Genomic DNA, 72,089 nt, shown 5'->3' with positions numbered 1-72,089 from the left:
ATAGGAAGCCATCTGCCTGGGTCCCATCCAGTGTGAACCTGATCCCTAAGCAGACCTTGGGCACTGGTACCACATCCAATCTCATAATACCTAAGGAAGCCCGTCATCTAGGTACTCTAATACACCCAGGATCACAGGATCACAGGAACACAGGTGTGCTAGCATGCCCAGCATCACAAATGAAGCTAAACTTCCAGGTAATCAGACATACCCAGGAGCACTGGAGCTCTGACACACTCAAGAACATCAGAAGCTTGGTCACCCTGAGACTCCAGTATCTCAAAGACAGCTTGATTACCAGGAGCTCTGATTTACTCAGAATCCCAGGATTCCAGAATCCCAGGATAACAGATACAAGTGGACTCTGAAGAGTTCTGACACAATCGGGATCTCAAAGAGAAACACCAGTCAGAGACAGCTAGGGCAGGTAGCATTAGAGAAAATTAGGTGGAGAGAAGCAAGCACCAGGTCATAAGTAACAGAAACCAAGGCTACATGGCATCAACAGAACACAGTTCTCCCAGTACAGCTAGTCCTAGCTATCCCGTCACATCTAAAAAACATTATTTGGACTTAAAATCAATTCTCATAATGATAACAGAGGACTTGAGAGAAGATATGAATAACTCCTTTAAAGAAATACAGGGGACCACTATCAAACTAACAGAGAAAGTATACAAAACCATCCAGGATCTAAAAATAGAAATAGAAACAATAAAAAAAACTCAAAGGGAAACATCCCTAGACATAGAAAACCAAAAGAAGAGATCAGGAGTCACATACACAAGCATCACCAACAGAATACAGGAGAAAGGAGAGAGAATCTCAGGGGCAGAAGATACCATAGAAAACATTGCTACAACAATCAAAAAACATGCACAATGCAAAAAACTTCTAAGCCAAAATATCCAGGAAGTCAAGGACAAAATGAGAAAACTAAACCTAGGAAAAATAGGTATAGAAGAAAGCAAAGATTCCCAACTCAAAGGGCCAGTAAATATCTTCAGTAAAATTATGGAAGAAAATTCCTTCACCTAAAGAAAGAGATAAATATGAAAATACAAGAAGCCTACAGAAGTCCAAATACACTGGACCAGAAAAGATATTTCTCCTGTCACAAAATATTCAAAACCCTGAATACACAAAACAAAGAAAGAATATTAAAAACAGCAGAAGAAAAAGGTCAAGTAACATATAAAGACAGAGCTATCAGAATTACACAAGATTTTTCAATAGTGACCAAGACAGCTAGAAGATCCTGTACAGAAGTCATTCATACCATAAGAGAACACAAATGCTAGCCCAGGCTACTATACCCAGCAAAACTTTCAATTACCATAGATGGAGAAACCAAGATATTCCATGAAAAACAAAACAAAAAATCCTCAAATTTACACAAAATCTTCCTACAAATCCAGCCCTAAAAAGGATAAAGATAAAAATTTCCAACAAAAGGAAAGAAACTACTCCATATAAAAAAAGCAAAAAATTAATAATCTTCTTGAACAAACCCAGAAAAGATATCCACACAAACATAATTCCACCTCTAGCAACAAAAATATCAAGAAACAACAGTATTATTTCTTAGTTTCCCTTAACACCACTGGATTAAATTTGCCAATAAAATGACATAGACTAACAGACTAGACATATAAACAGGACCCAGCATTTTGCTGCATACAGGAAACATACCTCAGTAACAAAGATAGGCACTATCTCAGAGTAAGAAGGTAGAAAACAATATTCCAAGCAAATGATCCCAAGAAGCAAGCTGGAATAGCCATTATAATATTGACTAAAATTGTTATCAAAAGTTATCAAAAAAGATAAGGCAGGGCACTTCATACTCATTAATAGAAAAACCTATAAAGATGAAATCTCATTTCTGAACATCTATGCTCCAAATTCAAGGGCACCCACATTCATAAATACAACTTTGCTAAAGCTAAAAACAAACATTGTACCACACAGAAGAATAATGAAGATTTCAACACCACACACTCTTCAGTTGACAGATCATAGAAACAGAAACTGATCAAAGATAGAGTGAAACTAAGAGAAGTTATAAACCAATTGGATTTAACACACATCTACAAAACATTTCATTATAAAACAAAAGAATATACCTTCTTCTCAGCACCTCTTGGTACCTTCTCCAAAACTGACCATATAATCTGTCAGAAAACTGGACTCAACGGATACAGGAAGATTAAAATAATCCCATTCATCCAATTAGATCATCTAGGACTAAGACTGGTCAAAATGTCACTATTTGCAGATGTTCTGATAGTGTACTGATGTGATCCCAAAAATTCCACCAGAGAAATACTATAGCTGATAAACAACTTCAGCAAAGTAGCTGGATATAAAATTAACTCAAACAAGTCAGTAACCTTCCTGTACTCAAAATAAATAGGTTGAGAAAAAATTAGGGAAACAACACTCTTCACAATTGTCACAAGCAACATAAAATATCTTGGTGTCACTTTAACCAAAAAGGAAAAGATACGTTTAATAAAAACATCAAGTCTCTGAAAAAAGAAATTGAAGAAGATCTCGGAAGATAGAAAGACCTCTCATACTCATTGATTGGAAGGAACAACATAGTAAAAATATTCATCTTGCCAAAAGCAATCTACAGATTCAATGTAATTCCCATCAAAATGCTAAGCTGATTCTTTTTTTTTTTTATTAGATACTCTGTATTTACATTTGGGATGTTATCCCTTTACCCTGCCCCACTCCTGCTCCCATCCCTCTTCCACCTCCATTTGCCTTCACAAAGGTGCACTCCCTCCTGATGACCCTCCCCACTACATTGCCTTGGCATTCTCCCACAATGAGAAATGTGCCCTCTCTGAAACAAAAGCATCTTCTCAAATTGATGCCAGACACTGTATCTTCAGCTACATATGCAACTGGATCCATAGGTATCTCATTGTGTGCACAAAGGTTGGTATTTTACTCCATGGGAGTTTTGGAGGTTTTCATTGGTTGATAATGTCATCTTCCCATGAGGTTGCAACCTCTTTCAACTCCTTAGGTCCTTTCTTTAGCAACTTCATTGGTATCTCTGAGTTCAGGCCAATGGTTAGCTGCAAGCATGCTCAGATGTATCTATAGTCCCCGAGGAGGCATCTTTGTCTGGTCCCTGCCAGTAAGTATTTTTGGGATCAGCTATAGTGCTTGGATTTGGTAATTGCATATATGGTAGATCCCCAGGTGAGGTGGCTTCTCAGTGATCATTTTTTCAATCTCTGTTCCTCTATTAGACCTTGAATTTCCTCCCATGAGAGTTTTGTTCTTTTTTCTAAGAAGGACTGAGGCATCTCCATTTTGGCCATCCTTCTTTTTGAGCTTCATGATTTCTGTGAATTGTTTCTTGGGTATTGAGTATTCAGAACTTTCTGGGGTTAGTATCAGCTTATCAGTGAATGCATATCATGTGTGTTATTTTGTGACTGGATTAGGTCACTCAGGATAATTGTCTCTAGTTTCAGTCATTTGCCTACCAATTTTATGAAGTCATTGTTTCTAATAGCTGAGTAGTACTCCTTTGTGGAAATGTACCACAATTTCTGTATCCATTACTCTGTTGAGAGACATCTGGATTTTTTTGAGCTTGTGGCTATTATAAATAAGGCTGCTATAAACATGGTGGAGCATTTGTTATTGTTATATGTTGGAGCATATTTGGGTATATACCTGATAGTGGAAAAGTTGTATTTTCAGGTAGTATTACTATGTCCAATTTTCTGAGGAACCGCCAGAATGATTTCCAGAGTGGTTGTACCAGCTTCCAACCCCACCAACAGTGGAGGAGTGTTCCTCTTTCTCCAAATCATAGTCAGCATCTTCTGCCATCTGAGTTTTGGATCTCAGCCATTTTGACTGGCATGAGATGGAATCTCAGGGATGTTTTGATTTGAATTTCTCTGATGACTAGCATTTATAGATGTTGAGCATTTCTTTAGGTGCTTCTCAGCCATTCTATATTGTTCAGCTGAGAATTCTTTGTTCAGCTCTGTATCCCATTTTTAATAGGATTATTTTATTCTCTATCGTCTAGCTTTCTGAAGTCTTTGTATATATTGGATACTAGCCCTCTATTAGATGTAGAATTGGTAAAGATTCTTTCCCAATCTGTTGGCTGTCATTTTGTCTTCTTAACAGTTTCCTTAACCTTATAGAAGTTTTGTAATTTCTTGAGATCCCATTTGTCAATTCTTGATCTTAGAGCATAATCCATTTGGTGCTCTGTTCAGAAATTTTTCTTCTGTGTCTATGTGTTCTAAAGTCTTCTGCACTTTCTCTTATAATAGTTTCAGTGTACTTGGTTTCAGAGGCTGATGAGGGATGTGGAGCAAAAGGAAAATTCCTCCATTGTTGGTGGGATTACATGCTGGCACAAACTCTCTGAAGATTAGTCTTGCAGTTTCTCAGAAAATTGGATACAGCACTACTTGAGGACCCATCTATAGCACTCCTGGTCATATACCTAAAAATGCTCCAACATATAACAGAGACACATGTTCCACTTGGTTTACAGCACCCTCTTTTTAATAGTCAGAAGCTGAAAATAACCCAGATGTCCTTCAACAGATGAATGGACACAGAAAAATCTGGTACATTTACACAATAGAGTGTTACTCAGCTTTTAAGATAATGACTTTATGAAATTCTTGGGCAAATAGATAGAACTAAAAAACTCCATCCTAAGTGAGATAAACCAATCACAAAGAACACACATGGCATGCACTCGCTGATAAGTGGATATTAGACCAAAAGCTCGATTTCCCAACACATAGTCCCCAACGCACATGAAGTTCTAGAATTTGGATGAAGAAAGAGGAGATGCTTCATCTTTTCTTAAAAAGGGGAAGAAAATATTCCCAGGAGGGAATACAGAGAACAAGATTTGAGCAATGACTGAAGGACAGGTGACCCTGAGGGGATCCATCCCATATAATACCTCCAAACCCAGACAATATTGTTGTTGCTGAGAAGTGCATGCTGACAGGTGCCTGACATAGCTGTCTCCTGAGAGGCTCTGCTAGAGCCTAGTAAACAGAATCAGATGTTTTATACCCACAATTGGACTAAGTATGTGGTCCCCAGTGAAGGAGTTAGAAGTAGGAATGAAAGAGCTTAAGGGGTTTGCAACCCCATAGGAAGAACAATAATATCAACCATCTGGATCCCCCAGAACTCCTAGAGACCCCACAAATCAAAAAACACATGGAGAGATCCATTGCTCCAGAAACATATGTAGCAGAGAATGACTTTATCAGGCATCAAGGAGAGGAGAGATCCTTGGCCCTGTGAAGGCTCAATACCCAAGTGAAGGAGGATGCCAGGGTGCATATATGGGAGGGAGTGGGTGTGTGTGTGTGAACACTCTCTTAGATGCAAGAGGATGGGGATAGGGTAGGATAGGGGGATTCCAGAGGAAAAAAAATGGGGAAAGTGGATAACATTTGAAATGTAAGTAAAGAAAACATCCAATAAAAAATAAATAAAAGCAGATAACTTATTTGAAAAAGAGAGGAACTCAACAGTAACACTAAAAAAACTCAACTAACCTGGCTCCTTGTTGCTGTCAGAGATTGAACCACCAACCAATGAGCATACACAGGCTGAAATACACTCCCCCGCAAACACACACACACTGCCTGGCACATATGTAGCAGACGTGCAGTTTGATCTTTATGTTGGTTGTGAACAATGGAGTGGGGAGGACAGGGGCACTAATCCCTGAAGTTTCTGTGGAATCTGCTCCCATAGCTCAGCTGTCTTGTCTGGCCTCAGTGGGAAAATTAGCACCTAATTCTGCAGAGACTTGATGTGCCAGAGTGGAGAGAGATACTCACAAGAGAGGGGAGGGGCCTCCACTTTTTCATATGAAAAGGGAAAGAGGATGTGTGGATTCGTGTGTGGTGTCAGTATTATGAGAAGTAAGGGCTTGGAATTCTCTGGCTCATATTTGTTTTTGTTTTTGAAGATCCCAGACTGGTAGAACTGTATTGTCAGCACAGAAGATGCCATAAATTCAGATCCACCCCAGACCGCATAGTCAGTACTATGAAATTTACGGTTTTAGAATCAATTTCTGTATCAAAAGGTTATTTTTAAATGGGTCATACATGGCAAAATCTTGCATGGGGGAGTAAAAGTTCTGTGAGTTTTGTAAAATCAGCCCATATTTGCCTCTTGCTGTTCCTAAAGTTTGGATGTACTGTCATACTGCCAAAGCAGATCCAATTCATAGCTCTTGACACTTCATATAGCATATGCAAACAGTAAGCAGATGCCATCCTGAGAGTACTCAACTGTTTTAACCTTGCTTTTTTACAAAATTGTATTTCTTAAAGAAAAAAGGACTGTATAATTTGAATGTGATTTGTGATCTGACTTTAATTCTGGAATCTATATATACAGCTGAATGTGGTAGCTGGCATCTGTAATCCCAATGCTTCTCAAACTGGAAGGTAGAGTCCAAGGATGCCAGAATCTATACAAGAAGCCATGCACAGACAAAACAGCTATTGAAATTGCATATTCTGCCTCAGATCCAAGGTGCAGGGAGAGAATGATGTTTGCAAAGGTTGATCCCTGACAACTTCTCAGGTTATGTCATGCGTATAATTGGACACACAAGTGTATACACTCTGAAATACTTAAAATAATTCACCATATTTTGTGAGTATTTCACTGCATAACTTTTAGCACTATTTTAATGAGCATATTCAAAACCATATGTATTATTCAATATAAATTAGGTATTAATTTAATTTTTAATGTTTAATTACTCTTTGTTAATTGAGAAGTAATAATAGTGATAATAAATTTGTTTGTTAGTGACATAGAGTGTGGGAGTGGAGAGATGGCTTCATGATACATACTACTCTAGAAAAGGACCTGAGTTTACCTCATAGGACCTATTTGGGGAACTACATTACTATAATTCTTACTGCATAGTGATTCCATTCTTCTAGTATTCTACACATACACACACACACACACACACACACACACACACACACACACATACACACACGTGTAATGAATATAAAACAAAATTTACACCAAGAAGACATGAAAGCAAGCTATGTTTCTCAAATATGCTTTCAAAATTGTTTTTTGTTAAATATTCTTATATATTGATTATAATATATATTTGTTGCCACAATGTTTATTTCTATCTTAGAAGTGCCTTTTATAATATTTTCCTCACTTTGAAGTAAATCATTACCATAAGCAAAGTCTTATGCAGCATTTAAAAATAATTTATATTTTAAATGCTAATTCTTAATTTGAAGTATAAATTAATTAGGAGAAATAGCTGAAATATTATTTCTGAGCTTATAATAGAGAATTAAGATTTTCTCTAATACTAAAAATTTGACGTTGTATTTTTCTGACAAATGAAATAATAAAATACAAACCACTCAATGTATATTTGTTACTTAATATTTTTCTAGTTTTTATGTTTGTTCATAAATTTTTTTGAACATTTATTTTTGATTAAATTTTTTATTCAGCTTTTTTTTTCCTGGAGAGAACAAAACGCTATGTTGGCATGTATAGTATTTGTCGCATTATATTATGAACAATTGTGCCAATAATATCCTTTCATTAGGTTTGTTTTTACATTTACACATCCATTTAATTCACCATAGTTTTCTTGGTACCTTACAGAATGAACAAAGAGATATACACCAAAGTTTAAAACATAACACCTTGGACTAAGACTGGAACAAAAAGGCGTGTCTTTATTTTAATATGTAAATGGTGATAGCTGTTTTTGTTGTTGAATACTCTTGGATGGGCAACATGAAAATAATTTTACATTTGATGCTAAGGTGGTAGAAGCTGATATTGCATAAGCATATTTAATAATTCAATATTATACATAACTGAGGTTTTAAAATTACAACAAAAGAAAAGTGTACATGATGTGCTATATCATTAACTACACTCTTCATGCTATCATCACAGTGAATATTTTCTATGTTGTTGAAAGTCAAGCAAAGCAAGATGGAAGTAATTTCTTTTTCTTATAATAGCACTCACTATTTAAATGCTGATTTGTTAGTAAAAGAGTAGAAAAGATGAAAATGTTGAAGAAAACACTTGCAGATGGGAATAGATAAACAAAAAGGGGCCCTTGAATGTAAGGTCTTCACATTTTTTGCTGCCTGGATTTTCTAATATTACTTTACAATGTGTGTTAACATCGTTTTGATAGAGAAGTATAAATTGTTGTGAGATATTGAGTCCCTGTGTTGGCCTCTTTGCATAAAACAATCATCCCCAGGCTGTGGCTAATCACACACTAGGTGTTTTAAAGCACAGGAATTCATTCACTAATAAGTATAGAACAAATATAAATCAGGTCAATGCTCACAGTTTTATCTTCAGGTAGTAGTGCAGTGCTCGGCTTTTTCTTTGTACATGCACACTTCTTGATTATTTTTTAACGTTGGGTTTGGCAGGTGAATAAGAGTTGCTTATGGATTTCACTCAGTCTTTTTTCCCCATTTTTTATAGATATTTTGTATTTACATTTGAGACATTATCCCCTTAAACCACCCCTCTCCTATCTATCCTCCCCTCACCCCCTCCACTTGTCTTCATGAAGGTACACTCCCTCCTAATTACCCTCTCTATCACATTGCCTTGGCATTCCCCTACATTGGGAAAATGTGCCTTCCCTGGATCAAAGACCTCTTCTCACATTGATGCCAGACACTGCTATCTTCAGCTACATATGCAACTGAAGCTATAGGTCTCTCAATGTGTTGTGTGGTTGCTGTTTTAGTCCATGGAAGATTTCCAGGGTTTGGTTGATAATGTTGCTCTTCCATGAGGTTGCAACCCCTTCCAGTTCCTTCAGTCCTTTCTTTAGCACCTTCATTGGAGTCCCTGTGTTCAGTTCAATGGTTAGCTGCCACATGCTCAGCTGTATCTGTATGACTCTAGCAGAGACTCTGAGGGAGCATCTCTATCTGGATCCTGCCAGTAAGTAGTTCTTGGTATCAGCAATAGTGCTTGGGTTTGGTGGCTGCATATGGGGTGGATCCCAAGATGAGGCTGCTTCTGAGTGATCTTTGCTTCAATCCCTGCTCCTCCATGTGACCTTACATTTTCTCCCATGAGTGTTTTGTTCTCCCTTCTAAGAAGGACCGAGGCATCCCTTTTTTTTTTTTTTTTTGAGCTTTATAAGACCTGCGAATTGTTTCTTGGGTATTCAGAGCTTTCTGGGACTAGTATCTGCTTATCAGTGAGGGTATACCATGTGTATTCTTTTGTGACTGGGTTACCTCACTCAGGATGATAGTATCTAGAGCCATACATTTGGAGTCATTGTTTCTGATAGCTGAGTAGTACTCCATTGTATAAATGTACCACACTTTCTGTATCCATTCGTCTGTTGAAGGACATCTAGGTTCTTTCCAGCTTCTAGTTATTATAAATAAGGCTGCTATAAACATGGTGGAACATGTGTCCTTGTTACATGTTGGAACATCTTTGGGGTATATCCCAGAAGTGAAATAGCTGGGTCTTCAGGTAGTACTATGTTTAATTTTCTGAGGAACCACCAAACAGCTTTCCAGAATAGTTGTACCAGTTTACAACCCCACCAACAGTGGAGAAGTGTTCCTCTATTTTCACATCCTTGCTAGCATCGTCTGTCATCTGCATATTTGATCTCAGATATTCTTATTGGTGTAAGGCGGAAACTCAGGATTGTTTTGATTTACATTTCCCTGATGACTAGAGATGTTTAATGACCTTAGTTAAGGTTGGTTAACAAAGGTAGGAGTTCAAGCTTGTCTACATGAATTTTGGATTTTGTTCTATAATAAGTGATACTGAAAATATTTCACAAATTGTAAGATCATAAAGCTCACTGCTCAATATAAGGAAAAAAGAATGACCATGAAAATATGAAGGCTTCAATCTTTACAAGTGACTTTTCTTTTTAATTGAATCTATTTACTGACCTTTTTGGCTTCATTAACCATAATCTAAATACATCTGACATCATTATGATTATACTCCATTAACTTCTCAGTAGAAATATTTATTCACCAAACTTGCAACTTGCAAATTAAATGCATAATATGTCTGAATGGTACAGTATTAACAATTAAGTTTCTCAGCTGGATGCTACTATAATCTGCAGGTAATGGCCTTAGTCATCAGAAAATATGCGTCTTGGAAAAAAATCAACTATGTCAAAGTGCTGTAAGTGAAATATATGTCACAAGGAAGCTTTAATTCTGTTCATTAGTTTAACATCTAACTTTCTAATTAAGATGTAATACTTTCTACTACTGATATAGTTTGTACTTATATTGTTTCTTCAAAAAAATCTTTGAAGTTCCCATTTCTTTGGATTTAAGATAAGTTCATCAAACATTTGTTTCTATTTAAATTTTTGGCAAATTGTGGTTTATTTGTGATGTTAAGAGCCATCTCATATTTAAGAACAGGAATAAAATTTATGTACAAATACTGAAATATTGTTATACTACTTTAAAACTTATCAAATTCTAGCTAAGTGCCCAACTTTTTTTATTATTTGTATAACATGCCTCAAAATCTTTCTTTGTAAACTTTTCTGACTCATGAGATTTAACAGCAGTATTGTGGTAGTTTGTATAGAATGGCCCCTATAGCATTATATATTTGGGTGCTTGGTTCCCAGCTTGTTGAACTTCTTGGTGAGGATTGTGAGGTCTGGATTGTTGGAGAAGTTGTTTCACTATGGGTGGGCTTTGAGGTTTAAAAAGTTCATGCGATTCCAAATTGGCCTCCTCTCTCTCTGCTTCATGTACACCATCAAGTTGTCTACTGATATCATGATGTGCTACTCCAACATCATGCCTTTCTTCCTGCTATCCTGATGATCATGGACTTACTCTCTCAAACTAAGCTCAGTAAACACAATATTCCATCAGTAGTCACTGCAATAGAAAAGTAACTAACATAAACATAAATTGCTGCTTCAGGTTTAATAAAAGACATCCCAGAATTTTATTTTGTAGCTTGTAAAATTTTATTTTAGAAAGCAAAGTCTTCATCATTGTAGAGATTTAAAGTCTAAATACTGCAAAGCAGACAGACATGGAGAAGGTAAAGCTGAGTATCATACTTCTAAGAGAGGACTTAGATCCTGAATCATCAACACAAGTCACTTACCATGAAACTTACAGGTTAGAGTTTAAGCCACCAAAGTGTAAATTACTGTTTTCCATTTGTTATCTACAGGTGTGAAGAAAAGCTTCCCTTCTCAAGCATATTATAAATTAATGTATGGATGGAGGACCTGTGCAGGGAATACTCTTTTTATGTAGTTATCAGATCTCACAAGTCTTTAGAGAACTTTATGATAATAGGAAGATATGATAGTATATTTAAGTGACACCAGAATTTCCACCAGAGATGTCCTACAGCTGATAAACAACTTCAGAAAAGTGGCTCTATATAAAATTAACACACACAAATCAGTAGCCTTTCTCTACTCAAAGGACAAACAGGCTGAGAAAGAAACTTGAGAATTGATACCCAATCCAATAGTCACAAAACAAACAAATAAATAAATAAAAACACCTTGGGGGGTACTAAACAAAGAATATTAAAGATCTGTATGACAAGAACTTCAAGTCTCTTAAGAATGAAATTAAAGAAGATATGAGAAATTAGAAAGAACTCCAGTGCTCATGGATTGAATTATCAACAAAATAATAATGACCATATGGCCAAAGCAATCAACAGATTCAGTGTAATTCCCATCAAAATTCCAACCCAATTCTTTCCAGAGTTAGAAAGAGCAATTTGCAAATTCATTTCGAATAACAAAAAACCTAGGAGAGCAAAAACCATTCTCAACAATAAAAAAACTTATGGGGGAAATCAACATCCTTGACCTTGAACTGTATTACAGGTCAATTGTGATAAAATGTGCTTCTCGGCCTCATGTTATTCCTCAGTTAATAATTCTTTGTTTAGCTCTGTACCCCCTTTTTTAATAGAATCATTCAATTCTCTAGAGCCTAATTTCCGGAGATCTTTGAACATACTGGATTTTATTTGCCTATCAGATGTCTGATTGGTAAACATCCTTTACCAATTTGTTGGCTGCTCTTTTGTCTTGACAGTGTTCTTAGCCTTACAGAAACTTTGCAATTACATGCTGTCCCACTGTATATTCTTCATCTTACAGTATAAGCCACTGTGTTCTGTTGAGGAAAATCTCCCCTGTCCCTATGTGTACTAAGCTCTTCCGCATGTTCTGTTCTATTAGTTTCAGTGTACCTGGTTTTAGGTGCAGGCCTTTGATCCAGTTGCACTTGAGCTTTGCACAAGAAGATAAGAATGGGTCGATTTGCATTTTTCTGCATGCTGACTGCCAGCTTAACCAAAACCATTTGTTGAAGAGGCAATCCTATTTGTATTGAATATTTTTAGCTCCTTTGTCAGAGATCAAAGAGAGCATACCTGTTTGGTTTCATTTCTGGGTTTCCTTTCTGTTCCATTGATCTACCTGCCTGTCTCTGTACCAAGACAATGCATTTTTTATCATGATTGATCTGTAATACAGCTCAAGGTCAGGGATGGTGATCCCCCTGGAAGTTTTTTTATTGTTTAAAATAGTTTTTGCTAGCCTAGGTTTTTTGTTATTCCAAATGAATTTTCAAATTGATCTTTCTAATTCTGTAAACAATTGAGTGGGAATTTTCATGGAGATTACATTGAATCTGTAGATTGCTTTGGTAAGATGGCCATTTTTATTATGTTGATCCTTCTAATCTATGAGCATGGGAGATCTTTCCAATTTCTGAGATCATCTTCACTATCCTCCTTCAGAGACTTGAAGTTCTTGTAATACAGATTTTTCACTTGCTTAGTTAGGGTCATCCCAAGGTAATTTATATTGTTTGTGACTATTGTCAAAAGTGTTGTTTCCCTAATTTCTTTCTCAGCCTGTTTATCTTTGGCATAGAGGAGGCTGCTTATGTGTTTGAGCTAATTTTCTAGTCACTTTACTGAAGCTGTTCATCAGCTGTAAGACATCTCTGGGGGAATTTTTGGGGTCACAAAAGTACACTATCATATCATCTGCAAATAGTGATAGCTTGACTTCTTTATTTAGGATTTGTATCCCCTTGACTTCCTTTTGCTGTCTAATTTCTATGGCTAGGACTTCCAGTAATATACTGAATAGATAGTCAGAGAGTGAGAAGCCTTGTCCAGTTCTTAATTTTAGTGGGATTGCTTCAAGTTTCTCACCATTTAGATTGGTGTTGGATACTGGTTTGCTGTATATTCTGATTACTATGCTTAGATTTGGGCCTTTATTTCCTAATCTTTCTAAGACTTTTAACATGAAGTTGTGGTTAATATTGTAAAAAGATTTCTCAGCATCTAAAGAGATGATCATGTGTTGTTGTTTTTTTTTTTTTTTCTTGAGTTTGTTTATATAGTGGATTACATTGATAGGTTTCTGTATATTGAACCATCCCTGCATCCCAGGGATGAAATCTACTCAATCATGGTGAACACTCATATTGATATGTTTTTGAATTTGGTTTGCAAGAATTTTATTGAGTATTTTTGCATTGATGTTCATGAGAAAAATTGGTCCAAAATTCTCCTTCTTTTAGGGTCTTTGTTTGGTTTAGGGTGAGTGTAATTGGGGCTTTGGAGAATTAATTAAATAGTGTAGCTTCTGTTTGTATCTTATGAAATAGTTTGGAGAGTATTGGTATTAGGTCTTCTATGAAGGTCTGATAGAATTCTGATAGAATTCTGTACTGAACCCATCTGGTCCTAGGCTTTTTTTTTTTTTTTTTTTTTTTTTTTTTTTTTTTTTTTTTTTTTTGGGAAGCTTTTGATGACTGCTTCTATTTTTTAGGGTTTTGGGACTCTTTAGATGGTTTATCATATCCTGATTTAACTTTGGTTCCTGATATCTGTCTAGAAAATTGTTCATTTTTTTCCAGATTTTTCAGTTTTGTTGAGTATAGGCTTTTGTAGTAGGATCTGATGATTTTTTAAAATTTCATCAGTTTCTGTTTTTATGTCTCCCTTTTAATTTCTGATTTTGTTAATTAGGTTACTCTCTCCTTGGGCATTGTAGTTAGTCTGGATAAGGGTTTATCAATCTTGTTGATTTTTTCAAAGAATGAGCTCTTGTTTTTTGTCCATTCTTTTTTATAATTTTTTTGTTTCTACTTGGTTGATTGCATCTCTAAGTTTTATTATTTTCTGCCTTCTCCTCCTCTTGGGTGCATCTGCTTGTTCTTGTTCTAGACCTTTTAGGTATGCTGTCAATCTGTTAGTGTATTCATTCTCCAGTTTCCTTTTGGAGACACTCAGAGCTATAAGTTTTCTTCTTTGTACGGCTTCCATTGCATCTCATGCATTTGGGTGTGTTGTACCTTCATTTTTGTTAAATTCTAAAAAATACTTTAATTTCTTTCTTGATCAAGTTATCTTTGAGTTAAGCCTTGTGCAGTGTTTGTGTATGTGTAGTAGGTTTTTTGTTTGTTTGTTTGTTTTGTTGCTATGGAAGACCAACCTTAGTCCATGGTGATCTGATAAGATGTATGGGATTATTTTGGTCTTCTTGTATCTGTTGATGCCAGTTTTGTGACAGACTAAATGGTCAATTTTTGAGAAGGTGCCATGAGGTGCTGAGAAGAAGGTGTATTCTTTTGTTTTAAGATGAAACGCTAGAAAGATGTCTAATAAATCCATTCTGTTCATAACATTAGTTTCCCACCTTGTGTTGGAGCTTTCTAACTATTATTCTTTGTAGGACTGGACTTGTCAACAGATATTGTGTGAATTTGTTTTTTTTTTTTCCTGGAGTATCTTGGTTTGTCCATCTATGGTAACTGAGAGTTTTGATGGATATAGTAACCTGGGCTGGTATTTTTGTTCTCTTAGAGTCTCTATGATGCCTGTCCTTGATCTTTTGTTTTTCATAGTATCTGTTGATATGTCTCTTGGAATTCTGATTGTTCTGCCTTCATATGTTACTTTTTTCACCTTATTGCTTTTAGAATTCTTTCTTTGTTTTAAAAATTGTTGTTTTGACTATTATCTGTAGGGAGGAATTACTTTTCTGGTCCAATATATTTGGGGTTCTGTAGACTTCTTGTATATTCATGCTCAACCCTTTATTTAGGTTGGTGAAGTTTTCTTCTATGTTCTTATTGAAGATATTAACTGGGCCTTTTAGTTGGTTGTCTTTACTCTCTTCTACACCAATTAACCTTAGGTTTGGTCTTCTCATTGTATCCTGGATTTCCTGAATGTTTTGGGTTAGGAGATTTTTTATATTTGCATTTTCTCTGACTGATGTTTCAATGATTTCTATGTTATCTTCTGCCCCTGAGATATTCTCTTCTGTATTATCTAGTATTCTGTTGGTGATGCTTGCATCTTTTACTCCTGATCTCTTTCCTAGGTTTTCTATCTCCAAGGTTGTGGTTTTTTTTTTTTTTTTTTTTTTGTGATTTCTTTATTATTCCTATTCCTTTTTTCAAATCCTTCACTTGCTTGGTTGTGTTTTTCTGTAGCTCTTTAAGTGATTTGTGTGTGTGTGTGTGTGTGTGTGTGTGTGTGTGTGTTTCCTCTTTAAGAGCTTCTACTTGTTTATATGTGTTCTCCTGGTTCTTCTGCAATTCTTTAAGGGAGTTGTTTATGATCTTCTCGGGGACCACCATTATCATCATGAAGTATGGTTTTAAGTCGAAATTTTGTTTATCTGTGTTTTAGAATATCTACTACTTGCTGTGGTGGGAGAGCTGTGTTCTGATGTTGCCAGGTTGTCTTGGTTTCCATGGCTTAGGTTCTTGTGCTTGCCTCCTACTATCTTATTATTGTTGTTGTTTCTGATTGTAGCTCGTCTCTCCTGTGGGTCTCTGAGCCCATGGACTCAGAAGGGAGATTATTTCTGGGTGTTTACTACTCTGTGGGTAGGCTTGGAGTTCCAATGACAGTGGCATCGGTTTCTCGGCCAAAGGAGTCTGTTCCTAGTCAGCACAAAGCTACCTATGCTCCAAAAGTTCCTGCTGGTCTCTCCTCAGATAGTCAGTGGAGCGGAAGCCGGAACTCACCCATTGGCTCAGGTGGGAGAGTGCTCCTGAGGCTCTTCTGAGTGTTCAGCAATCTGCAGGCAGGCAGTGAGCCCTAATTGCAGTGGCCTGGTTCTGTCTCTGCACCATAACAGTCCATTCCCTGTCAGCACTGTGCTACCTGAGTTCTGAGAGGTTTTGGTGGTCCTTAAATAGTCAGTGGAGAAGTGAGAACTCACCCATAGGCTCAGGTGGAGAGTGCTTCTGAGGCACCTCTGGGTGCTCAGCATTCTACAGGCAGGCAGTGCAGATCACATACTTTATTATTCTAAACCATCCTCATATTTCCTATATATTATTCTATCATTAACAATAAAAGTAATAATTGCAGTTAAATATATTAGAATTAATGTATTCAAATATTTGAATGTAATAACATACACTGTCCATTCATTTGAACTAAAGGTAGCGAGGGCATTTTTTTTTTCTATGCATTAGCTAAAATTTGACAAGTTAAATGAAATCTCCAAAATGTGGCAAAATGTGATCAAGGTATGAATTGTATCAATTAATCTATTAAATGGAATTTCAACAATTACTACTGTTTCATTATTCACAAGATTAGTATGGTATAAAAAAAGGAAAAGAAATATAAGCAGTCATAACAGAATAATGAAGCACCATAATTAGAAGAAGAGAGGATATTATAGAAAATAAAAGTTGAAAATTTTCAGCAGAAATGCCATTTGTAAGTATATATAACATGATCGAGAAACGTTACCATTTTCTCAAAATAAATTATGATTTTAATGTAGTAAGATTTTTTTTCTAAGAGCTTAATTTAGTTTTTATTTGAAGTAGAATTTGATAATTTCAGAGAATGTTAGGTGCTAATTTATCCTCAAAAATTACTAAACTAACAGACGACTTTGTAACTTCTATTAGCTTTTGAGCAGCTTCTTAATGAGGCTACTAATTTAGATGAAACCAGAATGTGTTTATCAGAAAATTTACAACTTTATCGTCTAGTAAATGTATTTTCCCAGTTTTAAAATAATTAACTAAAAATATTTAAACATATATTTTAAAAATGTATCTGATTTATAGTCATTGAAACTATTTACCCTTTAACTATATCTTGACATGAATTATCAAAAAGTTAGTTCCCAAATAAAATATAATGTTGATTATATCTAACAACAATATTTTAATTTTTTAGATAACTTTGAATTACTAATTTATAATGGGCCTATTGTTAATAATCAAGGAAGCAGAGTGTCAATTTGAGAATGAGGGAAAGAGGACACATAAAGGCTTGTAGGTAAGGGATAAAGAAAAGTCAAGTAATTACATTACAATTAAAATGTATTTAATTTTAACAAGAAACATCAAAAAGATTATTTAATAATTTTATCTTATAAAATAGTTGCAATTTTATTTCTTATTGTATATGCAGATAGTATGAGAAAGCATACGTTATTTAATATGAAGGGATCATTGGACTTAAATAGAAAATTAAAACTTTAAAGTTCTTATGAAAAAACAAAAGCTTGAAAAATTGAGATCTAAGCAGTAAGCAGAAAGGACCAACAAATTATTAATAAAAATTAGAGGATTTTCTTCAAAAGATATCTGGAAACAGATAAAAAGTGATCAAAATTATTTAAAATATACATATTTAAAATTTGATTTTACTGAGGCAATTAAGAGTACTTAACTATTGCTATTACAGATATTCTTATTTCAGTTCTCTGCAACCACATGCCATGCCCCAACTGTTTATAATTCAATCTGATTCCCTCTTCTGTAATGCAGACAGAACACACACACACACACACACACACACACACACACAAACACACACACACTTATATACACGAATAAATAAATATTGTTAAAAAATTGAGCTTACAATATTGTATACAACATTGTATGAATCACTGTGAAATTTTGCTATGCTTGGAATATGAATTACTGCCACACAAAATTATATTTTAAAGACTATACTTATACTGTGATGCACCACAGTGAGATGATTGCATCTTCAAAATGTTTTTTTTTCTTAAATAGTGATTTGTTAATAATTTGTTGGCATTAGTAGATAGTAATGGATTGTAGAAACTGTTAGCGATCAGGCCTAATCTGAAATGTACTTCAGAAAAGCATTTGTCTAGTTCTGGGGCCCTTTTATGCTTTCTCTTTCCTGGCTACCAAAGTGAGCACTTATGGATTGCCACATCATTCTGCTATAGCATTCCAACTCTCAAGAAACTCAGAAGAAATGGATCTGGTTGATTGTACACTGTAAACATGAAAAGCCTAACAAACACAAGATTTGTCGTGCCTTTGAAATGATACACTACACAGGATGAATTTTCATTGAAAGTTTTGTAGGTGGGTTGGTGTCTCTCAATCACTCCACTGGGGTTCCTACCTGGCTAGAGCAGGTGGCCTTTCCATGTTCCATGTACCAGATGTCGTGATTTACAGCTAAGGCTACCTCTGATGATACTTAGGCATCTTCCTTATTTCAGGTCTCTGACCTGTTCTTGAGATAGCCCCTCAAGCCCACTAGTTGCTGATTTCCATTCCTTTTCATGGCTCCCTATCCATCTTGACTATCCTTTCCAACACAGCCTAACCCCTACCCATTCCCCTTCTTTCCCACTTACCTCTTTCCTTCCTCCTCTTAGGAATATTTTATTCCACCTTCTAAGTGAGAGTCAAGCTTCCTCACTTGAGCCTTTCTTCTTGTTGAGCTTCTTTAGGTCTGTATAGTATAGCATTGTACCTGTATTTTATGTTTAATATCCACTTATAAGTGAGTTACATACCATGCATGTACTTTTTGTGGACTGAATTACCTCATTCAGGATAATATTCCCAGGTTCCATCCATTAGCCTGTAAAATACATGGTGTCTTTATTTCTAATAGCTGAATAGTCTTCCATTATGTAGATGCATGCTTTCTTTATCCATTCCTCAGTTGAGGGACCTTTAGGTTGTTTCCAGTTTCTGGCTAATGTAAATATAGCTGATGTCAACTTGGTTGAGCAAGTGTCTTGTGGGACGTTGGAACATCCTTTGGGAATATACACAGGAGTGTAGGGAGGTAGAACTACTTTTGCACAGTTTTCTGAGGAATGGCCAGATTAATTTCCAAAATTGTTGTACAAGATTGCACTCCCACCAGAAGTGAAGAAATGTTTCCTCACTATTGATGGCATGTTCCATCTCTTGAGTTATTTATCTTAGCTATTCTAATGGGTGAATATAGAACCTCAGAGGTGCTAATTTGCATTTCTCTGATGACTAAAAACTTTGAACATTTCTTTAAGTGCTTTTTTGATATTTGAGAATTTTATGTTTACCTCTGTACTCAATTTTTTAATTGTATTATTTGGTTTTCTGGACTCTTATGGAAGAATCAGAGGAAGGATTGTGGGCCCTGGAAGGGATAGGAACTCCACAGGAAGACCAATAGAATCAACTAACCTGGATCTTTGGGGGCTCTCAGAGTCTGGACCACCAATAAAAGAACATAAATAGACTGTACCTGGGCTTCCCTTCAGATATGTAGCATATATGCAGCTTGGTGTTCATGTGAGTCCCGAACAACTAGAATAGGGACTGTCCCAAAAGCTGTTGCATGTCTTTGGGATATGCTCTTCTAGCTATGCTGCCTTGCCTCGCCTCAGTGGGAGAGGAAGTACCTAGCCTTGTAGAGAATTGAAGTTCCAGGCTTGAGAGAGATACCCAAGGGACCCCCACCTGCTCAGAGAAGAGTGAGGATGAGGGAAGGCTTATAGTAGGGAGTTACAGTAGGCGGCCAGTGCATGGGATGTAAAGTGAGTAAGTAAAAATTAAAATTAAATTAGAAACAAAATAAAATAATAAACAACAAAAAAAATCACGTACTATTTTAAGAAACTATATAATTTCTTCCTAGTAGAATTTTATAAGCTTATGGTGTATTAATATTTAAAGTATGCTAAAATAGCTCTAGGTTGTTAATAATCAAAAATAGCAAAAGGACAACATAAATTCTATCATTAGAGAACTGTGAAGTATATGTAGAGCATCCACAAACCTCAAGTTAGAGAGTGAGATGCTTGTTGGCAAGGCAATTTAAATAATTTATTCAGACACTTAAGTGAAAATTTACTAGATAATTATTTATAAATCTTTAGAAAATATAGTTGAGAGACAGGAGGAGAAATGACGAGATTGATTATTTCCTGTTGAGTTCTGTCAGTTCACAGGTGGTAATTAACTGAAATATTTCCATTTGTGTCAAAGGAAGTAACATTAGTTATTTTGAGAAAAGGTCATAAACAAAGATCAATTTTTAATTACTGCCCCAGATCCCTCGGAAGCTGACCATTCTCAGCTGTAAATACTGCCTGAAGGAAGACTTGCATTGACCTTAACATATTCCTTGATCAAAGTTTATCTTAATAATAAGCATATTAAACATATAAATTCTCTCAAGATTTCAGAAAGTCGGGGGGCACATCTTTTGGAGACTGCCCATTCAGACTTCTCTCTGTGAGAATTTAGAAATGTGGTTAAACATTCACTTTTTTTTCTTTAAATCAGCAAAAAACAAAGCAAAACAAAACAAACACAAACAAACAAACAACATCAACAAACCCTGTACCTTCCCAGAGTTGTTTCAGATTGGTCATGTAAACTTCTATCAGTTAAATCATGAAAGTTTGGAAATAGATATAAAATACTCATATAAAGTGTTTAAGGTAGATAAAGCTTTGCCACTATACTTTATAAAATAATTATAATGTCATTAAATGATGATCTGTAGACACACACATACCCATATATATATATGTGTGTGTGTGTGTATATATATATTACCTAAATACATATGGGTATATGTATTATATAGCTTAACAAAGAAATGCAAGACACCAGACTTAATAGAAACAAGTATAACAAAATAGTCATATACTTCTATCCAAATTATGGAGCTCTCTGCTTTCAGACAATAGCAGAGATAGCTTTTGTCAGGGTAGATTTTATTCAGAATAAATATTGAATTTCTGTACCTTTCTTTAACTAAATGATCTTGCCTGTCTTTTTTAAATTTTTTATCAGACCAACATATTATATTGTATTAAACTTCTCTGTGATTTCTGAAATTGTTTTAAATGAGTTTTGATATTTTATTGAATCTGAATTTGCACTTTTTCTTTAACAAAATGGGCTTACAATACTGTTTTATTACACTAATATAATATCTAAATTCATGGCATATGTTTTAAGATTATTTGTTCATTTCCCTTTTATTTTCATAATTTATGTTTAATATCACTGTCAACTTTATTTTCTAGACTGAATGTGGTGCTATGTTCTTTTGCCAACACATGACATGACATACAACAACCATGCATCACATTTGGGCATATATGTAAATATGTATACACATAAAAAGTATACACACATTTTTTCCTGCTACCAAAAGTTAATAAAATGTGAGATGTTATAATATATACACTTATTCTTCCCAGACTACCTGGTAATAGGCAAAAGGAAACCTTGTTTGTACTGATGTTTTTATACCAGTCACAGATAGAGGAGATACATCATCCTAGCTTGATGGCTGGGTTGGTGGCCAAAGCTGTCTTCTGTCTCACACTCATAAAAACCAAATCTAATTATATCCAGGTGGCACAGTGTGGGAGGAGGAAGTGAGACAGAGACCTGTGTACCACTGTGCCATATACAGACCTAGTATGAGTATACTATACAGGCAACCATAGATACCTGCTTAGCTCCCAGGCATGCAGCAGAAATGGACCTTGTCACATGGGAACCTGCAAACCAGGTATCCACCCTGAAGCAGAGCCACCACAATATTTGAGTGTGTGATTGTCCAGCAGGAGAGAAAGAGAAGTGGAGCAGCTTTATGAGGAGAGATGAAACTGGAGACTTCAAGGATGGAGAGGAGCAGCCTGTTATGAGTGGTCAGCCCTGCTATGGAGAACTAGATGTGGTCCTGGCCCTTAATGCTACTGAGGGCCATTTGTGAGTTTTTGCCTATATACTTGCAGTAGTTGGTGTTATGTCTATGACTCATATTACCACTAGGAAACATGGGGATGTCCCAGGTCAAGACAGCTGCAAGGAACCATGGGGCTGTGCATCCCTGTCCTTTCCTGTCAATGGATGATGCACTTAAGACACAGTGGCCCTATGTATCATTGTGCCATCACTTGGACAGGACAGTTAATCTGACCCTGATCATGAAGGCACAAAAATACCACCCCCAAACACGTGAGAGTAGGGGAGTTGGCTATGCGCCCTAACCGGCTGGAGCACTTGGGAAAGTCAGCCCCCATTCCTTTGCTAGGAAGCACAGTGGACCTGGGTCTGGAGGCTCTGGTGTGAATGAGCAAGCCACACAGGCATGAAAACAGGACAGCAGACCCTTCCTCCTGCCAATGGGCACTGGAGCTGTGGGCATGGTTGGACATAGTTGGAACAGTGCTGATGAACTAGTCTAAGAGGTGAGGATAAGGGAGAGCAAACTTGCTGACCACTCAGGTTCTGATCCAGAGCTCAGGGGTTGGCTCACCCCAAAATCTTCATCATAATCAAATATTGGAACCAGGAAAAGGGCCAGCCTTTGTTATCTATGTTTTGGGATCTCCAAGACACACTGTAACAACTGGATGACCAGAGGAAGTCCCGATGAGAATCCAATATTAATGGTGTCACAGAATCCAGAGAACTAGAAGCAGACTAATGACTCATCGCAATGAACATTTGCAAGGTGTGTGCACAGAGAAAAACACAGTAGGACACACTGTGACATACTACACCTTCGGTAATGACATGTTTTTCCATGCTTTGTTTTTTGTTATTTTGGGAGGGTAAAAGGGAAATTCTGTACATACATACACATACACACACACACACACACACACACACATATATATATATATATATATATATATATATATATATATATATATATATATGTATATATATATATACATATATATTTATAAGCATTTATCATCATAGAGGTCTGAAGATCATACATTAGTTTATAAATTTAATCATACAGCACAGGCCCAAATCAAGAATGTTCTCCTATCAGAAGATGAAGTGTAAAGATCATGATAACCTCAATCAAATTATTATAATGCAGTCTTACCAGGTGAGGGAAGGGAAGCTTTACTTTTGTCTTCCTAGGATTTAGAGTAGCATTTTGCACCTCTGGGTTGCAACCTTTTACAGTTTGGAAGGGTTACATATCCAATATTTTGCATATAATATATTTACATTATAATTCATGACACTTGCAAAATTAAGGTTATGAAGTAGCCATGAAATTGATTATATGATTGGGGGTCACTACAAAATAAGGAACTCTATTAAAAGGTTGCAGCATTAGGAACATTGAAAGCCACAGTTTTGGAGTGATTACATTAAGATTGGATAGAGAAGGGGGGATAAGCTTTCATGTTTCAGCATTTGATATGGAAGAGCACTTGAGATATGGGATATGCATAGGATAGAGATATTACAACAGGGAAGAAAAATCGAAAAAGACTCACCGTAATGAAACACCCAGCCACTCTGACCAAAACTTACTTTACTGTGTTCCTAGTCTCCCCAGTGTGTATAGTCAGCTCTTATAATATGAGCCTTGTAATAAGTTCCTTTCTACAATGTGTTTGCTCTAACAGTTATGACCCCTAAATGACCCTGAGTAGTGCTGAGTCTATTCAACAAGTACATGAGCTCTATCTAGAGTTCACAAATGACTTCCTCTCTATTTTAGCCAGAAAAACAATATCGGGTCTTTCTCACAAATGGCATATCTCCTGCTTCTCTATCTAAAGTGTTCTGCTTTTCAAATAATCCATCTGATTAAGTCAATGGCATCTAGAATTTCCCAAGTTTCAAGTGAAATCACCATATAAACTAAGATAAAAGTGTGATTTAGACCACAGGTTCTGAACTTTAGAATAAGGAAATATTTTGAGTGTTATTCCAAAAGTAGATGCACTACAGTTTAAAAACAAAAACAAAATATTCAATGTATAACCTGGGATTAAAAACGTAATGTTGAACTAGCATAAGAAAAGACATGGTACATATTTAATTATTCAAGAAAAATTAAAGTCAAGAAAGTTTAAGTGATGTCATGATGTTAAATTCAGGCAATTTTTCATTCTAATTAATATATACAGTAATTGTTCTGCTATATTTAATTAAAGTGGAGCATAATACAAGGAAAGATATAAATGTGTTATAATATAATCAAACTCAGTGAACTAGAAAATTCATGTAATCTTTTATAATCTCATATGTATTATCTATAAATTATCTATATACTCTCATTTATAATATATACATATATATGTAGATGATGCACTTTTTTACACATTTATCTTGTAATTTTATCTCATATCTTCTATTTTTATAATCTTAGGTAGTATCAAATATCTGATAATCAATATCCACCCACTGAACATACATTTTTATTGAATATTATTTGTATTGATATTTCAAATGATATCCCCTTTTCCCTCACTTTCATCCCCTTTCCCTCAACTTCTTCAATAAAGGTGCTCACTTTTCCAATCATCATCTTCAACTTAGTGCATTGGCATTCAGCTACACTGGAAAAAATATGCCTTCACTGGACCAAAGGCCTCTTCTACCATTGATGCCAGACAACGTTATCCTATGTTACATAGGCAACTGGAGCCAAGGTCTGTCCATGTGTGCTCATTGGTTGGCATTTAATTCATGGAGGTTATGGAAGTTTTGGTTGATTGATAATGTTGTTCTTCCCATAAGACTGCAAATGCTTTCAGCACCTCCAGTTCTTTCTCTAACACTATCATTGGGGTCCTGGTGTTCAGCCCAATGGTCAGCTGAAAACATCCTCAACTCTATCTGTATGATGCTGGCAGAGCCCCTGAGGAAGCATCCACACCTGCCAGTAAGCACCTCTTGGCATCATAAATAATGCCTAGGTTGGGAGGATGCATATGGGGTATATCCCCAAGTAAGGCACTCTTTAGATTTTTTTCTTCAATCTCTAATCCTCTATTTGTCTCTGTATTTTTCCTTAGGTATATTGTTCTCCCTTCTAAGAAGGACTGAAGCATCCACATTCTGGCCTTCCTTCTTTTTTAGTTTCATATGTTCTATAAATTATTTTTTGGTTATCAGAGCTTTTGGGGACTAGTACCCACTTATCAGTCAGTGCATACTGTATGTGTTCTATTGTGACTGGTAACCTCACTCAGGATGATAGCTTCTAGCTCCACTCATTTGCCTAAGAATTTCATAAAGTCATTGTTCCTAACAGCTGAGTAATACTCCATTGTGTAAATTTACCACAATTCCTGTGGCCATTCCTCTGTTGAGGACATCTCAGTTATTTCTAGCTACTGGCTATTATTAATAAGTCTGCTATGAACATATTGGAGCTTGTGTCATAGTTTATGTTAGAGCATCTTTTGTTTATATGCCCAGGAGTGGTATAGCTGGGTCTTCGGGTAGTACTGTGTCCAATTTTCTGAGGAACCGCCAGACTGATTTCCAGGGTGGTTGTACCAGTTTACAACCCAACCAACAGTGGAGGAGTGTTCTTCTTTGTCCACATCATTGCCAACTTCTGCTGTCAGCTGAGATTTTGATCTTAGCTATTCTGACTGGTGTGAGGAAGAATCTCAGGGTTATTTTGATTTGCATTTCTCTGAAGACTAGTGATGTTGAGATTTTCTTTAGGTGCTTCTTAGCCATTGCATATTCCTCAGTTGAGAATCTTTGTTTATCTCTCTACCCCATTTTTAAAAATAAGATCATTTGATTCTCTGGAGTCTAACTTTTTTATTTTTCTATATACATTAGATTTTAGCCCTTTATCAGATATAGAATTTGTAAAGATCCTTTTTCAATCTGTTGGTTGCTGTTTTGTCCTCTTGACCATTTCCTTTGCCTTAAAGAATCTTTGCAATTTTATGGTGTTCCATTTGTCAATTCTTTATCTTAGTACATAAGTCATTGGTGTTCTATTCAGAAAAAGAATTCACCTGTGCCTGAATGTTCTTAGCTTTCCCCCACTTTCTCTTCTATTAGGTTTTGTGTACCTTGCTTTATGTAGAGGTCTTTGACACACTTGCACTTAACCTTTGGTCAAGAAGATAAGAATTGATTTCTTCTCCTCTGAATGATGACTGCCAGTTAAAATATTGCCATTTATTGAAGAGGCTGTCCTTTTTTCATTGAACGTATTTATCAGCTTTGTCAAAGATCAAGTGACCATAGGTGTGTGGGTTCATTTCTGGGTCTTCAGTTCTATTCCATTGATCTACCTGCCTTTCTATGTACCAAAACAATGCCATTTTTATCACAATTTATATGTATTACAACTTGAGGTCAGGTGTGGTGATTCCTCTAGAATTTCTTTTATTGTTGAGAATAGTTTTTGCTATCCTAGCTTTTTTTTCCAAATAAATTTGCAAATTGCTCTTTTTAATTTTATAAAGAATTGAGTTAGAATTTTGATGAGGATTGCATTCTATCTGTAGATTGCTTTTGGCAATATGGCCATTTTTAATATATTGATCCTTCCAATCCATAAGCATGGGAGTTCTTTCCACTTTCTGGGATCTTCAATTTCATTATTCAGAGATTTAACATTCTTGTCATACAGATATTTCACTTGTTTAGTTACTGTCAAACCATGGTATTTTATATTGCTTGTGACTATTGTGAAGGCTGTCTTTTCTTTAATTTATTTCTCAGTCTGATTATCTTTTGAGTAGAAGAAGACTACTGATTAATTTGAGTTACTTTTATATCCAGCTACTTTGATGAAGTTGTTTATCAGCTGTAGAAGTTCTCTAGTACAATTTTTGCAGTCACTTAATTTTACAATCATATCATCTGCAAATAGTGATATTTTGACTTTGTCTTTTCCAACGTATATCCCTTTGATTTCTTTTTTGCTGTCTCATTTCTCTGGCTGGGACTTGTAGTACTTTATTGAATAGGCAGGGGAGAATGGGAAGCCTTGTTTAGTTTCTGATTTTAGTGACATTGCTTGTGGGTTTTTTTTTTTTTTATTTGTGTTTGTTTATAGAGTGGATTGCTTTGATGAATTTCTGTATATTTAACTATCCCTGCATCGCTGGGATGAAGCCTACTTGATGATAGTGAACAATCATTTAGATGTATTTTTGGATTCGGTTTGCAAGATTTTATTGAGTATTTTTGAATCAATGTTCATGAGAAAAATTGGTCTGAAGTCCTCTTTTTTTGTATGGTTCTTGTGTGGGTTAAGTATGAGTGTAACTGTGGCTTGGAAGAATGAGTTGGGTCAAGTTCCTTCTGTTTCTATTTTTGGAATAATTTGAAATTGTGTTGTTAGTAGGTCTTCTGTGAAGGTCTGATAGAATTCTTTATTAAATCTGTCTGCTCCTGGGCTTATTTTTTGGTTGGCAGGCTTTTGATGGCTGCTACTATTTCTTTATGGGTTATTGCACTGTTTAGAGGGTTAATCTCATCCTGATTTAAATTTGGTACCTGGTATGTGTTTAGAAAACTGTCAATTTTCTCTAGATTTTTCCAGGGTTTTTTTTTTTTTTTTTTTTTTTTTTTTTTTTTTTTTTTTTATTGTGTGTATGCTTTTGTAGTAGGATCTGATGTCTTCTTGATTATTTTCAGTTTCTGTTGTTATGTTTCCCTTTTCATTTCTGACTTTTTTAAAATTTGGATTCTCTCTCTTTGCCCTCTAGCTTGTCAGGTTAAGGGTTTATCGATCTTGTTGGTTTTCTCAATTAACCACCTCCTGGCTTCGCTGATGCTTTGTATAGTTTGTTTTGTTTCTATTTGTTTGTTTTCCCCTCTGAGTTTGATTATTTCCTTCAGTTTATTCTTCTTGGGTGTATCTGCTTCTATTTGTTCTAGATCTTTCAAGTGTGCTGTCAAGCTGTTAGTGTATGCTCTGTCCAGTTTTTTTTTTTTTTTTTTTTTTTTTTTTTTTTTTTTTTTTTTTTTTAGGAGGTGCTTAGAACTATGAGTTTTCCTCATATAACTGCTTTTATTGCATCTCATAATTGTGGGTATGTTGTGCCTTCATTTTCATTAAATGGTAAAAGTTTTGTTTTCTTTATTTCTTTCTTGACCGAGCTCTCATTGAGTAGAGCATAGTTCACCTACTATGTGTATTCAGGCTTTTTGCTGTTGTTGATGTTGTTGTTGTTTTGTCATTGAAGACCAGCCTTAGTGCTTGGTGATATGATAGGATAAATGGGACCATTTCCATGTCCTTGTATTGGGTAAGGCCTCTTGTGTGACCAACTATATGATCAGTTTTGGAGAAGGTGCCATGAGGTGCTGAGAAGATGGTGTTTTCTTTTGTTTTAGTATGAAATATTGTATAGATGTCTGTTAAATCCATTGGGTTCATAACTTCTGTTAGTTTCACTTTGTTTAGTTTGTGCTCAGTTATGTTTGTTTGCCTTTCTTCTTTTGGTTTTGTATCAAGAGGATTATTTTCTTGCATTTCTTAGGGGGTAGTTTCCCCCCATTTTTGGTTTTTTTTTTGGGATTTTTTTTTGTTCATTTGTTTTTGTTTGTTTGTTTTTTATCTATTGTCCTTTACAAGGGTTGAATTTGTGGACAAATATTGTATAAATTTGGTTCTGTCCTGGAATATCTTATTTCTCCATCTATCGTAACTAAGAGTTTTGCTGGATAGAATAACCTGGGCTGGCACATGTGTTCTGTTATGATCTGCATGACATCTGTTCAGGATCTTCTAGGTTTCATTGTTTCTGTTGAGAAGTCTGGTGTAATTCTGATTGATCTGCCTTTATATGTTACTTGTCCTTTTTCCCTTTCTGCTTTTAGTATTCTTTGTATTGAAAGTTTGGAGTTTTGACTATTGTGTTTCAGGAGGAATTTCTTTTCTGGTCAAATATATTTGGAGTTCTGTAGGCTTCTTGTATGTTCACGGATATCTTTCTTTAGGTTAGAGAAGTTTTCTTTTATTATTTTGTTAAAGATATCTACTTGGTCTTCAGTTGGGAATCTTCCATGTCTTCTATACTTATTATCCTTGGCTTTGGTCTTCTAATTTTGTGCTGGATTTCCTGGCTATTTTGCTTTAGGAGCTTTAATTTTTACATTTTCTCTGACTGTTGTGGCCATGCTTTTTATGTTATCATTTGTCTTTGAGATTCTCTCCTCCAACACTTGTATTCTATTAGTGATGGTTGCATCTATGACTCCTGACCTCTTTCCTAGGTTTTCTATCTCCAGGATTGTCTGTCTCTCTTTACAATTTCTTTATTGTTTCCATTTCTGTTTTTAAAACCTTGATGGTTTTGTTCAGTTCCTTCATCTGTTGATTGCTTGTGTTTTCCTGTATTTTTTTAAGGCCTTATACTTTTTTCTGTGTTTTCCTCTATATCTTTAAGGGAGTTAGCCATGTACTTCTCTAGACCCTCAATCATCAGCATGAGAAATTATTGTAAGTCCAACTTTTGTTTTTCTGGTGTTTTGGGATACACACTACTTGCTGTAGTGAGAGAGCTGGGTTCTGATGTTGCCAGGTTGTCTTGTTTTATGTTGCTTAGGTTTTGAGCTTGCCTCTTGCCACCTTCTTATCTTTGATGTTAGTTGATCTTGCTGTCTCTAAATGGAGCTTGTCTTTTTTGTGCATCTTTGGACTTGTGGGTTCTGGAGGGAGATTGGTCTTAGGTGTTCAGCTTCCTATGGGCAGGCTGTGATTTCTGATGGTGATTGGCAGGCTCCAACTATGGGTGCAGATGGGGGCATGAAGGGTAGAGACCCAAGCAGTACTTCGATACCTGTGTCCTGAAAGTTCCTCTTGGTCTCTCCTCAGATAGTCAGTGAAGAAAGTGAGTGGGCTCATCAAGGGTTCAGGAGGGAGAGTGCTTGTGTGTCTCTTCTCAGTGCTCAGTTTTCTGTGGGCAGGCCTCAACTTCTGATGTCTGTGTGATGGCTCTGTCTGTAGTTCTGAGCACTACTGAGCACATTTTTAAAGTAAAACTAATTAGTGACCATTTTATATTGGACATTTAAAGCGATAGAAACAGCTATCAGAAAAACATTTCATTGCATGAAATAATTATTGAGTATATAACAGTGAAAAGTGTAAAAGGAACCATAGCATTTGTATGTAAAATTATAGCTTTATAGAAAAATTTAATATTAATAGCTTAAGTACAAAGCTGTTAAAACTGTTGAACAGCATTGGTTGCAAAGACTGATTTTATATTTACATGAACAGTATCAGTGCTCTTAGGTCATTTGGCAATATCCTACTGAATGTTACTTCTTGAAGATGCTTATAGTAATATAATGTTATTAATATAGCTCTTAACGTCCTATCCCAATAAATTTTCAAAATTACTCAAAATATAATCTATTAAAATAATGCGTAATATCAAATTTGTGCTATCAAAATATAACTGGTAATTAAAACTATTTCCTCATTCTCACTTGGAAGCAAATTAACATATATCAAACAAAGCATAATATGTTACAATAAGACCACTCACATACCATCTCATCAAGGACGAACAAGGCAATCCAGAAGGAGGAGTAGGAACCCACAAGTAGGCAAAAGAGTCAAGGACAGCAGCCTCTCCCACTGTTAGGATTTCCACAGAAACAACAAACTCCCCAGCTATAAAACATATACAGATGACCTAGATCAGTTCCCTACAGGCTCCCTGGTCTCTGCAAGTTTTACGTGTCCTGGTTAATCGATTTTGTGGGCCATGTTCTCCTGCTGTGCCCCTGACCTCTCTGGTCTCTCTAATTCTTCTTCCATCTCCTCTGTAGGACCCGCCCCCAGCTCTGTTTAATTTGACTCTGATTCTCTCTGTCTCTGCACATAAACTGGTGGAAGAAGTCTCTCTGGTCTCTCTGATGAGTTTTTAGGCTCCAGTCCCAGCAAAATCTGCAGATAGGCCAATTGCCAGGTTGAATTTATTGTTGCTAGGTTGGTTTTCCAATCCTTCCACTTGAGAACTTGTCTGGTTACAGAAGATGGCTAGTTAAGGCCTGTGTCTCCATTTACTAGACTTTTTTTTTTTTTTTTTTTGCTACAACTACATTTGTAGATTTCAACGGGTTTTCCAGTTTCACGTTTTACCTGAAATGTCCCCCAATTATATTTGTTTATCCATAATTTTTCACCTTTTTCCATTTCCATCTAACCTCATCTGTTTCCAAGCCTACTTATTGCCCCTAGTAGGTTTTTGTTTGTTTTGTTGTTGCTTACTCTCATTTATTCATTTTACATCTTCTTGCTGCTCTCTGACTCCCTTCTCTCCTTCCATCCTCATCCTTACACATTCTTCCTTTTATTACCTCTCCCCTTCTCAGCAGAGAAAAGCCACGCTTTGGTACCTCCCTGCTCCAAGTCAGCACCTCACAGCAGGATCAAGTGAACCTTTGCCCACTTAGGCACAGCCAGCCAGTCCACCTAACAGAGATGCCACTGCAGGTAACAGATTCAGGGACAACCCCTACTCTAACTGTCAGGAGACCATCGTGAAGACCCAGCTGCACTTATATACATGGCCTATGTTCAGATGCTGAATTCTGTTTGGTTGATGGTTCATTCTCTGTGAGTCAAAATGGGCTTAGTTTATATGACTCTGCAGGTATTGTGATGTCTTTTAACCCTCTAGCTTGCTCAGTCCTATTCACTACTCTTGGACAAGACTTCCCCAGGCCTGCCTGATGTTTGGCTGTGGGTCTCTGCATTAGTTTCTATCCACTGCTGGATGAGATCTCTAAAAAGATGATTATGCTAGGCAACTCTCTGCAAGCACAGCAGAGTATCAGTAATAGTATCAGAGGTTGGCTCTCTCCCATGGTCAGTCATTGTTGGACTTTATGTCAATATCTGCTTCATCTTTAACCCTGTATACCTTGTAGGCAGAACAAATTTTGAGTCAAATGTTTTGTGGGTAGGTTAGTGTTCCCTAACTTCCACTGGAAGTCCTGCCTGACTATTGGAGCTGGTTGCTTCAGTTTCCAAATCCAGAGCTGCTAGGAGTCTCAGCTAGGATCACCTCATAGACTTTCAGGGGACTTGTCTAATCCAGGTCTCTGGGTAGTTCCAGAGATGGCCCTACCAATTTCCATTCTCCCCCTCCCAACCGCCTCTTGTTCCCTGCTCCCCATAATTTATCCCCATCTCCTTTATTTTGCATTTGCTTTCTTCCACCCAGTTTTACCCCCCCCCCTTCCACCTCTGATGCCTTTTGCTTCTATTTTTGAGTGAGAATCATGCATCTTCCCTTGGATCCTCCTTTTATTATTCAGTATTTTGGATTTATGTTTTGTGGCATGTCTACCCACTACTTTTTGGCTAATTAGCACTTAAAATTGAGTACATACCATGCATGCCTTTCTGGGTCTGGCTCACTTGACTCAGCATGCTAATTTCCAGTTCCATCCATTGCTTTTCAAATTTCATGATGTCTTTTTTTAATAGCTATAGTATTCCAAGAGTATAATGTACCATATACACTTTTTTCTTTTGTTCTTGATTTTTTAAAATTTTATTTAATCTTTTTTTATCCCCCTCCTGGTCCACCTTCTTATGGTTCCATATCCCATACCTCCCCACACCTGTCTCCTTTAGGATGCCCACCCCAGCCCTCACACACCTAAGCCATCCAGATCTCCCACTCCCTGGAGCCTGTATTCTCTTGAAGATTAGATGCATCTTCTCAGACTGAACAAAAACCTCGCATTCCTCTGCTGTGTATGCGTTGGAGATCTTCATATTATCTGGTGCATGTGGTCTGATTGGTGGCTCAGTATCTGAGAGATTTTGGGGATCCAGGTAAAGCAAGACTGCTTGTCCAACTACGGGATCGCCCTCCTCCTCAGCTTCTTCCACCTTTTCCCCAATTCAACCAAAGGGTTAGCAGCTTCTGTCCATTGGTGGGTGTAAATATCTGCATCTGACTAAGCTGCTTGTTGGGTCTTTCTGAGGGCAGTCATGATAGGCCTCTTTCTGTGAGCACACCATAGCATCAATAATAGTGTCAGGCCTTGGAGTCTCCCACTGAGCTAGAACACAATTTGTGCATGTTGCGGGACCTCTCTTTCCTCAGGTTTTTCACCATTTTTTTTTTTTTTTTTTTTGGTCCATGAAATTCTTTCCGACAGGAACAATTCTGGGTCAAAGTTTTTGACTGTGGGATGGCAACCACATCTCTCACTTGATGCCTTTCTACTGGAGTTGGCATGGAAGACATCTTCTGATACATTCTTCAATTTCTTTCTTTAGAGATTTGAAGTTGTCATACAGGTCTTTCACTTATTTGGTTAGAGTTACACCAAGGTATTTTTTATTGTTTGTAACTAGTGTGAAGGTTGTAGCTTCCCTTATTTCTTTCATTAATTTCTTTTTACCTCATTCATCATTTCGTTTTGAGAAAATTTCTTGTGTTTTAATCATATGAGAATGAGCTGGATTTAAGGGCATTGTATATCCTCACAGGACTACTGGTATGGAAAGGCAGGTAGTCCAGCAGAACTAGAATGTGCTCAGCCACATCCTTCTCCCGTTCATTGCTGGTGCCCTGTCACCATGCCATCCAAAGAATACTACTTGAAATCCCGCTCTAATTTAAAAGTATTATATGTTGTGAAATGCAACATTTTGCTGTAAATATAGAGCTTTCTGTTCTTGCAGAAATGTAGTTAACAGAAGAGAACTAATACTCTAGCATTTATTAATACATTCACAGTAGAGTGCAATACATATTATAATTATACATACACAATATATATGTATATATTGTATTTATGTGTATTTGTATATATACATTGTAAATATGCTTTATATATTATATACATATATATGTATAATACACATGTATACATATTCATACAATATCTACTGCACTTTATTTTCCTGGAGAGATTCATTAAAATATCATTTGAGCAACTAAGAAATTTAAAAGAAAATTGATTCAAATCAATTTTGACCTCTAAAGAGGAATTTTCATTATTTTTGATATTTTCCTGGTATTTCTGCTACCATATACTTCATAATTATAGAAAAAAATGCTTCCAGCATTGATAATTAAAAGTAAAAATTATGGATCAACTTTAAAACCCCTACTATTCAATGTTCCTAGCACTATCAAATATTTAGCTAATAATGAATTATTATTGTTGAAAGGAAAGCACACCCACATCAATAAAGTTGGAATTTGCTTTTATCTCTAACTAAACTTTATGTGCATAAAAATTAACTATTCAATATAATTGTCTGATAATTAGTCAGGAAAAACTGATATATTTATATATATACATTGCATTTATATTATCTACAATTGTATATACATGAATTATATGTTGTTTATATTTTATATAATGTATCTATATATAGGTTATCAAACATTTTATTGAGGAAATGGTATTGGAGTAAAAATGTTTTAAGAAATCTTTTTTAAATATTAAATACTTGTTCTAATACTACTTCTAAGCAATATTAAAATTCATATTTTCTATATTTTTTAAATAAATTTTACCTTTGAATACATTGTAAATTATTTCATGCACATGGATTCAGAAAATTATTTTGTGTATTCAGTAATTCATTCAGTGGGATCATTGATTCACAGCAGTTAAGTATACAAGGGTTTTAAGACAGTGTTTGATTTTGAAGACCTTCAACAACCTTACTCCCCTTTTTACATTAATATTAAAATGTCAAATTGAATTAAAAAACTACAGTCCTATAAAATTTATTGTATGCAGAATTTTATTACAAAGCAATTCAGAAGAGAAATGACAGGGGTACAATCATGAAAGTAGTAAAGGTTGCAGAGATAATTCAAATTTTGCATATGTTTGAAATATTTAAAAATGAATCATAAAAAACTAGTTATAAACATTTTAACTACAATATGTTTTGTTAACAAAGGCTTCTGACATTTTTCCTAGTTGATTATTTCTGTGCTTGTAATTTTTTTGGAAGAAAATTTCAAGAATAACTTACTCTGAAAAAATGCTAGATGCCAATTTTTGCTATCGAGTATTAATTATATTTTAATGTGTATTGATTAAATGAGTATTCTTTATAATGTAGAAATTAGCATGAATCTAAGAACAATATTCCAAGAAAGGTATAAAGATGGTTTTCAGAGAATAATATACATGAATAAATAAATGAAGATAACTGTATTTTTGAAAACATTAGATTTAGATCTATAAGAATATGTATAGAGAAATAGAAAACAAACCATATAAGCATTAGTCATAATTTTTGTGTTTATATTTTTCTATTAAATTTAGTATTTACAGTATGCTTATGTAAGGAATATTTTGTGTATTAAGCTAAACTTGAAATTGTAATGCTATATTATAGATTGCAGGAAAGAATATCAATTGGTGTAATTCGTTTTGATAAGAAAAACTAGGTAAAACAGATGTAAAAATAGCAGTAAATTTTCAAAATTTACATACTGTAGTAAATAAAAGGTAGAAAGTGGAAAAACTCTTAAAATATAGGAAGAAGGTAAAGACAGTTATAATTACTTTATTACATTCTGTTTGCAGAATGTTTAGTCTCTGGCTTCTCTTGATCAAACATTTTTCTTTCTTATACTATATGGTGAGTGGATTCACATGGAGACATCAGTTTTTATATTTTCAAAGAACAATCACCAGTGAGTTCTGTGCAAGTTTGAACAATTTAAATGCTTTTATCTTAATATAGTCCATACGGCAGTGCCACAGGTGATGGACTATTATTGTCTTGCAAGGATTTAGAAAGTAACACACACAGATACTCCCTTTTTATTGAGTGCAATGTTAATAAAATATGATTAATTCATGGTTAGCTAACCCTCAGTAATCTTGGCAGAATATTGCCTGACTCATTAAGTATAGTTCTTGAGAACCTTTAAGTACTTTCTGAGTATTTTTATGAACAATAACATGACTCATTGAATTACCACACTTAAGAAATTACTAAATATAGGTTTCCATTTATTTTAATTATAAGCATATACAGATAAAATATATGTCTAACTTAATTATTTTTCATTTCCCAAACTGAATTTATATCCCACTTGACCTTCACAATCCAAGTGCATATTTTACAGTAATTTATAACTAAACAAAATCTTAGAATTGCAAATGACATTTCTGAACTATTTCCTAACTGCAGAGAAAATCTAAATATAAAATTGTAGAGAAACACCATGTAGATAGTGTGAATGAATGAGTATTGTCTTAACTTTCAGAAAGCAAAATATTTTAAAATATAGACACCAAAATGACTATCCATGTAATTTGTTTTGATCATATGCATTGCCCCTTTTTATCTCCTTGATTTTCTCCTCTCCCTTCTTACCAGTTTCCTTGGCTACTTCCTGTTCTCTAGAATTGCTGCTTATTTCTGTTGCTTTTTGAGAAATTGATGGAGAGAAAACATAAACTTGGGTGTGTAGATGTTGGCAAGATGATCTGGTAAGAGTTAGGAACAAATATGGAATATATTGTGTAGGATTCTCCATAAACAAAAACAATGGCAGTCTAAGAAATAAATCTCACTGAGTCTACTTGATGTTAAGTTCATATTCATGGATATAAGGACAGCTCTTGGGGCATGGGTTATCTCTTAGGGTCTCTGTTCTTTAAAAAACTGATTCTCCAGTTTCAACAAGCCAACAGCTGCCAATAGTTTCTTAATGCTATTTTTGTGATCTGAATAGGACCCGGAATTTTGTTTTATATCACTCTTCAGGGAACTTACACTGTTACTGTTTTAGACTAGTTTTTCCGAGGTTTTTGAATGACAAATTATCTTTGAAGAGAAGGATAACAGTTTTTCTCTAGTTCAATATTATGTTTTTAAATAAGATAACTAAAGTAGTGATTTTAAGTATTTGGGGCATGCACACACAGGACTGCACCATCAAACAGATTATGCTTGAATGGTTTCTTCACACATCACATTATTGTAAACCTATTTTTTGGGTTCTTATTGTGTGTTAAGGAGCACTTTTAGCACAGCAATACACACTGAACGGAGAATACATTTTATGAAAGAACATCTAGGCAAAAATAAAAATATAGTAATAACGTAGCTCATGTATTAACATAAGATAAATTATTGAAACTAAAACATGGAAGTGAAATCATTAGAGCTCTCTATGGAAAGGCTTTAAACAATTACTATTGTTATCATGTATTTCATTACAAATAGTTTTTAAAAGGCAAGGACGTATTTAGGTGTGACATGGCTGTCCCACTTCAGTCATGCTCTGCTAAAATGGCTCTGAGAAACTAACAGCACCATGGCATGGAAGGGGTCATGGTTTGACCATGCGAAGGTATTGAAAGGTTTAAGGTGTGCTATTTACCAGAATATGGAGCAGGGTGTGGTGTAATCAGATTTGTACCAAATGAAGGAAATCGACCAAATACCTGATAGGTTTTCAGAGAACATATTGGGATCTTCAGTTAGGTTGTCAGATAAGTATCAAAACCTATTATGAGACAACTAAAACTTAACTTTCATTTTGCTGTAATGAGTTTGTTTGCCTCAAGCAATTAATGACATGAACTTGGCATCAAAGACTCAGCTTTAAAGGAGATGGATAAGAATGCCAAGCTATATGAACTTAGACTTAGAACTTACAGGACGTAATGAAAATTCTTCTGCCAAGGATTATTTAATTGGAAGATTTTACTCTGTTGTTATAATTAGTATTTTTTCCAATACTAGAGCTAATTTTTCTATCTGTAAGGTTGCTCAAATAGAGATGTGACTCAGCTGTCAGAATTCAGTCAAATAGCTTTTTTGTTCTAGTCAAATTACTTCTTCCTATAACTTAAAAAGGAAAACAAAAATAACCCACAGGAACATATAGATATCAACAGGAGGTGATAATAGTTACATTTATTCTATTAAAATTTTGGAATAAAATATAATATACTTGAAAGTACTGTAACTGGAAGTAAGTATATTGGTAATTAACTAAAAGAAAGATATTTTTATATTTGGTTTAATATGTTATGTTTTAGTTTTAGTTGTATGATACTTTCACATAAAAGCATATAAGAAAAACTGCTTCTATAATAAAAATATCTATTATATACAGACTTGTAAGAATGTCTTCTCATTATTATATTAAAAGGCTAATGTATATTTTCTACATACAATATATATGAATATTTTGAAGCAATAATGATGTTTAATGATTTGAATATTGTCTTTGTTACTGTTGTATTATGTGAATATTGTGATTATATGAATTAGCCAAGGACACTAATAAAGAAAGTCATCAAAAGGTGTGTGAATAGTTTCTCTTGGTTGTTGAGCCTGTATTCTAGGATTGTGCTAGAGCAGTAGCTAAATTAATACTTCCAGAAGTAAGTGAAAGGATATACTGCGATCTACTGTATCAGGAAAAAGTAGAGAGGGATACAGACTGGGACTTGCACAGGTTTTTGACACCTCAAAGCTCACACCCAGTAACACACCTCCTCCAAGACATGGCTCTTACTTTTCCTCAATGGTTATAACTACGGACCAAGTATTTAAATATATTGGACGACAGAGCCATTCTAATCCGAACCACCAAGGCTCCATTATGTTTTCTGCCATTCCCAGATTCTGCATTACAAACACTAATGAAATTTGTCTAAAGAACTGTTTTGTCATATTTAAAAATGAAGTCTTCCACCATGTTGTTGCTCTGACTCTCTTCTCTGTAAGCATCAACTCATTTTTTAAATTAATTTATTTTATAAAATATTATTATAGCTCACAAAATTTGTTACATAATAATAGATAATAAATACATGATTTTTTTTCTTTCTCTTTTCTTTTCAAAGACGGACTGAGGTTTATTGGTCTTCTTTCCTTTTGAGCTTTGTAAGGTTTGAGAGTTGTCTCTTGGGTATTCAGAGCGTTTTGGGGCTAGTATCCACTTATCAGTGAATGTATACCATGTGTGTTCTTTTGTGACTGGGTTACCTCACTCACAATAATATTCTCTAGTTCCATCTATTTGCCTAGGAATTTCATAAAATCATTATTTTTAATATCTGAGTAGTACTCCATTGTGTAAATGTACCACACTTTCTGTATCCATTCATCTGTTGAAGGACATCTCCACAGATGTCTCCCAACTCATTTTCTAGATGATTTCTCTGTATGTGCCCTTGCATCTTCTTTAACTGGAGTTCAATCTTAAAGCTAACCATGTAAAACATCATTATGCTTACTGGCAAATTGGAGAGGTGCTGAAAATTTAATATTAAAATTCTTTGTCCATTTTTGAAAAATAAAGATGATTTTTGAACTCACTCATTTCACCCCAGAATCAAGGATGCTATTCTGTCAATGTACATGCCTTGGAATCTTTATTTCAAAATGAAAATACACAATAATTTAAACAATAGCAAACATGTATTATAATAGATTCTCAGCTACAGGCAAAGGCACAGGATAACCTAACCTGATAAAGTGATTCAGACCTGTACAATTTTTAGTTATGCCAACTTGTTAAAAAACAAATAGAATATATTTTTTGGCAAGTGACAATTATAAAACAAATTATGTCAATATTACATTACTACATATCTTGTATTAAATAGAGTATCTATTTAAAAGGATGCTAGCAAGTCAGAGTATCTCCGTTCTTTTCTTTCTTTTTTTTTTTTTTTTTTTTGAAATTTACTTATTTTTAGAACTTCATGTATGAGAATTATGTCACTCACACCCGTCCCACTCCCAAAATGAAGAGCTTTTAGAATAGTGTTGCAACTGTGTCTGCGTGTCTGTGTGTGCTCAACACAATAAGCCTACAAAGTACACATATGTGTATTTATTTCTTCAGGCTGACCTCTTGAGGTTGACAAACCTATTGTCAAGCTGTGATCTTCTATATTTGTGGGGAAAAGGAGTGGAGTACAAGCAAGCTTTCTTGCTCTGTTTTCAGATTGTGCATGCGATGTGAACCAACCTATTCAGGATCCAGCCTCCTTGGTCTCTTAGCCACATAGAATTCTAACAACAAACTTTAAGCAAACTTTTAAAAATAGATTTTATTTCTTCACTTGCTTTTGTCACAGCATTTTGTCCTATAACAGGATCAATAGCAATATTATAAGATAAAACCAATAAACAAGGATTATAGATATGGAGTAATAGCTCTCAAATGGGATAAAAATACTTTAGCTAATATTATTTTTTCCTGCTAAATAGTTACTGTTGGTTAATATTTTATTATTGCAGTAAGTTAAAGTTAATGGAAGGGCATATAAAATTATTTTTTACCTTTGTAACTCTTCTGGAAATCAAAACATAGTTTACCCAGAAAGTAGAAAATATTAGCAGTAACCAGTAAAAGTGAACAGAGCCTTTGTAACTGTCACATGGAATGGATGCTGGCTTGACTCTGTGCACCACATGGATAAATGTGAGAAACAGAATAAACGGTTTTTGATGGATGTCTCCTATATTTTCCTTAAATTTAAATTTTAATATTATTTTTTTTCATGAAGGAAAGGAAATGGAGTCCACCTTCAACTCAATATCTATAACTTGGAAACTACAAGAAGTCATTCTATAAACTTTCAATGAATAAAATAAAATCACCAATTTCCTAATTCTTATAAAATGTACATTCCAAAGGATAAAAAAATGTATACCAATTACCAAATATATTAGTTTTGAGTGAATAAATAATTGAAGAGAACAATGACAATTCGGCTCATCATTGCCAAAAGCTACAGCACTGAAGAGTAACTCTCTGTGGTGGTGAAAGTTGTTTTCATGGCAGCAATCAGGAAGCAGTAATCAAAGGACTTAAAGACACAAACAGTACCCCCTGCCACATAGACTGCTAATTGATACAGTTCCTTCAGTCTTCAAATAGCACCAGAAGCAACGAACCAAAACTTTTCACCATAAGCCAACTGTGATATTTCAAGTTGCAACCATTAGAGAAACAATTTTTTGAAATTCCAATAATAAATGGAATGAAAATATAAATTATGGAATGTCAATGTAGAAAATTAGACAAAACATGTGGATACAGAGTCAAGATGCTAATGTCTTTTCAGTTGAATAAAGCTGCTCATTTGAGATTTTCTTAGAATGTACAGGATAGAGAGATATATGGACCTGTTTGTATATTATGTGTGTGTAAGATCATTCATTTTCCTTACAAGAAACTGACTGAAGAGCATAAAAATGAAGAAATGCTCACCAAAGAAAAGATGTAAGTAGAAAAGAATTCATTTATAAGCAACTTTGGAAGAGCCTTCAGTTCTGTGAAACCTGCTAGAAATGTTTGCACAACTCTCAGTCAATACTGAAGAAGCAAATACTGTTAGAACAAGATATCTGCAATACACAGAAGGCCTTGGAAGCTAAACTGAGGAGTTGTGATTCCATTTCTATGTCACTTCTGAATAAAGAATAGTTTGAAACCATGAATTCAATTATGAGAATTAAAACAGCAATTGGCTTTATATAGTCATTTTATATAATTTTCATCTTTATATTAGAAAAATAGTATGTTTTCAAGAAAGAAGATAAGAAGTCAAATTAGAACATATTATTTGTTAAAGTAGCATCTAACACATATATATGCATGCGAATACACACCAAATATATGCAGAACATAATTTTACTTCAGTTACCTAGCATAATTTTAATGTCTTTTATACAGACATATTCTGCATATTTTATTGTTATAATAATAACCTGTATCTGTGATATAGAAAACAGCTGTTTAAATTTGATAGTATGATTGTTAATTAAGTCCCATATTGGTTAAGGAAATTACCTGTAAGTAAAATCTTTCAAGAGTAGAAGAAGTGTTCTAATATAACTTGTTATTCTCAGTCTAGAGTAATGGTAACATGATATACAATTGAGCCTAATATTGAAATGTAAGACACTATTATGATTTTAAAGAATGTTAATTTAATAAGGATTTTAGTTGAAAATGTAACATTTTGTAATTCTAGTATTTGAGACTTATTGATGAAAATAATTTGTTGAAGTCAGAAACATAGGTGACTATGCGTTGCACATTAACAAGTATAATTTATATAGAAGAGGAAAAAAATCATAGCAATAAAGTTGTATTTGTGGAGTCTTTGGCCTCTATAAAAGAAAAAAATAAACATGGGCTAGGAAGCCCAAGTATTATGAATTTTATACCCTCAAATCTCATTATTGAGATTCACATGTTGAGAGGAATATGCAAATATATGTCCAATCTAAACTTTTTAAATATATTTACAAAGAAATTAATCTCATTTTAATGAAAACAAAATCATCACTAAAGCCTTGTAAATCTCTATTTCTTTCAAATTTAATCAGTACTTTAAGATTTTTAATTCCACGCTTTTTATGCAAGCAGTGATTTATTTTAGGAAATCATTCCATATATTTTATATACATTATCCCATACTTTTAAGTGTTATGCAAAAGAAACACACTTGATGTATAAACTGGGAAAAGGATGTTGAGCCACAAGTAAACTGGGAGTACTGGCACTGGACATGAAAGCAAGTTTTCATTACAGAGTAAGATATACGTAATTTCAATGAATTTTCACATAAATTCTCAGTTGTAGCTATAAGATATAGGGGTAAGGGAAGTGGCTCAGTTAGTAAACTCATTGCCATAGAAGCATGAAGTCTTGAATTTTGATTACGAGGACTCAGAGAAAATTGGCATACAAACATGAATCATTGGTATTCCTAGTAATTGGTAAGTATCAATAAGAAGAGTGTTGATGTCAGTTAGCCCCTAGAGTCACATCAAATCATCATTATCCAGTTTCAAGTAAAGCATTGTCTAAAAATACAAGGGGGAAAGACGATAAGGATGACACTCTTCACTAGTTTTTAGCTTTCCAATGTGAACACCCACATGACTGTGTATCTACTTTCGCAAGAGTCTACTCATCTCTCTCTCTCTCTCTCTCTCTCTCTCTCTCTCTCTCTCTCTCTCTCTCTCTCTCTCTCTCTCTCTCTCTCTCTCTCAGAGAAAGAGGGCAGGAGGGGGAGAGGCAGCTGACATTGACTTGTCAAATTGAAATTGCTTGTTCAAATATTTCTGTGTTCTTCACTACACAGGTTTAAGCATATGCATGTTATATATGTGCATATGTGTAATAGATAAATAGACTGATAGATAGATGATAGATAGATAGATAGATAGATATAAAGAGAGATAAACAGATAGATAAAAGAGAGACATAGATGCTAGGCAGACAGATAGTTATATAGGGACAAAAACAGTGAGAGAACAAAATAGAAAAGAAGAGAAATATTCACATTTCTTTTAAAGCCCTCATCTCTTGAATTCTCTGTTTTAAGGGAATTATATCATCTGAAATGTAAATGGATATGCCAAAATTTAATTCAGTGTACATCATGTTCATTACAGGGCTTTTAAAAGTCAGTTGGTCCATTACATTTCCAAATACAATATTAGTTAATTTTCATCTAACAGTCTTACACATCACATTGTTTAAAAACATTTCATGTGAATGTTTTTATCTTTTGTATTTGTTTTAATGCACAATAAAATTTCTTTTGTCTTTCCTTTGTCCCTACTTAAATCTTTGTTTCTATAATGTTCCCAAACATTTTTACTTCATTTGCTTTCTATAAATAGAAAGTTATTTCTAATTGCTTATGTTATCCGGTATCATTTGGTTAAATAATCTCTAATGAGGCACTGAGTTCCTTTCTCTCTTTGTCAGCATTTTCATTTAATGGCAGTAAATTCTTATTGTAAAACACAGAGTTTGCCACTAGAGTTTAAGATTTAATGAGTTATATCTGTCTGTCTTACAATATATTTAGCTCCTATATCTTCCTCATGGATCTAATTTCTGTTTAATAATATGATTTTGGGCAATTGGGATCATTGAGATTTCTGGTATTTTCAGGCTGTACAATCAGGATATATATATATATATATATATATATATATATATATATATATATATATATACATATATAGTTTATGCTTATCTTCTCATATCTCCTATTTTCTTTTAAGTAAACTCAGGAAATTAGATGGTGTAATCTCATTTAATTACATTGATAATACAAAGATACCAGGACATAAAATTTGCTAACTTTTCCTCAAATAAAGAAAAAAAAATCTAACTGTGAAATTATATAATTATTAGTCTGGATATGGTGTCGTGTTATTGATATTTATATTAATACTATGTATCATAGCAATAAAACACCTGGTAAACTGATGTTCAAAATTTTGAAATATCTGATGGCTCCTTCAGCACTATCTTTATGATAGTCTGCGATCTTCATTAGATGAAGTAAAGATGGATTACTATTGTTTCTTATCTGTTTTCTCTATCTACAGTTTCAGCAACACATTTGGCCACTGTAAGTCGAGGTTCACTGGAAATACATGCTTAGGTATGAACTCATCACACTTAACTATTGTGATTTTGTGCAGTTATTTAAACAACATAAGCTATAATAAGCTTCAAAATATGTTTTCATATGTCCATTGGAACTTGCTTAAGTTTATACATCTATACTGTGCATTATTAAATTTCAAGACCTTTTCTACCTGGTACTGAAACTACTGCAAACAGAAAACAAAATAAAAGAAATTTAAAATATCATAAACCTTGGGTTGATCTGTACTACCAAATTTTCCAGCTTTTTTTTCCCGATCTGCGCAGAGGTTGTGGGACGCTTTGGATTAAGGAACAATAATTAAGCATTTGTGAAATTCTAGTATATTCAGCAGAAAAAAAGGAAAAAAAGTGTGTGTGTGTGTGTGTATGATCATATTGAAAAGATGACTTTAACAGCTGTACAGTTTCTGGAAATAATTGTTCAGCTGCATCTTCCCCAGAGGGTTTCTTAGGAGGCTGATGTGAAATAATTTTGACTAGACTGTACATGCTGAGTTGCAAATTGGTAGCCCCATTTTTGATGGCTATAGATAGGAAATAGATGACAGATAGATGATACAGAGATGATGTAGATACACAGTAGATAAATAAATAGTAGATAGTTAAGTATTAGGAAGGACAATAATAAATTTGAATTGATTTGTATGAACGATCTCATAGGTATTTTCAGATAAATTGGAATTAAAAACAATTTAGAAAAATCTATTAATATTTGAATGGAGAAGAGTTGCTTTAAAAATCAAAATAGTTCTGAATTATTTAAAATTTTTAAAGGATATTCACAATTTTCCACGTATTGCTACCTATTGAGAAATTAATGTCTATCAATTGGTTTTACTAGATGCTGTGTAAACCTCTTCCAAATAGAAGTTTGATACAATACTACTGCCCTGACTCAGCACTAAAAATCCATGTCCAAACTACTCGATGAACATGTCTCATACTTCAGGCAATTATGTTACAGGACTCAAACACATAGGGAAAACATTTGAGTTAGTTTTGTAACACCTTATTAATTACATCACTAACTTGGTACAGTTTAAATAGAGAGTTCAGGTTAAATATTGTCTTAGGACAAGTATTCCAAGCTTGCAAACTGGATTTTTACTGAGCTCAGCAAGCTTCTAAGATTTGTCTTTCCTTTTTTTATTGATATGGCATGTAGTCATCTGGACATTCATTGTAATATTCAGGTAGCTATTATTTTCATGTTTATCCTCTTAACATTCATCAAATATATTTAGTATAATAAGAAATGACATTAAAAACGTCTTTAATTTATCACTATAAATTTTTGTTTTATAAAACGAAACCAATGGGTTAGATATAACAATTGTATGAAAGAGTTTTTACTATTGTATTCCTTACTCTTTATGATCTCAAGGTGAAATGAATGACATACCGTTTATTTCTTATGGATACATTAAACTACTTATTTATACTTTGCAGAACATAAGTATCAATCTATACCCAAAAACATTGATTTACCTTATAAATTGATTTTCTATATATGTGGAGAGTGCATGTTTTAATCAGCTGAATTATAATATATAGTCACAATTATTAAAGTCCAACATTATAATTATCACACTGAAAAAGAAATAAGCAAACAACTGTGTTCACCTCAAACTCAGTGGAGAAACTTTCTATGACGTCATTCCATTCTCCATTTCTGAGCCAAGCAATTGCATGCTGCTTCCAATAATAGAAAGTTATTTGTGGGGCCAATGCAATGGCACATTTGTCAATAGTGCCTGTTCTGCAGGCCATGTGACTTGAGTTGATTCTAGAAACTATGATGGGCAAAGTTTTTTACCTCCATGCATAATTTGCTCCACAAAACAATGATAGTAACTAACCTCATGAGAATAAAATTTAAAAGTTACCTCTCTCAGATAATATCCCCCAAACGAAGAAAATATGACTTAACTGTTGAATCAAATGTATTTATTGTCATGTTGACACAATCTAGATACTGTCATTTGCAATGTTATCCCCCATGTTGGAAATAATGCATGTATTTGTATATTTTTTTTAAATGGGGTTTTATGATTAGTGGGTGAAATGAATGTACTTTCAAGCAATAGTTTTTTTTTATTTTCTGAAATGGATTAAAATGACCTATATTCTTTGTTATAATGCTAATTATTCTTTTTATTCATAAATTGTGATTCTTAGTATGTCTCTAGCTGCATAGCCAGCATAGAGGAAAACTGACAGGTATATGGATACATTTTTTGTAAGGTTGTCTTTTCTTTCGACTTTTCATAGCAATTTTGACAGCTAATGTAAGTTTGCCCTATACTATAGGTAGTTGGAAGTCACTTGCTTCATAAATTGTCAGCGTGTTCTCTCTTCAACATTGTAAGAATGACCTTAAACAGAGACAAATGTCTTGTTAGAATACTAAATTTTTTTTCAAAAAGAGTTTGAGCTTTAAACAGAATATCAAAGTCTTTTTATAAACCATTTCTAATTCTTTGAAATGCATCAAGGTTAGGAATAGGTTTAACTAATATTTTGACCAAATCCACATTCAGCTTGCTATGATTTCTTGTTTCTATAATGTTAATTAATACTTATTATAATGAACAAAATATGCAAGAAACATTATGGAATAAAATGTTTTGACATACTTTTTTCTCTAATATTTATTTGGCTCTTCAACTGGAATTAACTTGGGCAACTCATAGTTTTTAGCTTCTTTGTGTATCAGAACAAAAATTTGTATCTACTCAAGATTTATATGTAATTAGCATTGTATCACTTTCATATACAATTCCTCACAATAATGTGGGTAAATGGTTAATATCAATGGCTCATAAGCACTAGACAGTGTTACATAATTTATTAGCTGATACTGCAATAAGGGCCCTTAGTTTCTTACTACTCAGAAAACTGTCATGGATAATAATACTGAATGTGAATTCAATAAAAGTTTAGTTGGCATTCTTTAATTGCTTCCTTTAATGCTTTAAACTCCAAGAGAAAAGAAATTTAGCAAATTTTTCCAATTATATTACATATAATGAAGGTTATTTAGCAAAATATTAACTCATAAGATTGTTAACTTTGCACTCTAAGTGAAGGTGCTGTTATACTATGTTAGCTTAGTAACAAAGTTAGAAAAAGCCAATTTTAAATACACTTTAATTTTATTATATAATATAATTATTTCATAATAGATTTATTTTTCAAGTTTAAGTTGGTAATGACTATATTTGATTATACACTATGCAAAGCCATACAAGGTCAATATATTCTATTTGTAATCAAAATAGTGGTCATCAGAATATTAAATCTTGATCATATATTTTGTGAAATGTGTTGTCTGTACTTGTAACTGCAGTTCCACAATTCACACACACACACACACACACACACACACACATACACACACACACACACACACACACACACTCAAACACGCATCCAAATTGAGAAGAATGCCAATCAACCTCTTCACATAACCATACACTTCCCTTTATTTATCATTATTATTTACTTATTTGATTTACGTATCCCCTTCCTGGTCTCTCATCCACAATTCTACCTCCCCTTTTCTGAGCTGAAGGTGCGCCTCTATGTGTGTATCTGCCACCATATCCTGGCAGTTTAGGTCTCTGCAAGTCTAGGCACATACTCTCCCACTAAGACCAGATAAATAAACAGATAATTGAACACATACCACAGACAGCCAACAGTTTTTTTTGGATAGCCTATCACTCCAGTTGTTCTGGACCCACATGAAGACCAAGCTTTTAATCTGCCACATATATACAAGGAGGCCTAGGTACAGCTTAATTTATGTTCATAGGTTGATGGTTCAGTTTCTGAGAACCACAAGGATCAAGTTTAGATGACTCCTTTGGACTTCATGTGGCATTTCTGTCCCTGTTGGGGCTTTATCCCTTCAATTTGTTCTTTCATAAAAGTTCTCAAACTCCATCCATTGTGGGTATCTATCTATCTTAGTCTGCTGCTGGGTGGAGCCTCTCAGAGGAGAGTATGTTAGACTCCTGTCAGAAAGCATAATAAAGTGTGATTAATATTATCAGGTATTGGTACTTCCCCAAGGAATGTGTCTAAACTTGGGCTAGTTAATCGTTGGACATTTCCTCAGACTTGGATCCATCCTTATCCTTGCATTTCTTGTAGACAGAATAATTTCTGGGCTGAAAGTTTTGTGGGTAAGTTAGTGTCTCTATTTCTACACTAGGATTTTTTTCCAACTACAGGAAACAGCATCGGTAGCTTTCATATTCCCCAATGTTGTGAGTCACAGTTCACGTCACCTGTTTATTCTTAAAGCACTTGATTTATGACAAAGGATACAAAACAACACAATGAAAAAAGAAACCATATGAAACAAATGGTGCTGGTCTAAATGAATGTCTACATGTAGCAGAATGCAAATAAATCCATATTTATTATTCCCCACAAAACTCAAGTCCAAGTAGATCAAAAACAGCATAATACAATAAATCTCATATTTCCTGAACAAAACCTCAATGTCTGAGGCTCTTAGATCAATAATTGGTAAGTAAAAGTATAATTTCAAGCTCTAAGTACTAGAAGAACATTGCTACTGATAAAGTAGAGCATAATAATATTACAAAATATAAAAATAGCCTTTTAGCCTTCAGGTAAGTTAGAAAACTGAGAAAATCAGTGTATCATATGATATAAGATAACTTATATTTGAATAAAATTTTCAAAACTTTTTATATCATTTTTACAAAGGACTGGCATAATAAGAACAATGCCTTTGCAGAATTAGATTAATATTAATTGATAAAAATTAACAAAATTGACCAATCGCTCAGGCCATTTGCTACCTGGAACAGCAGAGATCCAGGAACGCAGGCCTGGTGATACTGCACCTTGAGTAGCCATAACACAGAGAGAGGTCTAGGCCAAACTCACGGAAAACGCGGCCATCTGGTTGGTTCAGGGGAACAGAAACTCTGCCACAGGGACTCGGTATCCACCCAAAAAGCCCATGCATGCAGACCAAATGCTCAGGTCATTTGCCACCTGGAACAGTGGAGATCCAGGAACACAGGCCTGGTGAGATTGCACTGTGAGTAGCCAAAGCACAGAGAGGTCTAGGCTGAGTACTCAAAAAACATGGCCCTTCAGTTGGTTCAGGGGAGCAGAAACCCTGTTATAGGGACTTGGTTTTTTCCCAAAAGCCCTTGAGTAGGGACCAAATGCTCAAGCCATTTGCCACATGGAACAGTGGAGATCCAGGGACACAGGCCTGGTGAGACTGAACTGTAAGTAGCCAAAGCACAGAGAGGGCTAGGCAGAGCAAGCAGAAAATGTGGCTCTCTGGTTCAGTGGAGCTGGAACTCTGGCATAGGGACTTGGAATCCACTCAAAAAGCCATGGATCAAAGACTAGACACACAGGCCCACATTAAGACACAAGCCCTTGTTAGTGGGAGCTGGGGTTTGCCCGAAAAAGGCAGTGCTTTAAGTTCAAATTTACAGACCCTCTTAGACCTAGACTAGAGGGGAGTCTGAAACATAGGACCAGGGTGAGCAAATCAGGAGTCCTCAGAGAGCAGAAGGTACTGTGCTATTGGGAAAAGGGGTCATAGTGACCTAGAGAAAGAGCCAGGACCCTGCCAATAGTACTCAGGACCAGTGGACACAGGGCTGAGATACCAGAACAACCTCACAATAGCTCCCACATCTGAGCCCACAAAGAGACCTGAGTCACTGCTAACAGAACCAACTGCATGCCCACCAAAAACCAAACACTCAGAATCAGTTTTGTTCCTGAAACCTGAGGCCCTCAGGTACACGGGAGAGATGGGTGCCAATCACTGACTACAAGACCACTATAATCAGAGACAACAAGATGGCAAGAGAAAAGCAAAAGAACATAAGCAATGGAAACTAAGACAACCTGTCAACATCAGAACCCAGGTGTCCCAACACAGAAAGCAGTTGAATGCCAAACACCCCAGAAAAAGAAGACTCAGACCTGAAATCATATGTCAAGATGATGTTGGACATCTTCCAGAAGAGCATAAATAACACTCTCAAACAAGTACTGGTAGACAACCAAAAATAAATAGAAGCTTTTAAAGAGAAACCATGAAACACACTCAAAGAAATACAGGAAAACAAAATGGAAAAGATGAAGAAATGGAAAATGGAAATAGAAACAATAAAGAAAACACTAAAAGGGACCATCATAGAGGTAGAAAACACAAAAGACAAATCAGGAGTCGCAGATGCATGCATCTCCAACAGACTATAAGATATGGAAGAGAGAATCTCAGAGGCAAAGGCAACAATGAAAACATAGATAAAACACTGAGAGAAGATGCAAAAGCCAAAAAGCTCCTAACCCAAAATGTCCAGGAGACCCAGGACACAATGAGAAGACCAAACCTAAGAATAATAGGAATACAAGAGGGTGAAGAATATCAACTAAGAGGCACAGTAAATATCTTCAACAAAATAATAGAAAAAACTTCTCTACTCTTAAGAATGAGATGATCATGAGCATAAAAGAAGCCTACAGAACTCCAGATAGAGTGGACCAGAAAAGAAATTCTTCCCAATGTAATAATCAAAATGCCAAGTGTTCAAAACAAATAAAGAATAGTAAAAGCAATAAGGGAAAATGGTCATGTAACATAAAGGCAGACGAAACAGAATTACACCCGACTTCTTAACAGAGACAATGAAAGCTAGAGGGTCCTTGACAGACATCATACAGACCCTAAGAGTACACAAATGTCTGCTATACCCAGCAAAACTCTCATCACTATAGATGGAGAGACCAAAATATTCCAGGACAATACTAAATTCACACAATAACTGACCACAAATACAGCACTACAAAGAATAACAGGTGGAAAACCCAATACAAGGAGTGAAACTACATCTTAGTAAAAACAAGAAAATAACAAAGCAAGAAAACCAAAAGAAAGACACACAGACACAATTCTATCTCTAAAAGAAAATAGCAGGAAACAGCAAATACAAATAATAAAAATTTTTAATAATAAAAATTAAAAAATCTTTAATATCTCTTAACATAAATAAAATTACTTCCGGAATAAAAAGACATAGGATATCAGACTGGATACATAAGCAGGATCCAGCATTTTGCTGCATACAGGAAACTCATCTCAGAGACAAAGACAGACACTATCTCAGATTAAATGTTGTGAAAACACCTTCCAAACAAACGGCCCCAAGAAACAAGCTGGAGTAGCCATTCTGATATCCAATAAAGTTGATATTCAACCAAAAGTTATCAGAAAAGATAAAGAAGGACACTTTTTACTCATTACAGGGAAAATTTTTCAGGAGGAATTCTCAATCCATAACATATATGCTCCATTTGCAAAACATCCATATTCATAAAAGAAACCCTACCAAAGCTCAAAAAATACAATGCACCTCACACAATAATAGTGGGAGACCTCAACACCCCACTCTCATCAATGGACATATCATAAGCAGAAACTGAACAAGGACAAAGTGAAACTAGCAGAGGTTATGAACTAATTAGAATTAATAGACATCTACAGAACATTTCACCCTAAAATAAAAGAACACACCTTCTTCTCAGACCTTATGGCACCTTCTCCAAAATTGACCTTATAGTCTGTCACAAAACAAGCCTCAATAGATATAAGAAGATTGAAATAATCCCATGCACTTTATCAGATCACCATGGACTAAGGTTGGTCTTTAATAACAAAAAAAAACAAAACAAAACAAAACAAAAAAAACAAAAACAAACAAACAAACAAAAAAAACAAAACACATACACATAGAAGCTGAACAATGTTTTGCTCAATGGTAGTTTGATCAAGGAAGAAATAATTAAAGAAATCAAGGGTATTTTAGAATTTAACAAAAATGACACCACTACATACCCAAACTTTTGAGATGCAATGAAAGCAGTACTTAGAGGAAATCTCATAGCTCGGAGGGCCTCCAAAAAGAAATTGGAGAAAGCATATGCTAGCAGCTTGACAGCACAGCTGAAAGTTCTAGAACAAAAAGAAGCAGATACATCAAAGAGGAGTAGATGACAGGAAATCATCAAACTCAAGCAGAAATCAACCAAAGAGGGACAACAAGAACTATACAGAGAATCAACAAAACCAAGAGCTGGTTTTTTTTTTTTTTTGGTTGAGAAAATCAACAAGATCAATAAGCCCTTATCCAGACTAACTAGAGGGCAAAGAGAGAGTATCCAAACTAATAAAATCAGAAATGAAAGGGGAGGCATAACAGAAACTGAGAAAATTCAAGAAATCATTAGATCCTATTTCAAAATCTTATACTCAACAAAACTGGAAAATCTGGAAAAAATGGATAAATTTCTAGATAGATACAAGATACCAAAGTTAAATGAGGATCAGATAAACCATCTAAACAGTTCCATAACTCCTAAAAAATAGAAGAAGTCATCAGAAGCCTCCCAACCAAAAAACGTCCAGGACCAGATGGGTTTAGTGAAGAATTTTTTCAGACATTTACAGACCTAATACCTATCCTTTCCGATCTAGTCCACAAAATAAAAACAGAAGGGACACTACCGAACTCATTCTTCCAAGACACAATTACTCTCATATTAAACCATACAAAGACACAACAAAGAAAGAGAACATGAAAACAATTTCTCTCATGAACATCAATGCAAAAATACTCAATAAAATTCTTGCAAACTGAATTCAAGATCACATCAAAACCATCATCCACCATCACCAAGTAGGCTTTATCCCAGGGATGCAAGGATGGTTTAATATATGAAAATTCATAAAAGTAATCCACCATATAAACAAACCAAAGGGAAAAAAAAACACATAATCCTCTCACTAGATACTGAGAAAGAATTTGACAAAATTCATCTCCCTTTATGAAAAAAGTCTTGGGAAGATTAGGAATTCAAGGCCTATACCTAAACATAGTGAAAGCAATATACAACAAACCAGTAGCCAACATCAAACTAAACGGAGAGAAACGTGAAACAATCTCACTAAAATGAGGGATAGAACAATGCTGACCACTGTCCCTTTACCTATTCAATACAGTACTAGAAGTCCTGGCCAAATCAATTAGACAACAAAAAGTATCAAAGGGATTCACATTGGAAGGCAAGAAGTCAGAATATCACTTTTTGTAGATATGATAGTATAGTTAAATGACCAAAAAATTTCCACTAGAGAACTTTTACAACTAATAAACATGTTCAGCAAAGTGAATAGCTATATAATTAACTCAAAGTAATTAGTAGCCTTCCTCTACTCAAAATATAAACAGGCTGAGAACAAAATTAGAGAATCTACACACTTCACAATAGTCAAAGACTATAAAATAACTTGGGGTGACCCTAACCAAGCAAGTGAAGGATGTGTATGAGAAGAACTTCAAGACCCTGTAAAAGAAAATTTAAGGAGATCTCAGAAGAGGGATATATATCCCATGCTCATGGATTTGCAGGATCAACACTGTAAAAATGGCCATCCTGCAAAAAGTAATCTACATATTAAATGCAATCCCCATTCATTTCAACACAATTCTTCATAGAGTTAAAAAAAGCAATTTACAAATTCATCTGAAACCAGAAACCTAGAGTAGTGAAATCTATTTTCAAGAACAAAAACACTTCTGGGGAAATCACCATTCCTGATCTCAATCTATATTACAAAGCAATTGTGATCAAAACTGCATGGTATTGGTACAGGGATAAGAAGGTAGATCAATAGAACTGAATTGAGGACCCAGAAATGAACGCACACACCAATAGTCACTCGATCTTTGACAAAGAAGCTAAAAACATTCAATGGAAAAAGGACAGCCTCTTCAACATATAATGTTGTTCCCACTGGCACTCAGCATGCAGAAGAATGAAGATAGACCCCTTCTTATCTCCTTGTACAAAGCTCAAGTGTAAGTGGATCAAAGATCTCCAAATTAAACCAGATACACTGAAACTATTAGATGAGATAGTAGGGAAAACCTTAGAACACATAGGCACAGGAGAAAATTTTCTGAAAAAAAATACCAATGGCTCAAGCTCTAAGGTCAAAGATTAACAAATGGGACTTAATGAGATTGCAAAGTTTCTGTAAGGCTAAGGACACTGTCAAGAAAACAAAACGGCAGCTAACAGATTGAGAAAAGATCTTTACCAACTCCACATCTGATAGAGGCCTAATGTCCAAGGTATACAAAGAACTCAAGAAGTTAGACACCAGAGAATCAAGCAATCCTATTAAAAAATGGGTAACAGAGCTAAACAAAAAGTTCTAAATTGAAGAATATTGAATGGTAGAGAAACATCTAAGGAAGGGCTGGACATCCTTAGTCATCGGGGAAATGCAAATGAAAACAACTGTGAGATTCTACCTCACACCAACCATAATGGCTAAGAACAAAAATTCAGAAAACAATAGAAGCATATGAGGATGAGGAGAAAGAGGAATTCTTCATCACTGTTGCTTGGCTTGTAAGCTGGTAGAACCACTCTGGAAATCAGTCTGGTTGTTCCTCAGAGAATTGGACATAGTACGACCTGAAGACCCAGTTATTCTACTTCTGGGCATATACCCCAGGGACGCTCCAACATACAACAAAGACACATGCACCAGAATGATCATAGCAGCTCTATTTATAATAGCCAGAAGCTGGAAAGAACCCAGATGTCCTTCAGTAGATGAATGGATACAAAAATTGTGGTATATTTACACAATGGAGTACTATTCAGACATCAGAAATAATGACTTTATAAAATTCTTAAGAAAATGTATACATCTAGAGAATTTCATCCTGAGTGATGTAACCCAATCACAAAAGAACAAACATAATATGCAGTCACTGATAATTGGATACTAACCCCAGAAAGCTCTAAATACCCCAGAAACAAATCACAGACTATATGAAGTTCAAGAAAAACAAAGGTCAAAAAATATGAAAAATCATTATGCTTAATCTTTACACACCAAGCAACCTTTGATTATTTCCAGGTTAAATCTTGTTAAATCTTGATCCAGTTGCATATGTATCTGAAGATAGCAGTGTCTGGCATCAAGGTAAGAATATGCTTTGGTTCCAGAGAGGGCAAGTTTTCCCAATGTAAAAGAATTCCAAGGCAATGGGGTGGAGAGTGGGATTAGGAGGGAGTGCAGGTTTGTGAAGACAACTGTACTAGGATGGGGGAGATGGGGTGGGGCAGGGTAAAGGGATAAAATTTGAAATGTAAATACAGAGTATCAAAGAAAATTATGAAAAAATATGGTACATACAAATTTTCAACATTTTATCATATGAAAGATAATTTCCATCATTGTAACTTTTACCCTCTAATTAAGATGTATGTTAAATATTTGTTTTTATTTTATTTTAAAGTAAAATTCCTAATCTTTAACTTTAATTTCTTTGGTTTCTAGCACTGTCAGAAAATACTCAAGTGTACAGATGAAATAACTGTTTCTTCCCCCCCCCCTCTTTTTTTAACAAACAGAAATACATTTTATAGAAAAGGGCTATGAAATACTGTCTTACAAATTGTTTTGAAACTGAAATTGTTACTTACACATTGCCATGGGAGCCATGTGTATGCTGCCCACAGTGTCTGCATTGTGCTGTCAACATAAAGCATACCTCACTTAAGCATAATATTAAGAGGAACTGTCAAGAAGTAAGATCAAGACTAACAGGTCTCAGGCAGCCGAAATGCTAAGACTATGGGAAGATCTACCTAACCATAGTGCTGGGGTGGTATAATGTGAAACTGCATGTAAAAAAACAATCAAAATAGCTTTTTTGCTGTTGTTGTTTACTCGCGAACTGTAGAAAGACTTGGGAAGCAAACACTGAGCACTATTTTATGCATAAATAATAAATATAAATATTAGGGAATTTGGATAATACTAAAAAAGCAACAAATTTACTGATGCCATGAAAGAATTCAGCCTTGACACAAACAATAGAAGTATAGGGTATAAGTTATCTGATTACTATTATTAAAGCCACAGATGTGAATTCACATTTATAATTTTGCTACTACCCATCTTGGAGATAAAACAAACAGAAGGGCCTAAGTGAAAGGCAGAAGATGATCAATGACAAGGGCAAGAACAATGTGTTTAATGAGGGTTGTGTAAGGGGGTTAAACCCGAAGTTCATACTGATCTTGAGCCTTTCCTTTTTGTTCTTCCTTCAGCTTCTTTGGAGTTGTTTCTATTACTCGGCTGTCTTTGTTACTTGAGCTTGTTCATTCAGTTTTACTGGTTATACAATCAATTTTGTTTTTCATTTTTATTGGTTATTTCATGTATTTATATTTCAAATGTCCCATTTCTTCTCTCTTCCATCCCCCTCCCCCTTGCTTCCATGAAGGTGCTCTCACTCCCAACCACTTACTCCCACCTCATCTTCCTGGTATTTCCATACACTGGGAAAATGTGTCATCACAGGACCAAAAGATTCCCCTCTCATTGATGCCAGACAATGCCATCTTTTACTACACATGTGGCTGGAGTCATGAGTCCCACCATGTGTACTCATTGGACAGTGTTTTAATGTTGGGAGCATTGGATTGTTTGGTTGGTTGATATTGTTGTTTTTCCTATGGGGTTGCAAACCTTCTCAGCTTCTTTAGTCCTTTCTCTAGCTCCTACACTGGGGGCCCATGCTCAGTACAATTGTTAGCTGTAAGCATACTCATCTATATCAGCAAGGCTCTGGCAGCCAAGATATCCTTCAACAGAGGAATGGCTACAGAATATGTGGTACATTTACACAATGGAGTACTACTCAGCTATTAGGAACAATGACCACATGAAATTCTTACGCAAGTGGATGGAACTAGAAAATATCATTTTGAGTAAGTTAACCCAGTCACAAAATAGCAGACATGGTATATACTCACTGATAAGTGGATACTAGCCTATAAGCTTGGAATACCCAAGAAACAATTCAAATATCATATGAAAGTTAAAATTAAGGAAGAACAAAATATGGATGCATCACTTCTTCTTAGAAGGGAAAACAAAATACTCATGGGAAATCTAATTTTCAAATAGAGAAATTAGTGAGTCCTGTTCTTTATTTCTGGGAATAAAAATATTCAAGGAAAGGCCTGGGAGAGATAACTATGTCCTACTCCCAGAATAATATAAATGAACTTACATTTATGTATGAGAAAAAATAGCATATTTTCAGGTAGTATTATCAAGGAAAAACAGAAGACCTTGAGGACAAGAACTGAAGAGTGGATATGTATTAGGTTTTGACCACAGACCCTTTTCCTTTTGCTGTCTATCTCTATGACAAAATTTGTAATGTAAAAACATAAATGATATACATATTAGTTTAGCTGACTACTTCCTAACTTTGATTGTTTATATGTGATGTATACTCTTCTTGAACCTCAATATAAGAGGTATTTAAAAGATACTTAAATTTAACATTCTGAACAGTAAACATAAGTACTAACTTCACTATTAGCATCATTATGCCTTTATCTTTTTTACGTCTACCATTTGGAAAAAAAAGAAAAATCATAAAATAGTGTTCAGACACTGAAGATTAACAAAGCCCTTTGTGTTTGGTTGTTAGATTAAAATAGCTCTCAAACTAACAAGATTATTAACGTTTTTTTTTTTCAAAAATCACTCTACATTAAATTCACTAATATAAAAATTGGTAACTATAGCAAGGCATTAATATAAATTGGAACATTAGAATTTTGTCTTATAAAATGACCTAAGTGTTAGAAATATGCATCTAACTTCCCAAATAGTAGGAAGGTTAAACTTCTGTGTTACTTAAAAAACTATCAGTAATAAAGATTTTGATAATCCTGGTCCTTTGAAACTTTATAGTTTTGATCTAGTATGGCATATTCTATGTCTTTATGATTATATAATTTAAAGATGAATTATTAGAATATTATAATCTATAAATGTCTCCATTTTTATTTGAAAATTTTTTATCTTTATTTACTAATTTTGATTATACCAAGAAACATTTTCAACACAGATAAATATGCCAAAAATCTAGTCCTGGCAGTGTTCAAAGCATAAAGGAGGATGTGTGAAATAGGGAAAGAAGACTTGGACCAAGGAGTCTAGTTCACACCTTCTGGCACTAAGACAATAAAGGCCACTTTTATTTATTCATGTTATTTTTTTACAGTCGAAAGAGTTTTACATTTATTCTTTCATTTACTCAGATATAGTCATTTTTTAAGAACTTCCTACATCCAACAATCATGTGTATATTGTACTTTTCTCTTTTTATCCCATCAATCTTCACACTTTCTTCCTAATATATAAACTATCAAGACACACTAAACACAGATTCAGCAAGAAGTTATAATGTCTAACCCATCACATTGGTACATAATCAAGTGACCATTTTTGGCAACAATTTTGGTTAGAATATAGAGGTAATAGACTATATACTGAGGAAATGCTGATTTAATTTTTGTTGCCTAACATCTCCCCATATCCTAATCAGGAGATGTAATTTCTCTAATGCTTGAAGCTCTCTGAAAATTATTAACCTGATTCAGTTCCTTATCCTTCCTTGGCTCACCTCTGAATGTTCCAATTAAGTCTTGGAACCAAGAATCCAGCAAGACTACATAACATTTTGATAAACTTATAACTGCTGTTTGAAACAGGTCAGTGGGCAAATTGTTTTCAAAGTAAGTTACCATCAGGAAGGAACACCAGTTCTTAGATCATATACCCTGACCAGACCATCATGTTGACTCAACTACGTCATCATTATTAACAGACAGAAGAGTGGTGATCTATTCTATTTCCACAGTCGTTAGAGACAGACAAGATTGAATCACAGTCTGAGCATTTTGTTTCTAATTCTGAGAACATGTCTGTGACACAAAAAGTAGAAATAAAAACTTCTAATAGCCAAGAGAAAACTGCAAATGAAATTCAAAGAGGAACCAAGCCATCCATATCAAAAGGCAAAGAGATTCTGCATGAATATCCCCATAGTCCTTGCCCTATGGGAACCCAGCACTTCAGGCCTTGCCCTAAGGAGAACTGTCTGCATTATACTCATGTAGCTTATCCAGAAGAGGCTTGGCTATTGTAATAAATGGGTTTTAAAATATGCTACTGGATTAGTTATATTATCTTATTTTCAGAAAATTATAATGTTGTTCTTCAGTACCTTGACTCAACTGATACACATATTTAACTTGTTCATACATAAAATATAGAGAGAGCTGGCTCAGTGGTTAAATGTGCTAACTGCTCCTCATAAGGACTATGATTTAATTATTAGCCTCCATATGGTGGTTTAGAAATGCCTAAGATTTCAGTTTCAGTGCACCTGATATCCTTTCTGATCTCCCTATTCGTCAGTAGAGAATGTTGTCCACAGACAGACAGAAAAAAAAAAAAAAAAAAAACTTTTCATGCCTAATAAGTAACTATATTTTAAAATTGGTTCACAATATGTGTCACTTTTTTCTGAGAAGTTACATTTAAGTAAAGTTTCTTTATTTATGACTTTGAAATTGGGTCACCCTGACTCCTTTGTAAGACAGAAACAAGTAGTTACTTATATAGTATACAATTAAAAAAAATATTTACTTTAAAAGAACTGAGGTTTTTTGCAGCAAAAAAGTCTCCATCCTCTAGAAAGTGTCTATCTTGATGATATTTGTTGGAATTTAATGGTAACTCATATGTCTCTAGGCCAAGTATTCATTATACAATTATTTATTATCTTAACTGAGACAATTAGAATCAAATAATGCCTCCTATATTTGTGCAATAATAGGAATCTGAGATTACAAAATAAAATCTTGGGTATAATTTTGAAGCAAATTTATTCATTTAAGGCAAGCCAAATTCCAACCAGGGGAGTTATCCAACTCAGTAGGTATGATTCCATAAACTTTAGCTTTTTCTTTAATTGTGCCTTAGCATAATATTTAAAATTTGTAAATGAAACATAATGTTCATATGTTATATGTAAAATGTTATATGTAAAACATTATGTTCATATTTCAGTGATTTAAATTAGTTTTCATGGTTATTCTGAAATAATGAAGGTTTCTTATATGTTAGTGAGTTAATACGCACCAAAACATGAAAAATATTCTTTAAGTTAAAGAGCAATATCCTAAAAAGTGTATAGAAGTTTGACAAAACAATTGCTCAAAATAATAACAATAACTTAACAAAGAATATTAATGTTATTTTAAAATTTCTACCTATCAGAATTTGAGGGTATCAACATATCATAAAAATTCATGATCCTTCAATACAAGGTTTAGCATTTCAAAATGGTATTGAAGGCAATCATATCAGATACTAGTTTAAGTATACTCATATCAAAGGCAGTAATTATTAGTTATAAAATAAAATCATCATCAATAATTTATTTTTAGTGTTTAAAATATATAATTTGGTTTGAGAGTATACTTTGAGAACAGGAGAATAAGCAGCTATTTTTCTATTACATTTTTCAATACATATTTAACAAATTTAAAGTGAAATAACACAGTTAGGTTTAAAATAATATTTTTAATTGTATGAGCTACATAAAAGTATTTTTAAAAGAATTTGCACAAAAATTTAAAAGGCTATATAGACTCTGATTTACATGACAGACTAGAATATACTAATTATGCATGATTAATTTTTACTCTTTTGTTAATATAAGCCTCCAAAAATACTTATATGCATAAAGCAGAATTAATATTAATTTAACATGGACTATTTAATGTGATTGGAGCCATTGTGACCTCTTCAGACATGTTCTTACTCTACCCTCTTCTAAGCATGCCATGACTCATATATTTCATTACTGTAACCCTTCTCTTCAATGTTCTTTATACTTCACTTTTTATATTGTCAAGTTAATTTCGTGATACTTTCATCTTTACCCTTCCTAACTCCAACCCATATCATGTAATCCCATTCTCTCCCCCCCCCCCAGATTCATGGCCTAGCAAATGATTTGCTTTAAAACAGGTATGCTTTTCTTCACTTAGGGTACCCCTTCAACAAAAATGTCTATAGTATGTCAGTACTAGAATTGTAGGCTACAAAACTTTGGATACTGTGTCCATTGCAAGCACTAACATCATATGCTCCAAAGGGGAATGGGGAAACACACAATATGGTACCTGAAAGATGGGCTGTGGTAAAGTTGGCACAGAAATTCTGTGAGTTGCCAAGCAATGACAAATCCAGCTTGAGATACATCACATACTAGCAAGTCCTTTCCTGACACTTCCTTGAGGGCCAGAAATAAGAGACTTAGTCATAAGATAGAACTAAACACATCTTGCAAATAAATAAAAGAGAGGGAGGGAGGGAGGGGAGACAGAGAGAGAGTCAGAGAGAGAGAGAGAGAGAGAGAGAGAGAGAGAGAGAGAGAGAGAGAGAGAGAGAGAGAGAGAGAGAGAGACAGAGAGAGAGAGAGAGGAAGGGGGGAAGAGACAGAGAAAGAAACACATATAGAAAGAAAGAAATCATTCCTAATGATTGTCTATACTAGTCACTCTGATACTACCCCATAGAAACAACTGCAAAAGGGACAGATTATAACCCAAGTGAAACAGGAAAGAGTTTATGGTGATACAAACCAGCCTGCAATTGGAAATTTGAATAGAAATTGTCACTGTATCTTCACACATATCAGTTTTACTTTCAGAAGGGGAGTATAATAAGACAAATAGAGAGTCCAACAGACTTTATCATATGTGATTAATTTAATATCACTTATTGAATAGATCAATATCACTGGGCACCAGGGAGAAGGAAATGAGAAGACCGCTGCTTGCCTGGCTCTGCAGAAAAATAGTTAACTATATACATACCATTATATCTTATATATATCAGTATAACTTAAGTTATAAATATATATAGTAGACAAACATACAAGAAGTATGCATTATATGTATGTCTTTATTACACAATATTCCAGGAATTATATTGAACAATGTAAACAAAATGCCTAATTGCTGACAGAGTTTTTTTCCTAATTCATAGATGTCACTCATGACATAATGGTTATAGCCTGAAGGCACTTGACACCCATTGAAAGGTATTGAGAGTTAAAATTAGCAATTAAAACCTGACTTAAATTAAGAAATAACATTAATGAATTGAAGCATACCAAAATTTATATGTCAAAGGTATTCTTTGGGTATATAATTATATTGACATGCATTACTATATTTTATCAAATGTAATAACAAACACCAATTATGTATAATAAAATTTTCAAAAGATTTTAGATATTTAACTGAATTATATTTAGGCAATAATATTTTAAATAGCTTGCTAAAATTGAAAGTGTATATAAATGTATTTTGCCTTATAAAGGACATTCATATATTACTAAATGAATACTAATATGTATAATAGATTTGATTTGTTGTAAATATCTGTAAGAAGAACCAACTTGCTTTTATTATTATATTTTGAACAAATATACAGTGTATCATTTTTTACCTTATCAAATCTATTGAGTGTTGGCTTTACAATATTGGGGGTATGGCTCTCAGGAACTTTTTAATCTAGCAGGAATATTCCATTGGAAAATTAATTCTGCTTCTCTTGGACATTATCAAGTGCCAACTAGGCTTCAGTGAGGTTAAAAACTTATTTTCAACTCCACATATAAGTTTCAATTTTTGGGCACAGGGCATTAAATTATAGGTCTTGTTCATGTTTTCACAACCACTGTTAATTTCTTATGTGCAAGAGCATATCTGTGTCCGGAAAACACTGTTTCCTTGAAGTCAAGTACCATTTCATGATCCCCCTAAAGATTTCTGCTTTCTCTTTCACAATAATCCCTGTGTGTGTGCCTCTCTCTCTCTTTCTGGGGGGGGGGGTGAGTGTGTTTGTGTGTGTGTGTGCATGCATGTGTATGTGATATAAATGCTCAAACTAGAGCTGTGCATGCCAAATTTATATATATATATATATATATATATATATATATATATATCTTGGTTAGATGTGTGTCTTTGCTAACGACCACCTACATCAAAAGAAAGCTTCTTTTCTTTGAACAACTTTATTTTAAAAAACAAAGATAAATGTACAGATTTTAAGCATTTTTGCATAAAAGTGTATGAATATATTTTTGTCAGTACTTGGTCATTTTAAAGGTTTGATAGTGTGCATTAAGATCTTACTAGTTACAATGATCATAAAGTACGTGTAAAACAAGATGTAACCTGGAATTAGTCAAAGTTTTTTTGGTGTGTAAGGATTAAACTTAATGGTTTTTCATTTTCATTTTTTTCCTTGAGCTTCATATAGTCTGTGAGTTGTTTCTGGGGTGTTCTGAGCTTTCTGGCGTTAGTATCCAATTATCAGTGACTGCATATTATGTCTTTTCTTTTGTGACTGGGTTATCTCAACTTCTTAAGTAAGGATTAAGAAATACTTAATATAATATAAAGATAAATTATAGAGAACTTGTTTGCCTCGTTAGCAAACCATCAGCTGTATATTTTCTATGAGTACAGATATCCTCTTAGCACAGTTTCTTGGTCCAAATAGCTTAGTTGTGAGTTACATCTTAAAGTGTGTATCTGAAATTCTCTCAGAAAACGATTGGCCATGAGTTTTTTGCTATGCTTTTAGCAGAGGTCTCATCTTGCCAGGCCGTTAATTATTTAGCTTATAAAGTCTAAGAATAGATAAGATAGGATGATTACTTTTCACTGTTTGTAAGGTTCATGGTATCTTCCAGCATTACAGAAACTAGGCAACAGGGATGACGCTCCCAGGTCAATAGCAACATGATTTTTCCATGTTTGAAGACTTAGGTATGTGTGGTCTTCACCAATATGTACTATCAGCTGCGTGACTAGATGAAGTTAGTAGTGGGAATCTTGGTTCTAGATTTGTAGTCAGGGTTCCCAAGAACTGTGTGTGGGTTGTTTATTTTGGTAGACTATGTCTAGATTCTGAGTGTGGAGGATTGGAGGTTACAGATGATGTACTTAAGTGATGAGATTATTTGGTAGTTCATGAGGGTGGTTGTCAGTGCCAACCTTTACATGCATATATATCACTCCACAGTTTAGTTGCTATGGATTCATGACAACAACACGTGCATGAACATTTAATATTAATAAATTACTTACGCATACTTTATTGTATCTTAGCGACTTTTATGCTTATTGTCTCTTATTTTTAGTATTGATAGTTAATAAACGTGCTCCATTTTCAATATCATTTGTGAAATTAACACATCTTGGCAAATAACATTTTAATATGATGATAAAGGCACTTGTTACTTATAAGAAGTGATACATATTACCTAGTAGAAACTTGAATATTTATTTTGTGAGGTAAAATTAAGTAATTTATAAATCTAATCATACTAGAAATATACATTAAGACACCACAAAAGTATCAAAATGAAATGGACCAGTCATATTAATAAAGCTTACCTTTGCACATATAATTTGTTCAATTCCTTTAAAAACTATAGCCTTAAAGGTGGCTCTGTAGATAAAGATACAGGACAGCAAGCTTGAGACTCTGAGTTTTATCAGAGAACACAAATGGTGGATAAGAAATATTAATTCCCAGGTTTTCCTTTGACATCCAGAAGACTACCACAGCAGGCAAGGCCTACATCCAACACACACATTAAATAAATATTCTACATACATAAATACATAAATAAAAACACAAAAAATATAATGTAAATTATATAAAAATACAATAAACTTTTATTTTTGCATAAACAATAAAAGTTCTTTTTGTGGATAATTTTTGAGATTATAATTTAATCACATTTTCCCATCCTTTTGTTCCTATGGACTCTCCCATATACCCCTTGTACTCTTCTTCAAATTTGTGTCCTCCTTTCACTAATCATTATTGAATAAATGTACATATATCCACTATATTTTTAAATGTATCTTATTGAGTTTCTATAATACTACCTCTACATGTATTTTCAAGGCTGAGTATATGGCACTGGACAATCAACTGATGTGTTCTTCATAGAGGACCACCTTTCCTACTCTTAGACTTTCTCAGTTGTCTGTGGTTCTTTCAGTACGATTGATGCCTCATAGATATTTTTCTGGCCAATTGACATTTTCATTCATGTCATCCTAGCTCAGATGCCATTTGGTTCTACATGCTGCTAAAACTTTATGGGTGTAGATTCTGATATTACTCGATGTGTAAGTAACTTTTATCTGCCTGATATAATTGTCTCAGTCACTTTCTTCTGAATAAGTTCATCCTTTCTACTTCTTTCTAAACTCTGGCTCGCTGGTTCAAATCACATGTTCTGGCCCAAACTCCTTTCCAATCTGACTGATTCAATCTGACTTCAATCAGCTTCTTACTGAATTGCTTTGTTTGGCCTCAATGTAACTCTGGCAATCTGTTCTAATCGTCTTGTTCCTTATCATTCCCTGGCTCATTCTGTCTTCATCTGTGTCTAGTATATTCTTTCTACAACATGTCTCTGTAAAACCATCTCTTTAACAGCTGCCTCTGAACTCTATGATCTGAACTTCCATGAACTACACTTCACTGCTTTGCCACTAAATTCACTGGCTCAACTGAACTGACTTACTATAAGTCAGAGTAAGAAGTCAGAAGTAAGAAGACTTACTAAAAGTTATGCATCTATCTGTCCCATAAACTCTATAGTCCAAATTTGCTTATGAAGTTCCATTGATGTGACATTTCTTCATAACTATAGGCTGATCATCTGTCCTTCAGCAAATGTCTACTTCAGCATCGAGGTTTTCTAATCTGCCCTTTGATTGTATTTTTACCTATTGGGTTTGAAGCATTTCCTGTGTAAATATAAACAAAATTTATTCCCCAGCATCGCACATTACCTATTATCCATTCTAATATTAAATCATCTTTATATAGTAAAAGATTGATCTAATTTACCAGGTTATTTTCTACTATCCAGTGTCTTTCAACTAATATTATTCTCCCTTACTGTTTATCAACATACAATTAGACCTTTATAAGTCCAGACATAAACTATTGACTTAGGCACCTGCATTCCATGGCCAATTCTGCCTCAGTGAGCCCAACTTTTTACCCACTTAAACACAGAAGCAATTAAACCATATCATATACAATGTCAATATACAGTGTATCCAACAACTAGCTTCGTTTTGTGTAATTGCTCTGTGGGTAGCCAACAGAAAAGGCCTGGCTTGTGTTGTTTGTTGCCAGGGTAAAAGAAATCCCTGTAGGGAATTTCCCTATATTCATAGGATTATCTCTTAGGACATCTCCCATCAGCAAATGATTACCTCTTGTATTTTTTGTTAATCTGCATTCATTAGTTCAATGCCCACTCTCACCAGACCTTCTACAAATCCCAGAAAGCTGAAGTCTTCTAGAGAAGTTGCTAGGATGCTTTGTCTACAATTCTTTTTCAAATGAGTCATTCTTCCACAGATAAAACAATAGATATATTGATACCTAGGATTATTGGCCATTGCTTGTCTAATTACATTGTCATTGGGAATAATATCAGCAGTAGATCTAATCCATAATCTATGGGTGGTGATTTAGCTTTTATTAGTCTAAAACATTTTATACACTGTATTAGCATTTTTGAAAGGTAAAGTTTCAATTAGTACCTAATTCACATATGGATTTGATATTGCCTTCTTTACAGCAATGTTAATCTATATAAGATGCCTGTAAAAGTCTCTTTGGGATTTTGGTGTAATCTTTATGAATGTCAGGACCTTTGTCCTTTTTTACTCACCTTATCCCAGGCTTTTAAAGCTGCTCTAGAACATAGTATAACAATCGAATCTTCAAATTGCATTTGCTGCCTTAAATTTGCAGATTGGCCTTCATCTCACAGTTCAACTTTCATGCTATTAACATTTTTAGATCTATTACAATTTCCCATAATTGCAGCTTCTTCTTACCAACATTGCAATTGAGACCCTGCTTCCAGTCCAACTGTTGCTAAATCTTTCCACTCTTGGAGTATAATTATGTTCAGGATATCCCAGGTAATTCATTTATTTCACATTAGGGTGTTTGAAAAACAATACATTGTTACTGATATTTTAAATCTTGTATTTTAACAGGATTCAATACTAGTTGTTTGTTTTGTGAATTTTCACCATTTTATGGGATTGTTTTGGGGCAACTGGGAAAGATAGTGGGGGGTGGTCACCTTTTCCTATCATTTTAAATCTTTTTTATTGGATATTTTATGTATTTACATGTCAAATGTTATCCCTTTTCCCTCTCTCCTATCCTTCCTCCCTCCTCCCCTTGTTTTTATGAAGATGCTTCTACTTCGAACCATGCACACTCACCTCATAACACTAGCATTTCCCTACACCTGGGAAATAAGCCTTCACAGAAACAAAGGCTTCTCCTATTGATGCCAGACAAGGCTATCCTATGCTACATATGTGGCTGGAGCCATGGGTTTCTCCATGGCCTCAATATCTTTTTCTTTCTTTCTTTCTTTCTTTCTTCCTTCCTTTCTTTCTTTCTTTCTTTCTTTCTTTCTTTCTTTCTTTCTTTCTTCCTTCCTTTCTTTCTTCTTTCTTTCTTTCTTTCTTTCTTTACTGGATATTCTCTATATTTACATTTCAGATGTTATCCCCTTTCCCTCAATTCTATCCCCCCTCCCTCATGCACTGCTTCCATGAAGGTACTCCCTCTCTCAACCACCTTGTCCCTATTGGCGTCTTGGCATTCACCTATACTGGAAAAATGAGCCTTCAAGGAACCGAAGGCCTCTCCTCCCACTGATGCTAGAAAATGTTATTCTTTGCTGCATATGCACCTGGAGCCATGGGTCTCTCCATGTGTTTAGTCTCTGGGAGGTCCTTCAATCCTTTCTCTAGCCCCTTTATTGGAGTCTCTGTGTTCACTCCGATGGTTAGCTGCAAGCAACCTCATCTGTATTAGTATGGCTCTGGCAGAGCCTCTGAGAAGGCATCCTTATCAGATTCCTGCCAGTAAGCACTAGTTGACTTCAGCAATAGTGCCTGGATTTAGGGGCTGCATATGGTATGGATCCCCAGGTGAGGCAGTGTCTGGATGGTCTTTTCTCCAATATCTGCTTCTCTATTTGTCCCATGATTTCCTCCCATGAAGGTTTTGTTCTTGCTTCTAAGAAGGACTGAGGAATCCACATTCTGGCCTTTCTTCTCTTTGAGTTTCATAATTTTTTGTGAATTGTTTCTTGGGTGTTCTGAGCCTTGTGGGCTAGTATCTGTTTATCAGTGGGTGCATACCATGAGTGTTCTTTTGTGACTGGGCTACCTCACTCACGATGATATTCTGTAGTTCCATCCATTTGCCTAAAATTTTCTTCAAGGCATTGTTTCTAATAGCTGAGTAGTACTCCACTGTGGAAATGTATCACAATTTTTGAATTCATTCCTCTGTTGAAGGACATCTGTGTTCTTTCCAGCTTCTGGCTATTATAAATAAGCCTGTTATGAACATGGTGGAATGTATATTCTTTTTATATATTGGAGCTTCTTTTGGGTATCTGACCAGGGTATAGCTGGGTCCTCATGTAGCACTAGGCCCAATTTTCTGAGGAACCGCCAAACTGATTTCCACAGTTGTTGTACCAGCTCACAACCCTACCAACAGTGGAGAAGTGTTCCTCTTTCTCTACATCCTTGCAACCATCTGCTGTCACTTGAGTTTTTGATCTTAGTCATTCTGAGTGGTGTGAGATAGAATCTCAGTGTTGTTTTGATTTGCATTTCCTTAATGAATAGGGATGTTGAGCATTTCTTTAGGTGTTTTTCAGCCATTTGATATTCCTCAGTTGAGAATTCATTGTTTAGCTTTGTACCTTATTTTTTTAATAGGACTATTTGATTCTCTAGATTCTAACTTCTTGAGTTCTTTGAATATATTAGATACTAGCCTTTGGTGTTTCTGTAGGTTTGATGGGCTGTCTATCTTGATTCTTTTATTATGTACCATCAATTCACAATTAAGAAAACTTTGTTCTCTTGTTTCCTTTGTCTTTTGTCTCTTCAGCCTCCATAGTTCAGCTGATTTTTCTTGCTGTACAGCTATTTTTTCAAGACTTTTTTTGAAAGAAATATATACAATTTGCGATTTAAAATAGGGAGGCATTTACTCCGGTTGCCACAATTGAAATAACTACTATGATGACTTTTTAATGTACCATTTCTATCTCTTCAGCTCCTACCCCTGCTATAGGAAAGAAATACCAGCAACATCTGCCACAAAGGAGGTTTCACTGCCAATTTTCTGAGTAACATGTACTGTGTTTAAATACTTAATACAAGAAATAGTGTGTAAACAAAATTCATATAGTAAAAGGAAGTGCCAATCCAAGGACTCTGACTTGACAGTAACTAATTGTTCAGAATATTTAGGTAGATTTCCAAATATTAGGACTCTTTGGTCGGAAATAGACAGTAAACCCAAAGCATTTGCCTTTCATCATTAGAACAAATATTCTTAAGGTTACAAGCTTCTTGTTTCCTGATTGAAGATATTAGTTTATATATAAAAGAAGGAACCAGAACCCTCAAACATGACTGTTATTCTCTAAAATATCTTCAAAGCCTCTGATACTTTGCTAAGGTCAGTATGCACAGAAAGAGAAAGATCCAGAGTTTAGGGACAACACTTTCTTCTGGATACTCCATAGGCAGAAGCATTAGATTAAAAAATAAAAGTCATGTTAGGGTGTTAGTTATTTTCTGTGTTTATGATAAACTATCACCCAGCAAATTTATAGACCTGTGAATTTCATTTGCTTACAGTTCCAATGACTTAGTACCCATGGTCACAGGCACAACATTGTCCTATGCAGCAAGAATATGGAGTGTAGAGATCACATCATTAACTTCAATCAAAAGGCAGAGAGCAAACTAGAAATAGGTGAGGCTTCCTCCAGCAGAAAGACAGAGTATCAAGTGAGGGATGGGGTTGCCATCCCACACCAAAACTCTCATCCAAAATGGTTCCTGTATAAAAGAACTTCAGGGACAGAAATGGAGCATATTCTAAAGAAAAGGAGGTCCAGTAACAGGACTGAAGTGTGATCCAGTTCAAGGGGAGGCCCCAAGGCCTGACACTATTACTGAGCCTATGGAAGCACTCACAAAAAGGAACCTCTCATGACTGTCCTTCAAAAGACCCAACAAGAGCTGAGTCACATGCAGCTCTTTGTAACTAACCAATGAGTAAAAGCTGCTGACATCTGTGGTTGAATTAGGAAAAAGCTGAGAGAAGCTGAGGAGGAGGAGGGCCACCCTGTAGGAGGACCAGCAATTTCAATTAACAGGGACCCCATAGATCGCTCAGAGACTGCATCACCAATTATGCAGCATACAAAACTGATTTGAGGTCCCTGAAACAAATCTAGAGGAGATGCACCTGTCAAGAGACTGGAGTCATTAGAGAGTTTGAGGTCTGATGGGGTGGGGGTTGGAAGGGTGGGGGTGGGAGGGTGAGGACATTCTTATGGAGACAGAGGGTGGAAGGGTATTTGGGATGGGGAACAGTCAGAGGTGTGGACCAGGAAGTTATAAAATCTGGAGTGAAAAAAAAAAAAGAAAATCTAAATTATAAATCAATGGATCAAAAAATAAATAAATAAAACGTATTATAAATTAGGAAAATAGAAAGTTGAGGCTTTAAAAGCCTAGTGCCATCCTCAAATTCTGCTCCCTCCAGCAAGACTTTAATCTCAAACTGGTAACCAACTATTTGAGTGCCTGAATCTCTATGGGGCTTTTCATAATGAAGTTACTGTATTCATTAACCAAACCAACAACAACAAAATGCAGGTGTGTATGCGGTGTATGTAAGGTTATCTGGCAGGAAAAGGAAACAACACAAGACAAAGGCATTTGGAATTGAACACAGAGATTCAAGCTTCACATGTAGAGGCTTATCCAAAGGCTATGAAGGTGGATTGGCCTTCACATTATCTATCATTCTATTGATTAGTGCCCATTGAATGAACTTATGGATTGATTTATGAAGGACATATACAAAGGAAGTCTGATTGATGACCTGACTTCAACCTTCCTCCAACACATGAAGAAGACTTTATCAGGTAAGAATAAAAAAACAGAGGAGCTGAGTACAACTAAGCATAGCCTTTGAAGCTTTTGATGGTTGCTGAGGTATAATAGAAAAATTTCCCTTAATGTATAAGCCTAAAATAATTACAAAGCCCGGTGGGTAGCTGTGGATGATACGGTTCAGCAGGTAAAAAGACTTTCTACCAAGCCTGATGATTTGTGCTTAATATCAGGATCTGATCTTATGAACAAAAAGCATCAGTTCCTTAATGTTGTCTGCTGCGGTATACATATGTGTGCCATATGTGTACATGCATGAGCGTACAGACACGGGGGGCGAGAGGGGAAGGGAAGAGAGAAAGTAAATGAAATTTTATGAAGAGCTGAACACAAAGAGATCCATAATTTACTCAATTATGCATTTGCCAATCATTTG

The sequence above is a fragment of the Micromys minutus genome, assembly GCF_963924665.1.
Source record: "Micromys minutus genome assembly, chromosome: 4".
In the NCBI taxonomy this organism is placed as follows: Eukaryota; Metazoa; Chordata; class Mammalia; order Rodentia; family Muridae; genus Micromys; species Micromys minutus.
This window is presented reverse-complemented; position numbering follows the sequence as displayed.